Source organism: Aegilops tauschii, chromosome 1 (genome assembly GCF_002575655.3).
Source record: "Aegilops tauschii subsp. strangulata cultivar AL8/78 chromosome 1, Aet v6.0, whole genome shotgun sequence".
Lineage (NCBI taxonomy): Eukaryota > Viridiplantae > Streptophyta > Magnoliopsida > Poales > Poaceae > Aegilops > Aegilops tauschii.
The window spans coordinates 137,995,420-138,067,508 of NC_053035.3; the positions used below are offsets into that span (position 1 = coordinate 137,995,420).

The 72,089-nt window shown below is 44.2% G+C and overlaps 2 protein-coding genes across 2 annotated transcripts; both read left to right on the top strand.

Moving 5' to 3' along the window:
* The first annotated feature begins 37,124 nt into the window (after window positions 1-37,124).
* Window positions 37,125-37,682, top strand: LOC141027839 (uncharacterized). Its single transcript, XM_073505362.1, has one exon. It carries the CDS (start codon window positions 37,125-37,127, stop codon window positions 37,680-37,682), a length of 558 nt encoding a protein of 185 aa, XP_073361463.1.
* Window positions 37,683-38,098: 416 nt separating this feature from the next.
* LOC109752786 (uncharacterized) lies at window positions 38,099-39,599 on the top strand. Its single transcript, XM_020311688.4, has 3 exons — window positions 38,099-38,236; window positions 38,347-39,178; window positions 39,312-39,599. The coding sequence occupies exons 2-3, from the start codon at window positions 38,451-38,453 to the stop codon at window positions 39,445-39,447; spliced, it is 864 nt and encodes a 287-aa protein (XP_020167277.1). The 5' UTR covers window positions 38,099-38,236; window positions 38,347-38,450; the 3' UTR covers window positions 39,448-39,599.
* Window positions 39,600-72,089: the final 32,490 nt, after the last annotated feature.

The following is a 72,089-nucleotide window of genomic DNA, read 5'->3' on the forward strand; positions in this document are numbered from 1 at the left end:
AATCCTTTGTCTTCAGCATTTTGAAGGGGTTCCACATCCTCTAGTCCATGCCACTCCATTGTTGAACTTATCTGAAACATACTAGGTAGAAACATTAGTCCAACAAGAGATATGTCGACATTAATTACCAAAATCAACCAGGGAGCACTTGTGCTTTCAATCTCCCCCTTTTTGGTAATTGATGACAACATACATCAAAGCTTTAGATAAAGATATAGAGAACAACAAGTAAAGCTTTGGAAAGACATGTAACATGCATAGGCTCCCCCTACATGTATGCAATCATATAAATATGGAACATTGAGCATGTGAATGCATAAGCATGACAGAGTAATCCATGTGTTACATGTATCTTGGCTATATGCATCAGAGCAAATGATGTGAATATAGGAAATGTACCTTCATGCTCATGAGTCCTTCTTGCAAACAGTATGTACAACAGCAATAGATCCTCATACACATGACTGTGATGCATATACTTACCTTGTGGTCTTGAGTTGGCTTAGAAGGGAATGAACCTGAGTAAACAAGGTTAGATAACACAGATACATCTACTAGCCAGAGCAAACAAAAGAACCACAAAAGTACCAAGACTGGGATGACATGTAGAGAGTGAGTACTGAGTACTCTATTGGATATAGACATGTCCCCAAAGGTAAAGATGTGCAAATAATTCAAGGATTTCCTTCCCTTAGATGTCTTGCTCCCCCTGAATCTAACATGGGATATTGGGAGAAGATAGGGAACAGAAAATCAGAGCAAAAGAAAAGACAACAGAGCTAATGCAAGCAATCAAATATGACCAGATATGAACATGTCTTTCCCCTCTTAAAGACATGTAACTTCTCTCCTCTTGAACACCAAGCATCTGGGGTTTCTTACACACTCCCACCGAGTATCCTCTCCCCTATAGAAATGATTAAGCATAGAGCTTTGATGTGATCCCTCTCTCCCCCTTTGACATCAATTTCCAAGAAGGGCTCTTCTGGATTTCTATTACAAAAGGGTTTGGTCCTTGAGTCACCAAGCAAGTCGAATGTGATGCTGGTAGAGGACAAGAGTCATTGAGTGGAGCTGGAGCAAAAAGACTGCAGGAATAAGTGGCAAGTTGTCTTTCCTGTAGTGAAATCGGTAGCACTGAGTTGTGTGCTTCAGTGGCACCGAGAGAATTCGGTTGGACCGAAATAAACAAACCGGTGTGACCGAGTCCATCACAGAGAAAACACTTGTCACCTCAGCTCACTAGGCACTTAAGATCTTACAAGGATTTGCAAGGAATTTGCTGAAAGATTTGCAAAGAATTGGATGCAGAGAATGCAGAACAGGAAGAAATAAAAAGATCTAGATGAAGTTTTTTTGAAAGGGGAAACACATATGCATGAGACAAATGCAAGAGGAAACACAAGAGAACTTCATCTAGAATTGGGCGGTGACAAAGTCACCTATGTTAGAGTATATTGACTTAGGAGTCAAGTGAGGTCACTTGATCTTTGGTCATACTCATCGTTTAAGCTCAAAATGGGGTTACCATTTTTCGTTTAAGCATCTTGATGTATTCACATCTTGTTGAGTTGCTTTGACCCATGACTTGGAGTAAAGCTTCTCTAAGATGGAATAACATACCTTGGGTGGTGGTGTTGATCTTGATCATGTAGTTGAACTTGTGTGGGTTTCTCAAGGTTGTTGTAGCTCATCAAGAGTTTGGAGCACCACTTGGAATTTGAGTTCATCTACCTACATGGGTTAGTTTTGCAAGGAAGAGCACTTGTGTATCCAAAATGACAATCATAAATCTTAATGTAGAATTTGTCAAAGGATATGTTTGAAGAGTTTTGTGCTTCCTTGTCTTCAACCACCATTGTGTAGAGACTTGGTGATGTAGAAATTGCTCAAGATATGAGTGAGTTGCAATTTCGTGGATTTTGATTCATCCAAGTACCTACAAGGGTTAGATAGCATGCCAGGGTGCAAAAATATCCAAGATATATAGATAGCATCATGAAAGAGATGTCAAGGATTAGTCAAAGGCTCATGCCTTGCATGTATCCAAATGGAGTTCCTACTCCAAGTTTGAAGCATCAATGATGTTCAATTCACCTCTCAAACGGCAAAAGACTTTCTCATCAAGTGGTTTGGTAAATATATCCGCTAATTGCTTATCGGTGCGAACATGCTTAAGATCAATGTCCCCTTTGGCAACATGATCTCGAATGAAATGATGACGAACTTCAATATGCTTAGTTCGAGAATGTTGCACGGGATTGTGAGCAATCTTAATAGCACTTTCATTGTCACAAAGCAATGGAACATGTTTCACATATATCTCATAATCTTTAAGAGTTTGGGTCATCCAAAGTAATTGAGCACAACATGATCCAGCAGCAATGTATTCCGCTTCGGCGGTGGATAAGGATATCGAGTTTTGTTTCTTGGAGGACCAAGACACAAGAGATCTACCAAGAAATTGACAAGTACCCGAAGTGGACTTTCTATCAACCTTGTCTCCGGCATAGTCCGAATTGGAGTAACCAACAAGATCGAAAGAAGACCTCTTAGGATACCAAATGCCAAAATTTGGTGTGTGTATTAAGTATCTCACTATCCTTTTCACAGCCTTAAGATGACACTCTTTAGGGGCCGCTTGATATCGCGCACACATGCACACACTTAGCATAATGTCAGGACGGGAGGCACATAGATATAACAATGAACCAATCATAGAGCGGTACACTTTTTGATCAACCGGTTCACCGTCCTTAGTCAAATCAAGATGTCCACTAGTAGGCATGGGTGTAGACATACCTTTGCATTCTTGCATATTAAACTTCTTGAATAAGTCCTTGGTGTACTTTGTTTGAGAAACAAAGGTACCTTCCTTAGTTTGCTTGATTTGCAAACCAAGAAAGAATTTGAGTTCACTCATCATAGACATCTCAAACTTCTCCGACATTAGCTTTCCAAACTTCTCACTTCGACTTGAGTGTAGCCTTGGGCGACTAAGCGTGCTTTGTTGCAGACGACTTGACCATCTTCATCTTGCTTGTTGCGAAACACCCATTTGGTACCAATGATGTTGTGATTGTTGTCGGGCTTCTCGACCAATGTCCACGCTTGATTTCTCTCAAAGTTGTGTAGCTCTTCATGCATAGCGTTTATCCAATCCGGATCTTCCAATGCTTCTTCAACCTTCATAGGTTCAATGCTAGAAATGAATGAGTAATTTTCACAAAAGTTAGCCAAACGAGTTTTAGAGCGAGTGATTCTCCCGGTTTGGATATCATTGTAGATTTGCTCGACGGGATGGTCTTTGGCAATTCTTGCTCGAACTCGTGGGAGCTTTGGCTTGGCTCGGGGTGGAACATCCTCTTCATCTTGTTCTTCTTCTTGGTCTTCTTCATTGTTGACGTTGTCATTCTCTTGTTGTGGTGGAGAAGGAGGTTGTTGATGTTCATCTTGGTGTACTTCCTCGTTTTCTTCGTCTTGGTGTGTCCCACTTGTGGATGCTTCCGTATCAATTCTTGGTTCACCTTGTCGTGAGGTAGAAGCTTCCACTTGGACGGACGAGGTACTCTCCTTCACCACCGTTGGACGAATCTTGCCAATAGACAAGTCTTGGATAGCTTCCGAAGGGTCTTTGTATCCTACATCAATTGGCAATTGCTCTACTTGAGAGCCGTTAGATTCATCAAACTTCACATCTACCGTCTCTTCAACCTTTCGGGTGAAATTGTTGTAGACATGGTAAGTGTGAGAGTTTGAGCCATAACCAAGTAGGAAACCTTCATGAGATTTAGGAGCAAATTTAGAACGACGATGCTTATCAAGAATGTAGCACTTTGAGCCAAATACTCGAAAGTATCCAACTTGGGGTTTGTTACCGGTGAGGAGCTCGTATGCCGTCTTGCCGAGTAGCTTGTGAAGATACAAGCGATTTGTTGCATGACAAGCTGTCTCAACCGCTTCCGCCCAAAAGTGTTTTGGAGTCTTGTACTCATCAAGCATCGTTCTTGCCATCTCAATAAGAATCCGGTTCTTTCTCTCAACAACTCCATTTTGTTGAGGTGTGTACGTAGCTGAGAACTCGTGTGAAATCCCCTCTTCGCCAAGAAAGGTATCCACATTTGCGTTCTTGAACTCCGTTCCGTTGTCGCTCCGAACCTTTTTGATCTTCATGTCAAATTGATTTTGGGCCTTCCTAGCGAAGTTTTTGAAGATCTTTTGGACCTGCGATTTGTCATCAAGAAAGAACACCCACGTAAATCTTGAAAAATCATCAACTATGACTAGACCAAATGAGTTACCACCGAGACTCTTGTAGGCATTTGGACCAAAGAGATCCATGTGAAGTAGCTCGAGTGGTCTTCTCGTGGTCATGATGTTCTTCGCGCAATGACTTCCTCCAACCTGTTTTCCTGCCTGACAAGCACTACAAAGTCTATCCTTGTCAAATATGACATCTTTTATTCCAAGGATATGATCACCTTTAATAAGCTTATCAAGATTTCGCATGCCCACATGACCTAGCCTTCTATGCCACAACCAGCCTTTAGAAGACTTAGCAATTAAGCAAGTTCTAGGTTGAGCCTTTTTAGTGAAATCAACAATGTAAAGATCACCTCTACATATACCGGTAAAGACCATTTTACGATTGTCTCTACGAAACACTTGGCAATCTACCTCAGTAAATAGGACATTGAAACCGAAATCAGCAAGTCTAGATACTGAAAGTAAATTGTACCCAAGAGATTCAACGAGCATGACATTTTGTATGGAGCTATCATGTGAGATGGCCACCTTACCTAGGCCAACCACCTTACCCTTTGAGTTATCACCAAAAGTGACATACTTTCGAGGGCTGTCGTTTTCAGCAAGCTCACGGAACATATCTTTATCTCCGGTCATATGATCAGTACATCCACTATCAAGGACCCATTCCTTTCCTCCAGCCATGAACTCCTTGCTCTTGTGCTTCAAATGATAGTCTCCCCAACACTCAACTCTCTCTCATAGGATTGGATTTGGTAGAAACAAGATTTGAGTGGAAAGCAACTTGGGGAAGGCTAGAGATCAAGATTTATGTGGTTGGAATGGGATATCTTGACCTCAACACAGGTGTAGGTGGTTCTCTCTCAGAAAATATGTGTTGGAAGTGTAGGCATGTTCTGATGGCTCTCTCCACGAATGAAGAGTGGGTGGAGGGGTATATATAGCCTCCACACAAAATCTAACCGTTACACACAAATCACCAAACTCGGTGGGACCGATTCAGAGAACTCGGTCAGACCGATTTGGTTCATAATGTGACGGTTAGGCATTTTGGTGGGACCGACATGTCAACTTGGTGGGACCGATTTCATTAGTGTTAGGGCATAACGTAATCTCGGTGAGACCGATTACACAAACTCGGTGAGACCGATTTTGGTAACAGTCAAACAGAGAGTTGGTCAGGCAAACTCGGTGGGACCGATTCGCTCATCTCGGTTGGACCGAAACGTTACGAAAAGGAAACAGAGTGTTTGCATTGCAATCTCGGTGGGACCGATCGCTCATCTCGGTTTGACCGAAACGTTACGAAGGGAAGCAGAGAGATTACAATCCCATCTCGGTGAGACCGAGATCCCTATCGGTGAGACCGAAAATACTAGGGTTTCTGGCAGTGGCTATGTCAAGTGAACTCGGTGGCGCCGGATAGAAAGATTCGGTGGGTCCGAGTTTGACTTTTGGTTTGGGACATATGTGGATGTGAGAAAGTGGTTGAGGGCTTTGGAGCATATCACTAAGCACTTTGAGCAAGCAAGCCATTAAGCAACACCTCATCCCCTCTTAATAGTATTGGCTTTCCTATGGACTCAATGTGATCTTGGATCACTAAAATAGAAAATGTAGAGTCTTGTGCTTTGAGCTTGATCCAATCCTTTGTATTCAGCATTTTGAAGGGGTTCCACATCCTCTAGTCCATGTCACTCCATTGTTGAACTTATCTGAAACATACTAGGTAGAAACATTAGTCCAACAAGAGATATGTTGACATTCATTACCAAAATCACCCAGGGAGCACTTGTGCTTTCAAGAACCAAACTTGGACCTTAAGCATTAGTCTTGGACTTACTTACGGAATCTTCATAACAATTCTGCACGGGCTTGGATGATCATAGGTGATTTCAATGAAATCTTGTTGCAAGTGAGAAGGAAGGATGTAACGTGAGGCCACCATAGTATATGCAAAATTTCAAAGATTGTCTAGAAGAATGTGGCCTACAAGAAATAATGTAGTGGGAGATCCCTTCACCTCGAGTCGAGGTATGATCAAAGAACGGTTGGACCAGGGCAGTATGCAACGAAGCATGATCAGATAAATTCCCATTTGTGTCGATAGTACATGAACATCACATTCACTCAGATCACAAGCCCCCTTTGCTAGATAAAAATTATTTTGAACTAGCCATGACACAACAGCCAAAGGGGGACGCCAATTCGAAGCACACTGGCTGAACGTTGATACAATGGATGAAATCGTCAAGACTGTGTGGCGGCGGTCGCAACTAGCTAATGTCGGATCGTCACGGGAAACTCTTACAAAAGCTGTAAAAGATGATCTTTTTCAGTGGGATAGGGATGTTCTCACGGGCCCCAAGAGAAGGATCATAATCTTAGGAAAAAGGTGGATAAACTGCGAAGAGGACATATGATAGTGGAAAACCGATAGAAAATATAAGAGTTGCAAATTCTGATTGAAAATCTACTTAACCAGGAGGAATTATTTTGGTTGCAATGAGCAAGGGCGAATTGGTTACTTCATGGGGACAAAAACACATCAATTTTTCACATACCGTTGTCAGCACGTAAAAAGAGAAATTGCATCAAACGCCTATTAGATGCTACAGGGGGGTGGAAAGATGATATAAATGATCTGAACTCCATCATCATGGGATACTTTTCTGAATTATTTACGTCGTAGGTGTGCGCGCTGTTGGGGAACGCAGTATTTCAAAAAAAATCCTACGATCACGCAAGATCTATATATGAGATGCATAACAATGAGACAGGAGAGTGTGTCCACGTACCCTCGTAGACCAAAAGCGGAAGCGTTTAGTAACGCGGTTGATGTAGTCGAACGTCTTCGAGATCCAACCGATCCAAGTACCGAACGTACGGCACCTCCGCGATCCGCACACATTCAGCTCGATGACGTTCCTCGAGCTCTTGATTTAGTTGAGGACGAGGGAGAGTTCTGTCGGCACGACGACGTGGCGACGGTGATGATGAAGTTACCGGCACAGGGCTTCTCCTAAGCACTACGACGATATGACCGAGGTGTTGAACTGTGGAGGGGGGCACCGCACACGGCTAAGAGATTGTCTGTTGTGCCTTTGGGGTGCCCCCTGCCCCCGTATATAAAGGAGGGGAGGAGGAGGCCGGCCAACAAGGGGCGCGCCAGGGAGAGGGGAGTCCTACTAGGACTCCAGTCCTAGTAGGATTCGGCCCCACTCTTTTTTCCTCCTATCGGAGGGGGGAAAGGGGAAGGAGAGGGAGTAGGAGAAGGAAAGGGGGTGGCGCCCCCTTCGCAAGTCCAATTCGGCCTCCTCCCTTGTGGGGGGCACACCAGCCCCTTGTGGGCTGGTTAGCCTCCCTCCTATGGCCCATAAGGCCCATATCTTTCCTCGGGGGGTTCCGATAACCCCTCCGGTACTCCGGTATGTACCCGATACACTCTAGAAACCTTCCGGTGTCCGAATACTACCTTCCAATATATCAATATTTACCTCTCGACCATTTTGAGACTCCTCGTCATGTCCGTGATCTCATCCGGGACTCCAAACAAACTTCGGTTATTAAATCACATAACTCATAATACAAATCGTCATTGAACGTTAAGCGTGCGGACCCTACGGGTTCGGGAACTATGTAGACATGACTGAGACACATCTCCGGTCAATAACCAATAGCGGAACCTGGATGCTCATATTGGTTCCTACATATTCTACGAAGATCTTTATCGGTCAAACCGCATAACAACATACGTTATTCCCTTTGTCATCGATATGTTACTTGCCTGAGATTCGATCATCGGTATCCTTATACCTAGTTCAATCTCGTTACCGGCAAGTCTCTTTACTCATTCCGTAATGCATCATCCGCAACTAACAAATTAGTCCCATTGCTTGCAAGCCTTATAGTGATGTGCACTACCGAGAGGGCCCAGAGATACCTCTCCGATACACGGAGTGACAAATCCTAATCTCGATCTATGCCAACTCAAAAAACACCATCGGAGACACCTGTAGAGCATCTTTATAATCACCCAGTTATGTTGTGACGTTTGATAGCACACAAGGTGTTCCTACGGTATTTGGGAGTTGCATAATCTCATAGTCAGAGGAACATGTATAAGTCATGAAGAAAGCAATAGCAATAAAACTGAACGATCAACATGCTAAGCTAACGGATGGGTCTTGTCCATCACATCATTCTCCCAATGATGTGATCTCGTTCATCAAATGACAACACATGTCTATGGTTAGGAAGCTTAACCATCTTTGATTAATGAGCTAGTCAAGTAGAGGCATACTAGGGACATTCAGTTTTGTCTATGTATTCACACATGTACTAAGTTTCCGGTTAATACAATTCTAGCATGAATAATAAACATTTATCATGATATAAGGAAATATAAATAACAACTTTATTATTGCCTCTAGGGCATATTTCCTTCAGTCTCCCACTTGCACTAGAGTCAATAATCTAGTTCACATCGTCATGTGAATCACCAATAGTTCACATCTTTATGTGATTAGTTCGCATCTCCATGTGACTAATACCCAAAGGGTTTACTAGAGTCAATAATCTAGTTCACATCGCTATGTGATTAACACCCAAAGAGTACTAAGGTGTGATCATGTTTTGCTTGTGAGAGAAGCTTAGTCAATGGGTCTGTCACATTCAGAGCCGTATGTATTTTGAAACAATTTATATGTCTACAATGCTCTGCATGGAGCTACTCTAGCTAATTGCTCCCACTTTCAATATGTATCCTCTAGGGCATTGAGGAACGTAGTATTTCAAAAAAAATCCTACGATCACGCAAGATCTATCTTGGAGAAGCATAGCAACGAGCGGGGAGAGTGTGTCCACGTACCCTCGTAGACCGAAAGCGGAAGCGTTAAGTAACGCGGTTGATGTAGTCGAACATCTTCGCGATCCAACCGATCAAGTACCGAACGCACGGCACCTCCGCGATCTGCACACGTTCAGCTCGGTGACGTCCCTCGAACTCTAGATCCAGCTGAGGCCGAGGGAGAGTTTCGCCAGCACGACAGCGTGGTGACGGTGATGATGAAGTTACTGACGCAGGGCTTCGCCTAAGCACTACGACAATATGACCGAGGTGGAAATCTGTGGAGGGGGGCACCGCACACTGCTAAGAAATCAACTTGTGTGTTTATGGGGTGCCCCCTCCCCCGATATAAAGGAGTGGAGGAGGGGGGCGGCCGGCCTCATGGGGTCCCCCCTTCCCTAGTCCAACTATGAGGGCAAGGAAAGGGAAGAGGAAGAGAAGGAAAGGGGGGGTCGGCCCCCCTCCCAATTCGGATTGGGCTTGGGGGGCGCGCCCCTCCACTTGGCCGCCTCCTCCTCTCTTCCACTAAAGCCTATGAAGGCCCATTAACCCCCGGGGGGTTCCGGTAACCCCCCGGTACTCCGGTAAATACTCGATACACCTCGGAACCATTCCTGTGTCTGAATATTGTCATCCAATATATCAATCTTTATGTCTAGACCATTTCGAGACTCCTCGTCATGTCCGTGATCTCATCCGGGACTCTGAACTACCTTCGGTACATCAAAACGCATAAACTCATAATACTGATCGTCATCGAACGTTAAGCGTGCGGACCCTACGGGTTCGAGAACTATGTAGACATGACCGAGACACATCTCCGGTCAATAACCAATAGCGGAACATGGATGCTCATATTGGCTCCTACATATTCTATGAAGATCTTTATCGGTCAAACCGCATAACGACATACCTTGTTCCCTTTGTCATCGGTATGTTACTTGCCCGAGATTCGATTGTCGGTATCATCATACCTAGTTCAATATCGTTACGATCAAGTCTCTTTACTCATTCTGTAATGCATCATCCCGTGACTAACTCATTAGTCACATTGCTTGCAAGGCTTATAGTGATGTGCATTACCGAGAGGGCCCAGAGATACCTCTCCGATACACAGAGTGACAAATCATAATCTCGATCTATGCCAACCCAACAAACACCTTCGGAGACATCTGTAGAGCATCTTTATAATCACCCAGTTACGTTGTGACGTTTGATAGCACACAAGGTGTTCCTCCGGTATTCTGGAGTTGCATAATCTCATAGTCAGAGGAACATGTATAAGTCATGAAGAAAGCAATAGCAATAAGACTTAACGATCATAATGCTAAGCTAACGGATGGGTATTGTCCATCACATCATTCTCTAATGATGTGATCCCGTTCATCAAATGACAACACATGTCAATGGCTAGGAAACATAACCATCTTTGATAAACAAGCTAGTCAAGTAGAGGCATACTAGGGACACTCTGTATTGTCTATGTATTCACACATGTACTAAGTTTACGATTAATACAATTCTAGCATGAATAATAAATATTTATCATGATATAAGGAAATATAAATAACAACTTTATTATTGCCTCTATGGCATATTTCCTTCAGTCTCCCACTTGCACTAGAGTCAATAACCTAGTTCACATCGCCATGTGATTTAACACACATCTTTATGTGATTAACACCCATAGTTCACATCGACATGTGACCAACACTCAAAGAGTTTACTAGAGTCAATAATATAGGTCACATCGCTATGTGATTAACACCCAAAGAGTACTTAGGTGTGATCATGTTTTGTTTGTGAGAGAAGCTTAGTCAATGTGTCTGTCACATTCAGAGCCATATGTATTTTGCAAATTTTCTATGTCTACAATGCTGTGCATGGAGCTACTCTAGCTAATTGTTCCCACTTTCAATATGTATCCAGATTGAGACTCAGAGTCATCCGGATCGGTGTAAAAGCTTGCATCGGCGTAACTCTTTACGACAAACTCTTTATCACCTCCATAACCGAGAAATATCTCCTTAGTCTTCTAAGGATAATTTTGACCGCTGTTAAGTGATCCACTCCTGGATCATATATTACCCCCTTGCCAAACTCATGGCAAGGTACACAATAGGTTTGGTACACAGCATAACATACTTTATAGAACCTATGGCTGAGGCACAGGGAATGACTTTCATTCTCTTTCTATTTTCTGCCGTGGTCGTGTTTTGAGTCTTACTCATCTTTACACCTTGCAATACAGGCAAGAACTCCTTCTTTGACTGTTCCATTTTGAACTACTTCAAAAATCTTGTCAAGGTATGTAATCATTGAAAAAATTTATCAAGCGTCTTGGTCTATCTCTATAAATCTTGATGCCCAATATGTAAGCAGCTTCACCGAGGTCTTTCTTTGAAAAACTCCTTTCAAACACTCCTTTATGCTTTCCAGAAAATTCTACATCATTTCCGATCAACAATATGTCATTCACATATACTTATCAGAAAGGCTGTAGTGCTCTCACTCACTTTCTTGTAAATACAGGCTTCACCGCAAGTCTGTATAAAACTATATGCTTTGATCAACTTATCAAAGAGTATATACCAACTCCGAGATGCTTGCACCAGTCCATAGATGGATCGCTGGAGCTTGCACATTTTGTTAGCACCTTTAGGATTGACAAAACCTTCTGGTTGCATCATATACAACTCTTCTTTAATAAATCCATTAAGGAATGTAGTTTTGATATCCATTTCCCAGATTTCATAAAATGCGACAATTGCTAACATGATTCGGACAGACTTAAGCATTGATACGAGTGAGAAAATCTCATCGTAGTCAACACCTTGAACTTGTCGAAAACCTTTTTGCGACAATTCGAGCTTTGTAGATAGTAACACTACTATCAGCGTCCGTCTTCCTCTTGAAGATCCATTTATTTTCTATGGTTTGCCGATCATCGGGAAAATCCATCAAAGTCCACACTTTGTTTTCATACATGGATCCCATCTCAGATTTCGTGGCCTCAAGCCATTTTGCGGAATCTGGGCTCATCATCGCTTCCTCATAGTTCGTAAGTTCATCATGGTCTAGTAACATGACTTCCAGAACAGGATTACCGTACCACTCTGTTGCGGATCGTGCTCTGGTTGACCTACGAAGTTCCGTAGTAACTTGATCCAAAGTTTCATGATCATCATCATTAACTTCCTCACTAATTGGTGTAGGAATCACTGGAACTGATTTCTGTGATGACCTACTTTCCAATTCAGGAGAAGGTACAATTACCTCATCAAGTTCTACTTTTCCTCCCACTCACTTCTTTCGAGAGAAACTCCTTCTCTAGAAAGGATCCATTCTTAGCAACAAAGATCTTGCCTTCGGATCTGTGATAGAAGGTGTACCCAACAGTTTCTTTTGGGTATCCTATGAAGACACACTTCTCCGATTTGGGTTCGAGCTTATCAGGCTGAAGTTTTTTCACATAAGCATCACAACCCCAAACTTTAAGAAACGACAACTTAGGTTTCATGCCAAACCACAGTTCATACGGTGTCTTCTCAACGGATTTAGATGGTGCCCTATTTAATGTGAATGCAGTTGTCTCTAATGCATAACCCCAAAACAATAGTGGTAAATCGGTAAGAGACATCATAGATCGTACCATATCTAATAAAGTACGGTTATGGCGTTAGGACACACCATTACACTGTGGTGTTCCAGGTGGCGTGAGTTGCGAAACTATTTCACATTGTTTCAAATGAAGACCAAACTCGTAACTCAAATATTCGCCTCCACGATCAGATCGTAGAAACTTTATTTTCTTGTTACGATGATTTTCCACTTCACTCTTAAATTCTTCGAACTTTTCAAATGTTCCAGACTTTATGTTTCATTAAGTAGATATACCCATATCTGCTCAAATCATCTATGAAGGTTAGAAAATAACGATGCCCGCCGCGAGCCTCAACACTCATCGGACCGCATACATCAGTATGTATTATTTCCAACAAGTCTGTTGCTCGCTCCATTGTTCCGGAGAATGGAGTCTTAGTCATCTTGCCCATGAGGCATGGTTCGCAAGCATCAAGTGATTCATAATCAAGTGATTCCAAAAGCCCGTCAGCATGGAGTTTCTTCATGCACTTTACACCAATATGACCTAAACGGCAGTGCCACAAATATTCGGCACTATCATTATCAACTTTGCATCTTTTGGCATCAATATTATGAATATGTGTATCATTACGATCGAGATTCAATAAACCATTAAGTGTATGACCATAGAAGGTTTATTCATGTAAACAGAACAACAGTTATTCTTTGACTTAAATGAATAACCGTACTGCAATAAACATGATCCAATCATATTCATGCTTAACACAAACACCAAATAACATTTATTTTAGGTTCAACACTAATCCCGAAGGTAAAGGGAGTGTGCGATGGTGATCTTACCAACCTTGGAATCACTTCCAACACACATCATCACCTCGCCCTTAACTAGTCTCTGTTTATTTTGCAACTCCCGTTTCGAGTTACTACTCTTAGCAACTAAACCAGTATCAAATACTGAGGAGTTGCTATAAACATTAGTAGAGTACATGTCAATAACATGTATATCAAATATACTTTTGTTCACTTTGCCATCCTTCTTATCCGCCAAGTATCTAGGGCAGTTCCACTTCCAGTGACCATTTCCTTTGCAGTAGAAGCACTCAGTTCCAGGCTTGGGTCTAACTTTGGGCTTCTTCATGGGAGCAGCAACTTGCTTGTTATTCTTCTTTGAAGTTCCTATTTCTTTCCCTTTGCCCTTTTTTTGAAACTAGAGGTCTTGTTAACCATCAACACTTGATGCTATTTCTTGATTTTTACCTTCGCCGATTTCAGCATCGCGAAGAGCTTGGGAATTACTTTCGTCATCCCTTGCATATTATAGTTCATCACTAAGTTCTAGTAACTTGGTGATAGTGACTAGAGAACTTTGTCAATTACTATCTTATCTGGAAGATTAACTCCCACTTGATTCAAGCAATTGTAGTACCCAGACAATCTGAGCACATGCTCACTGGTTGAGCTATTCTCCTCCATCTTGTAGGCAAAGTACTTTCAGAGGTCTCATACCTCTCGACACGAGCATGAGTATGAAATACCAATTTCAACTCTTAGAACATCTTATATGCTTCGTGGTGTTCAAAACGTTTTTGAAGTCCCGGTTCTAAGCCGTAAAGCATGGTGCACTAAACTATTAAGTAGTCATCATATCGAGCTTTGTCAAACATTCATAACGTGTGCATCTGCTCCTGCAATAGGTCTGTCACCTAGCGGTGCATCAAGGACATAATTCTTCTGTGCAGCAATGAGGATAATCCTCAGATCACGGACCAAGTCCGCATCATTGCTACTATCATCTTTCAACTTCTTTTTCTCTAGGAACATATCAAAAATAAACGGGAAGCTGCATCGCAAGCTATTGATCTACAACATAGATATGCAAATAGTATCAGGACTAAGTTCATGATAAATTAAAGTTCAATTAATCATATTACTTAAGAACTCCCACTTAGATAGACATCCCTCTAATCATCTAAGTGATCACGTGATCCATATCAACTAAACCATGTCCGATCATCATGTGAGATGGAGTAGTTTTCAATGGTGAACATCACTATGTTGATCATATCTACTATATGGTTCACGCTCGACCTTTCGGTCTCAGTGTTCCGAGGCCATATCTACATATGCTAGGCTCGTCAAGTTTAACCTGAGTATTCTGCGTGTGCAAAACTGGCTTGCACCCGTTGTATGTGAACATAGAGCTTATCACACCCGACCATCACGTGGTGTCTCGGCACGACGAACTGTAGCAACGGTGCATACTCAGGGAGAACATTTATACCTTGAAATTTAGTGAGAGATCATTTATAATGCTACCGCCGTACTAAGCAAAATAAGATGCATAAAGGATAAACATCACATGCAATCAATATAAGTGATATGATATGGCCATCATCATCTTGTGCCTTTGATCTCCATCTCCAAAGCACCGTCATGATCACCATCGTCATCGGCTTGACACCTTGATCTCCATCGAAGCATCGTTGTCATCTCGTCAACTATTACTACTACAACTATCACTACCGCTTAGTGATAAAGTAACGCAATTACTTGGCGATTGCATTTCATACAATAAAGCGACAACCATATGGCTCCTGCCAGTTGCCGATAGCTGTTGCAAAACATGATCATCTTATACAACAATTTATATATCATCACGTCTTGACCATATCACATCACAGCAAGCCCTGCAAAAACAAGTTAGACGTCCTCTACTTTGTTGTTGTAAATTTTACGTGGCTGCTATGGGCTTTAGCAAGAACCGTTCTTACCTACGCATCAAAACCACAACGATTTTTTGTCAAGTTTGCTGTTTTAACCTTCAACAAGGATCGGGCGTAGTCACACTCGATTCAACTAAAGTTGGAGAAACAGACACCCACTAGCCACATGTGTGCAAAGCATGGCGGTAGAACCAGTCTCATGAAAGCGGTCATGTAATGTCGGTCTGGGCCGCTTCATCCAACAATACCGCCGAATCAAAGTATGACATGCTGGTAAGCAGTATGACTATTATTGCCCACAACTCTTTGTGTTCTACTCGTGCATATAACATCTACGCATAGACCTGGCTCAGATGCCACTATTGGGGAACGTAGTATTTAAAAAAAAATCCTACAATCATGCAAGATATATCTAGGAGAAGCATAGAAATGAGCGGGGAGAGTGTGTCCACGTACCCTCGTAGACCGAAAGTGGAAGCGTTAAGTAACGCGGTTGATGTAGTCGAACGTCTTCGCTATCCAATCGATCAAGTACCAAACACACGGCACCTCCGCGATCTGCACACGTTCAGATCGATGACGTCCCGCGAACTCTAGATCCAGCTGAGGCTGAGGGAGAGTTTCGTCAGCACGACAACGTGGTGACGGTGATGATGAAGTTACCGACGCAGGGCTTCGCTTAAGCACTACGACAATATGACCGAGGTGGAAATATGTGGAGGGGGGCACCGCACAGGGCTAAGAAATCAACTTGTGTGTTTATGGGGTGCCCCCTGTATATAAAGGAGTGGAGGAGGGGCCAGCCGGCCTCATGGGGTGCGCCCCAAGGGGGGAATCCTACTCCTACTAGGAGTAGGTTCCCCCCTTTCCTAGTCCAAATAGGAGGGGAAGGAAAGGGAAGAGGGAGAGAAGGAAGGGGGGGGGGCGGCCCCCCTCCCAATTCGGATTGGGCTTGGGGGGCCTCCACTTGGCCGCCCCTCCTCTCTTACACTAAAGCCCATGAAGGCCGATTAACCCCCGGGGGGTTCCAGTAACCCCCCGGTACTCCGGTAAAGACTCGATACATCTCGGAACCATTCCAATGTCCGAATATAGTCATCAAATATATCAATCTTTATGTCTCGACCATTTCGAGAATCCTCGTCATGTCCGTGATCTTATCCAAGACTCCGAACAACCTTCGGTACATCAAAACACATAAACTCATAATACCGATCGTCATCGGACGTTAAGCGTGCGGACCCTACGGGTTCGAGAACTATGTAGACATGACCGAGACACATCTCTGGTCAATAACCAATAGCGGAACCTGGATGCTTATATTGGCTCCTACATATTCTACGAAGATCTTTATCGATCAAACCGCATAACAACATACGTTGTTCCCTTTGTCATCGGTATGTTACTTCCCCGAGATTCGATCGTCGATATCATCATACCTAGTTCAATCTCGTTACTGGCTAGTCTCTTTACTCGTTCCGTAATGCATCATCCCGTGACTAACTCATCAGTCACATTGCTTGCAAGGCTTATAGTGATGTGCATTACCGAGAGGGCCCAAAGATACCTCTTCGATACACGGAGTGACAAATCCTAATCTCGATCTATGCCAACCCAACAAACACCTTCGGAGACATCTGTAGAGCATCTTTATAATCGCCCAGTTATGTTGTGATGTTTGATAGCACACAAGGTGTTCCTCCGGTATTCGGGAGTTGCATAATCTCATAGTCAGAGGAACATGTATAAGTCATGAAGAAAGCAATAGCAATAAAACTTAACGATCATAATGCTAAGCTAACGGATGGGTCCTGTACATCACATCATTCTCTAATGATGTGATCCCGTTCATCAAATGACAACACATGTCAATGGCTAGGAAACGTAACCATCTTTGATAAACAAGCTAGTCAAGTATAGGCATACTAGGGACACTCTATTTTTTCTATGTATTCACACATGTAATAAGTTTCCGATTAATACAATTCTAGCATGAATAATAAATATTTATCATGATATAAGGAAATATAAATAACAACTTTATTATTGCCTCTAGGGCATATTTCCTTCATTCGGATCGGTGTAAAAGCTTGCATCGGCGTAACTCTTTATGACGAACTCTTTATCACCTCCATAACCGAGAAATATCTCTTTAGTCTTCTAAGGATAATTTTGACTGCTGTAAAGTGATCCACTCCTGGATCAATATCGTACCCCCTTGCCAAACTCATGGCAAGGTACACAATAGGTTTGGTACACATCATAGCATACTTTATAGAACCTATGGCTGAGGCATAGGGAATGACTTTCATTCTCTTTCTATTTTCTGCCATGGTCGTGTTTTGAGTCTTACTCAACTTTACACCTTGCAATACAGGCAAGAACTCCTTTGACTGTTCCATTTTGAACTAATTCAAAAATCTTGTCAAGGTATGTACTCATTGAAAAATCCTATCAAGCGTCTTGATCTATCTCCATAGATTTTGATGCCCAATATTGTAAGCAGCTTCACCGAGGTCTTTCTTTGAAAAACTCCTTTCAAACACTCCTTTATGCTTTCCAGAAAATTCTACATCATTTCCAATCAACAATATGTCATTCACATATACTTATCAGAAAGCTGTAGTGCTCCCATTCACTTTCTTGTAAATACAGGCTTCATCGCAAGTCTGTTTGAAAGTATATGCTTTGATCAACTTATCAAAGCGTATATTCCAACTCTGAGATGCTTGCACCAGTCCATAGATGGATCGCTGGAGCTTGCACATTTTGTTACCATTTTTAGGATTGACAAAACCTTCTGGTTGTATCATATACAACTCTTCTTTAATAAATCCATTGAGGAATGCAGTTTTGATATCCATTCGTGAGATTTCACAAAATGTGGCAATTGCTAACATGATTCGGACAGACTTTAAGCATCGATACGAGTGAGAAAATCTTAGTGTAGTCAACATCTTGAAGTTGTCAAAAACCCTTTTCGACAAGTCGAGCTTTGTAGATAGTAACACTACTATCAGCGTCCGTCTTCCTCTTGAAGATCCATTTATTCTCAATGGCTTGCCGATCATCGGGCAAGTCCACCAAAGTCCGCACTTTGTTCTCATACATGGATTCTATCTCAGATTTCATGGCCTCAAGCCATCTGTCGAAATCTGGGCTCGTCATCACTTCCTCATAGTTCATAGGTTCATCATGGTCTAGCAACGTGACTTCCAGAAGAGGATTACCATACCATTCTGGTGCGGATCATACTCTGGTTAACCTACGAGGTTCAGTAGTAACTTGATCTGAAGTTTCATGGTCATCATCATTAACTTCCTCACTAATTGGTGTAGGCATCACTGGAACTGATTTCAGAGATGAGCTACTTTCCAATTTGAGAGAAGGTACAATTACCTCATCAAGTTCTACTTTCCTCCCACTCACTTCTTCCTAGATAAACTCCTTGCCTAGAAAGGATCCAGTCTTAGCAACAAAGATCTTGCCTTCGGATCTGTGATAGCAGGTGTACCCAACAGTTTCTTTTGGGTATCCTATGAAAATGCAGTTCTCCGATTTGGGTTTGAGCTTATCAGGCTGAAACTTTTTCACATAAGCATCGCAACCCCAAACTTTAAGAAACGATAGTTTAGGTTTCTTGCTAAACCACAGTTCATACAGTCTCGTCTCAACGGATTTTTAGACGGTGCCCTATTTAACGTGAATGGAGCTGTCTCTAATGCATAACCCCAAAACGATAGTGGTAAATCGGTAAGAGACATCATAGATCGCACCATATCTGATAAAGTACGGTTACGACATTCGAACACACCATTACGCTGTGGTGTTCTAGGTGGCGTGAGTTGCGAAACTATTCCACATTGTTTCAAATGAAGGCCAAACTCGTAAGTCAAATATTCGCCTCCACGATCAGATCGTAGAAACACTATTTTCTTGTTACGGTGATTCTCAACTTCACTCTGAAATTCTTTAAGCTTTTCAAATGTTTCAGACTTGTGTTTCATTAAGTAGATATACCCATATCTTCTCAAATCATCTGTGAAGGTCAGAAAATAATGATACCCGCCGCGAGCCTCGTCACTCATCAGACCGCATACATCGGTATGTATTATTTCCAATATAAGTCAGTGGCTCGCTCCATTGTTCCGGAGAACGGAGTCTTAGTCATGTTGCCCATGAGGCATGGTTCACAGCATCAAGTGATTCCAAAAGCCCACCAGCATGGAGTTTCTTCATGCGCTTTACACCAATATGACCTAAACGGCAGTGCCACAAATAAGTTGCACTATCATTATCAACCTTGAATCTTTTGGCTTCAATATTATGAATATGTTTATCACTACAATCGAGATTCAATAAACCATTCACCTTGGGTGTATGACCAACAGAATAACAATTATTCTTTGACTTAAATGAATAACCATATTGCAATAAACATGATCCAATCATATTATGCTCAACGCAAACACCAAATAACATTTATTTTAGGTTCAACACTAATCCCGAAGGTAAAGGGAGTGTGCGATGGTGATCTTATCAACCTTGGAATCACTTCCAACACACATCGTTGCTACCTCTTGACCATGCATTGGTTTTCCCTTGAAGAGGAAAGTGTGATGCAGCAAAGTAGCGTAAGTATTTCCCTCAGTTTTTGAGAACCAAGGTATCAATCCAATAGGAGACAACACGCAAGTCACCTAGTACCTGCACAAACAATCAAGAACCTTGCAACCAACGCGATAAAGGGGTTGTCAATCCCTTCACGGCCACTCGCAAATGTGAGATAATAAGATAAATATTTTTGGTATTTTTGTTGTATAGACAGTAAAGATTGCAAAATAGTAAACGAGATGCAATGTAAATAAAAGAGATGCAATATAATAAGAAAGAGACCCGGGGGCCATAGGTTTCACTAGTGGCTTCTCTCAAGATAGCATGTATTACGGTGGGTGAACAAATTACTACCGAGCAATTGATAGAAAAGCGCATAGTTATGAAGATATCTAAGGCAATGATCATGAATATAGGCATCACGTCCGTGTCAAGTAGACCGAAACGATTCTGCATCTACTACTATTACTCCACACATCGACCGCTATCCAGCATGCATCTAGAGTATTAAGTTCATAAGAACGGAGTAACGCATTAAGCAAGAAGACATGATGTAGAGGGATAAAGTCAAGCAATATGATATAAACCCCATCTTTTTATCCTCGATGGCAACAATACAATACGTGCCTTGCTGCCCCTGCTGTCAGTGGGAAAGGACACTGCAAGATTGAACCCAAAGCTAAGCACTTCTCCCATTGCAAGAAAGATCAATCTAGTAGGCCAAACTAAACCGATAATTCGAAGAGACTTGCAAAGATATCAAATCATGCATATAAGAATTCAGAGAAGAACCAAATAATATTAATAGATAATCAAGTTCATAAATCCATAATAAATCGGATCTCGGCGAACACACCGCAAAAGAGTATTACATCGAATAGATCTCCAAGAACATCGAGGAGAACTTTGTATTGAGAACCAATGAGAGAGAAGAAGCCATCTAGCTAATAACTATGGACCCGAAGGTCTGTGGTAAACTACTCACGCTTCATCGGAGAGGCTATGGTGTTGATGTAGAATCCCTCCGTGATCGATTCCCCCTCCGTCAGATCACCGGAAAAGGCCCCAAGATGGGATCTCATGGGTACAGAAGGTTGCGGCGGTGGAAAAGTGGTTTCGTGGCTCTACCCTATGGTTTTAGGGTATAAGAGTATATATAGGCGAAAGAAATAGGTCGGTGGAGCTCCGTGGGGCCCACAAGGGTGGGGGGCGCGCCTACCCCCTGGGCGCGCCCTCCTGCCTCCTGGCTGCCTCACGGAGTTCAAAACTTCAACTCCAAGTCTTCTGGATTGCGTTTGTTCCAAGAAAGATCCTCGCGAAGGTTTCATTCCATTTGGTATTCATTTTCTGCAAAACACTGAAATAGGCAAAAAAAATAGAAACTGGCACTGGGCCTTCGGTTAATAGGTTAGCCCCAAAAATAATATAAAAGAGCATATTAAAGCCCATTAAACATCCAAAACGGATAATATAATAGCATGGAACAATAAAAAATTATAGATACGTTGGAGACGTATCAATCGTTACCTTGCTCTCAACTAGTCTCTGTTCATTTAATAACTCCTGTTTCAAGTTACTAATCATAGCAACTGAACCAGTATCAAATACCCAGGGGCTACTATGAATACTAGTAAAGTACACATCAATAACATGTATATCATATATACTTTTGTTCACTTTGCCATCCTTCTTATCCGCCAAGTATTTGGGGCAGTTCCGCTTCCAGTGACCATTTCCTTTGCAGTAGAAGCACTCAGTTTCAGGCTTGGGTCTAGCTTTGGGCTTCTTCATGGGAGTGGCAACTTGCTTGCCATTCTTCTTGAAGTTTCCTTTCTTTCCCTTGCCCTTTTACTTGAAACTAGTGGTCTTGTCAACCATCAACACTTGATGCTTTTCTTGATTTCTACCTTCGCCGATTTCAGCATCGCGAAGAGCTCGGGGAATCGTTTTCGTCATCCCTTGCATATTATAGTTCATCACGAAGTTCCAGTAACTTGGTGATAGTGACTATAGAACTCTGTCAATCACTATTTTATCTCAAGGATTAACTCCCACTTGATTCAAGCGATTGTAGTACTCAGACATTCTTGACACATGCTCACTGGTTGAGCTATTCTCCTCCATCTTGTAGGCATAAAATACTTGTCAGAGGTCTCATACCTCTCGACTCGGGCATGACTCTGAAATACCAATTTCAACTCTTGGAACATATCATATGCTCCATGGTGTTTCAAAACATTTCTGAAGTCCCGGTTCTAAGCCGTAAAGCAAAGCGTTGTGCACTAAACTATCAAGTAGTCATCATACCGAGCTTGTCAAATGTTCATAACGTCTGCATTTGCTCCTGCAATAGTTCTGTCACCTAGTGGCGCATCAAGGACATAATTCTTCTGTGCAGCAATGAGGATAATCCTCAGATCACGGACCTAGTCCGCATCATTGCTACTATCAACTTTCAACTTAGTTTTCTCTAGGAACATATCATAAATAAAACGGGGAGGCTATACGCGAGCAATTGATCTACAACATAGATATGCAAATACTATCAGGACTAAGTTCATGATAAATTTAACTTCAATTAATCATATTACTTAAGAACTCCCACTTAGATAGACATCCCTCTAGTCATCTAAATGATCACGTGATCCATATCAACTAAACCATGTCTGATCATCACGTGAGATGGAGTAGCTTTCAATGGTGAACATCACTATGTTGATCATATCTACTATATGATTCACGTTCGACCTTTCGGTCTCAGTGTTCCGAGGCCATATCTACATATGCTAGGCTCATCAAGTTTAACCCGAGTATTCTGCATGTGCAAAACTGGCTTGCACCCGTTGTATGTGAACGTAGAGCTTATCACACCCGATCATGACGTGGTGTCTCAGCACGAAGAACTGTCGCAACGGTGCATACTCAAGGAGAACACTTATACCTTGAAATTTTAGTAAGGGATCATCTCATAATGCTACCGTCGTACTAAGCAAAATAAGATGCATAAAAGATAAACATCACATGCAATCAAAATATGTGACATGATATGGCCATCATCATCTTGTGCCTTTGATCTCCATCTCCAAAGTACCGTCATGATCTCCATCGTCACCGGCATGACACCATGATCTCCATCATCTTGATCTTTATCAACGTGTCGTCACATTGTTGTCTCGCCAACTATTGGTTTTGCAACTATTGCTATCGCATAGCGATAAAGTAAAGCAATTATATGGCACTTGCATCTTATGCAATAAAGAGACAACCATAAGGCTCCTCCCAGTTGCAGATAACTTTAACAAAACATGATCATCTCATACAACAATTTATATCTCATCATGTCTTGACCATATCACATCACAACATGCCCTGCAAAAACAAGTTAGACATCCTCTACTTTGTTGTTGCAAGTTTTACGTGGCTGCTACGGCTTCTAGCAAGAACCATTCTTACCTACGCATCAAAACCACAATGTTTTTTGTTAAGTGTGTCGTTTTAACCTTCAACAAGGACCGGGCATAGTCAATCTCGATTCAACTAAAGTTGGAGAAACAGACACCCGCCAGCCACCTGTGTGCAAAGCACGTCGGTAGAATGAGTCTCATGAACGTGGTCATGTAATGTCGGTCCGGGACGCTTCATCCAACAATACCGCCGAATCAAAGTAAGACGTTGCTGGTAAGCAGTATGACTATTATCGCCCACAACTCTTTGTGTTCTACTCGTGCATATAACATCTACGCATAGACCTGGCTCTGATACCACTGTTGGGGAATGCAGTATCTCAAAAAAATTCCTACGATCACGAAAGATCTATCTAGGAGATGCATAGCAACGAGACGGGAGAGTGTGTCCGCGTACCCTCGTAGATCGAAAGCGGAAGCGTTTAGTAACGCGGTTGATGTAGTCGAACGTCTTCGCGATCCAACCAATCCAAGTACCGAACATACGGCACCTCCGCGATCTGCACCTGTTCAGCTCGATGACGTCCCTTGAGCTCTTGATCCAGTTGAGGACGAGGGAGAGTTCCGTCAGCACGACGGCGTGGCGACGGTGATGATGAAGTTACCGGTGCAGGGCTTCTCCTAAGCATACGACGATATGACCGAGGTGTTGAACTGTGGAGGGGGGCACCGCACACGGCTAAGAGATTGTCTGTCGTGCTTTGGGGTGCCCCCTACCCCCGTATATAAAGGAGGGGAGGAGGAGGCCGGCCAACAAGGGGCGCGCCAGGGAGAGGGGAGTCCTACTAGGACTCCAGTCCTAGTAGGATTCGGCCCCACCCTTTTTTCCTTCTACGGGAGAGGGAAAAGGGGAAGGAGAGGGAGTAGGAGAAGGAAAGGGGGTGGCGCCCCCTTCCAAAGTCCAATTCTGCCTCCTCCCTTGTGGGGGGCGCACTAGCCCCTTGTGGGCTGGTTAGCGTCCCTCCTATGGCCCATAAGGCCCATATCTTTCCCCGGGGGGTTCCGGTAACGCCTCCGGTACTCCGGTATTTACCCGATACACTCCAAACCCTTCCGGTGTCCGAATATTACCTTCCAATATATCAATCTTACCTCTCGACCATTTCGAGACTCCTCGTCATGTCCGCGATCTCATCCGGGACTCCGAACAAACTTCGGTCATCAAATCACATAACTCATAATACAAATTGTCATAGAACGTTAGGCGTGCGGACCCTACGGGTTCGAGAACTATGTAGACATGACCGAGACACATCTCCGGTCAATAACCAATAGCGAAATCTGGATGCTCATATTGGTTCCTACATATTCTACGAAGATCTTTATCGGTCAAACCGCATAACAACATACGTTATTCCCTTTGTCATCGGTATGTTACTTGCCCGAGATTCGATCATCGGTATCACCATACCTAGTTCAATCTTGTTACCGGCAAGTCTCTTTAGTCGTTCTGTAATGCATCATCCCGCAACTAACTCATTAGTCACATTGCTCGCAAGGCTTATAGTGATGTGCATTACCGAGAGGGCCCAGAGATACCTCTCCGATACACAGAGTGACAAATCCTAATCTCGATCCATGCCAACTCAACAAACACCATCAGAGACACCTGTAGAGCATCTTTATAATCACCCAGTTACGTTGTGACGTTTGATAGCACACAAGGTGTTCCTCCAATATTCGGGAGTTGCATAATCTCATAGTCAGAGGAACATGTATGAGTCATGAAGAAAGCAATAGCAATAAAACTGAATGATCAACATGCTAAGCTAACGGATGGGTCTTATCCATCACATCATTCTCCCAATGATGTGATCCCGTTCATCAATGACAACACATGTCTATGGTTAGGAAACTTAACCATCTTTGATTAACGAGCTAGTCAAGTAGAGGCATACTAGGGACATTCTGTTTTGCCTATGTATTCACACATGTACTAAGTTTCTGGTTAATACAATTCTAGCATGAATAATAAACATTTATCATGATATAAGGAAATATAAATAACAACTTTATTATGGCCTCTAGGGCATATTTCCTTCACGCGCTGGATATGAATGTATTGAGCCAGGTGAATAGTAGAGTTACCGAGGAGTGAACGAAATCCAGATGGCCCCTATACGGCTAAGGAAGTGAGAAAGGCACTATTCTTCATTGGGGACTTCAAGGCACCTGGTCCAGATGGCCTTCATGCCACTTTTTACAAGAGGTTCTGGCCGATGCTCGGTGATGACTTGGTTTTGGAGGTCTTGCAGCCGGTGAATAGTCGAGTAATGCCACAAGGGTGGAATAGTACCACAATTGCCATGATCCCTAAAGTACAAACTCCAAAAAGGGTAACACAATCTAGACCCTCCAGCTTGTATAATATGGTGTACACGGCGACATCTAAAATGATAGCGGCTAGGATTAAAATCCTTCTCCCAAATACAATTAGTCCTACCCGGAGAGTTTTTGTTCTAGGAAGACTTATTACAGATAACATCCTAATTCGTATGAAAGTTTACACACCATTAAGAAAAAGCAGGCGGGGAAGGAAGGATGGTGTGCGATGAAGCTGCTTATGCATAAGGTGTTGGGGAACGTAGTATTTCAAAAAAATTCCTAGGATCACGCAAGATCTATCTAGGAGAAGCATAGCAACGAGCGGGGAGAGTGTGTCCACGTACCCTCGTAGACCGAAAGCGGAAGCGTTTATCAATGCGGTTGATGTAGTCGTACGTCTTCACGATCCGACCGATCCTAGCACCGAACGTACGATACCTCCGTGTTCAGCACACGTTCAGCTCGATGACGTCCCTCGTACTCTTGATCCAGTTGAGGCCGAGGAAGATTTTCGTCAGCATGATGGCATGGTGACGATGATGATGAAGTTCACCGGCGCAGGGCTTCGCCTAAGCACTACGACTATATGATAGACATGTTGAACTATGGAGGGGGCACCGCACACGGCTAAGAGATTGTCTGTTGTGCCTTTGGGGTGCCCCCTTGCCCCCGTATATAAAGGAGGGGAGGAGGAGGCCAGCCAACAAGGGGCATGCCAGGGAGAGGGGAGTCCTACTAGGACTCCAGTCCTAGTAGGATTCGGCCCCACCCTTTTTTCCTTCTAGTAGAGGGGGAAAAGGGGAAGGAGAGGGAGTAGGAGAAGGAAAGGGGGGTGGCGCCCCCTTCCCAAGTCCAATTCCCTTGTGGGGGGCGCACCAGCCCCTTGTGGGCTCATTAGCCTCCCTCGTATGGCCCATAAGGTCCATATCTTTCCCCGGGGGGTTCCGGTAACCCCTCTGGTACTCCGGTATGTATCCGATACACTCTAGAACCCTTCCGGTGTCCGAATACTACCTTTCAATATATCAATCTTTACCTCTCAACCATTTCGAGAATCCTCGTCATGTCTGTGGTCTCATCCGGTACTCTGAACAAACTTCGGTCATCAAATCACATAACTCATAATACAAATCGTCATCGAACATTAAGCGTGCGGACCCTACGGGTTCGAGAACTATGTAGACATGACCGAGACACGTCTCTGGTCAATAACCAATAGCGAAACCTGGATGCTCATACTGGCTCCTACATATTCTACGAAGATTGATACGTCTCCAGCGTATCTATAATTTTTGATTGTTCCATGCTATATTATATTCTGTTTTGGACGTTAATGGACTTTATTATACACTTTTATATTATTTTTGGGACTAACCTATTAACCAAAGGCCCAGCCCAGAATTGCTGGTTTTTTTGCCTATTTCAGAGTTTTGCAGAAAAAGAATATCAACCGGAGTCCAAACGGAATGAAACCTTCGGGAACGTGGTTTTCGGAATGAACGTGATCCAGAGGACTTGGACCCTACGTCAAGAAATCAACCAGGAGGGCACGAGGTAGGGGGCGCGCCTACCCCCTGGGTGCGCCCTCCACCCTCGTGGGCCCCACGTTGCTCCACCGACGTACTTCTTCCTCCTATATATACCTACGTACCCCCAAACTACCAGATACGGAGCCAAAAACCTAATTCCACCGCCGCAACCTTCTGTACCTGTGAGATCCCATCTTGGGGCCTTTTCCGGAGCTCCGCCGGAGGGGGCATCAATCATGGAGGGCTTCTACATCAACACCATAGCCTCTCCAATGACGTGTGAGTAGTTTACCTCAGACCTTCGGGTCCATAGTTATTAGCTAGATGGCTTCTTCTCTCTTTTTGGATCTCAATACAATGTTCTCCCCCTCTCTTGTGGAGATCTATTCAATGTAATCTTCTTTTGCGGTGTGTTTGTTGAGACCGATGAATTGTGGGTTTATGATCAAGTTTATCTATGAACAATATTTGAATCTTCTCTGAATTCTTTTATGTATGATTGGTTATCTTTGCAAGTCTCTTCGAATTATTAGTTTGGTTTGGCCTACTAGATTGATCTTTCTTGCAATGGGAGAAGTGCTTAGCTTTGGGTTCAATCTTGCGGTGTCCTTTCCCAGTGACAGTAGGGGCAGCAAGGCACGTATTGTATTGTTGCCATCGAGGATAACAAGATGGGGTTTATATCATATTGCATGAGTTTATCCCTCTACATCATGTCATCTTACTTAAAGCGTTACTCTGTTCTTATGAACTTAATACTCTAGATGCATGCTGGAGAGCGGTCGATGTGTGGAGTAATAGTAGTAGATGCAGGCAGGAGTCGGTCTACTTGTCTCAGACGTGACGCCTATATACATGATCATACCTAGATATTCTCATAACTATGCTCAATTCTGTCAATTGCTCAACAGTAATTTGTTCACCCACCGTAATACTTATGCTCTCGAGAGAAGCCACTAGTGAAACCTATGGCCCCCGGGTCTATCTTCCATCATATTAATCTTCCAACACTTAGCTATTTTTATTGCCTTTTATTTTACTTTTCATCTTTATCATAAAAATACCAAAAATATTATCTTATCATATCTATCAGATCTCACTCTCGTAAGTGACCGTGAAGGGATTGACAATCCCTTTATTGCGTTGGTTGCGAGGATTTATTTGTTTGTGTAGGTGCGAGGGACTCGTGCGTGGCCTCTTACTGGATTGATACCTTGGTTCTCAAAAACTGAGGGAAATACTTACGCTACTTTGCTGCATCACCCTTTCCTCTTCAAGGGAAAACCAACGTAGTGCTCAAGAGGTAGCAAGAAGGATTTCTGGCGCCGTTGCCGGGGAGTCTACGCAAAAGTCAACATACCAAGTACCCATCACAAACCCTTATCTTCCGCATTACATTATTTGCCATTTGCCTCCCGTTTTCCTCTCCCCCACTTCACCTTTGCCTTTTCTCCGCCCTTCTTCCGTTCGTCCTTTTGTTTGCTTGTGTTACCATGTACCTTCTTTTTGCTTGCATCTTCGCTTGCTAAAAGTTTATGGATCCTCATCCACTTGCTAATCTCTTTAAGAGATCCAATTATGATGAACCTATTGCTAGTGAGTTGAGTGCACTAGATTATCTTTATGAGGTTTTGCTTGAAATTCATGAATTTGAAAATTGTGATAAAGTACTTTATGAAGCGATTCACGATAGATCTTTGAATAAAAAGCATGATTGCAATGATTCTACTATAAATTCTATTGATGTCAATTGTGCTAATAATATGCAAAAACCCTAAGCTTGGGGATGCTAGTTTTGCTATGACTACTATTTGTTGCAATGATCATGATTGGGGTGATTCTTCTTTTGATCTTGAAAATTTATTTAAGCCCCATGATGAATATGAGATTGATAATAGTGTTTGCAATATTATTGAAAGTGGGTTTGGAAGAGTGTCAACTTCGCATGCATGTGGATCGTGTTGAGAATATATTATGTGATAGCTATATTGTTGAATTTTCTTATGATCCTACATGCAATTATTATGAGAGAGGAAAATATGGTTGTAGAAATTTTCATGTTACTAAATTACCTCTCTTCATGTTGAGATCGTTATCGTCTCTTTCTTCTTCCTTGCATATGCTAGTTTTTGCTTGCCTTGATAATTTGTTTCTCTATAAGATGCCTATGCATAGGAAGTATGTTAGACTTAGATGTGTTTGTCACATGTTTTATGATGCTCTCTTTGTGTTTCAATTATTATCATCCTTATGAGCATCAATAAAAATTATGCCTAGCTAGGGGCGTTAAACGATAGCGCTTGTTGGGAGGCAACCCAATTTTATTTTTAGTTTTTTGCTTTTTGCTTCTGTTTAGGAATAAATATTTGATCTAGCCTCTGGTTAGATTTGTTTTTATGTTTTAATTAGTGTTTGTGCCAAGTTTAACCTATAGGATCTTTTTGGATGATAGTTATTTGATCTTGCTGAAAATTGCAGAAACTTTCTGTTCACGAAAATAATTGTTAAAAATCACCAGAACGTGATAAAATATTTATTCCAATTGCTTCTGATCAATAAACAAATTGTATAGGTCGTCCTATTTTGGCTGAATTTTTGGAGTTCCAGAGTTTGCGTTAGTTACATATTACTACAGACTGTTCTGTTTTTGACAGATTCTGTTTTTCGTGTGTTGTTTGCTTATTTTGATGAATCTATGGCTAGTAAAATAGCTTATAAACCATAGATAAGTTGGAATATAGTAGGTTTAACACCAATATAAATAATTAATGAGTTCATTACAGTACCTTGAAGTGGTGTTTTGTTTTCTTTCGCTAACGGAGCTCACGAGATTTTCTGTTAAGTTTTGTGTTGTGAAGTTTTCAAGTTTTGGGTAAAAGATTTGATGGATTATGGAACAATGAGTGGCAAGAGCCTAATCTTGGGGATTCCCATGTCACCCCAAGATAATCTAAGGACACCAAAAAGCCAAAGCTTGGGGATGCCCCGGAAGGCATCCCCTCTTTCGTCTACTTCCATCGGTAACTTTACTTGGAGCTATATTTTTATTCACCACATGATATGTGTTTTGCTTGGAGCGTCTGGTATGATTTGAGTCTTTGTTTGTTAGTTTGCCACAATCATCCTTGCTGTACACACCTTTTGAGAGAGACACACATGATTCGGAATTTATTAGAATACTCTATGTGCTTCACTTATATCTTTTGAGTTATATAGTTTTTGCTCTAGTGCTTCACTTATATCTTTTAGAGCACGGTGGTGGTTTTGTTTTATAGAAACTATTGTTCTCTCATGCTTAACTTAGATTATTTTGAGAGTCCTACAAAACAGCATGGTAATTTGCTTTAATTATGATAGGCATTCAAGATTAGTATTTTTTTTCTTATGAGTGTGTTGAATACTATGAAAAGTTAGATGCTTGATAATTGTTTTGAGATATGGAGATGGTGATATTAGAGTCATGCTAGTTGAGTAGTTGTGAATTTGAGAAATACTTGTGTTAAAGTTTGTGATTCCCGTAGCATGCACGTATGGTGAACCGTTATGTGATGAAGTCGGAGCATGATTTATTTATTGATTGTCTTCCTTATGAGTGGCGGTCGGGGACGAGCGATGGTCTTTTCCTACCAATCTATCCCCCTAGGAGCATGCGCGTAATACTTTGCTTTGATAACTTGTAGATTTTTGCAATAAGTATATGAGTTCTTTATGACTAATGTTGAGTCCATGGATTATACGCAATTTTCTTCCTTCCTTCCACCATTGCTAGCCTCTCTAATACCGCGCACTTTCTGCCGGTATCATGCACCCACCATATACCTTCCTCAAAACAGCCACCATACCTACCTACCATGGTATTTCCATAGCCATTCCGAGATATATTGCCATGCAACTTTCCACGGTTCCGTTTACTATGACACGCTCCATCATTGTCATATTGCTTCGCATGATCATGTAGTTGACATCGTATTTGTGGCAAAGCCACCGTTCATAATTCTTTCATACATGTCACAATTGATTCATTGCATATCCCGGTACACCGCCGGAGGCATTCACATGGAGTCATATTTTGTTCTAAGTATTGAGTTGTAATTGTTGAGTTGTAAGTAAATAAAAGTGTGATGATCATCATTTTTTAGAGCATTGTCCCAAGTGAGGAAAGGATGATGGAGACTATGATTCCCCCACAAGTCGGGATGAGAGTCCGGACTAAATAAAAAAAGAGGCCATAAAAAAAGAGAAAAGGCCCCCCAAAAAAAGAGAGAAAAAAATGATGAGAGAAAAAGAGAGAAGGGACAATGTTACTATCATTTTACCACACTTGTGCTTCAAAGTAGCACCATGATCTTCATGATAGAGAGTCTCCTATGATATCACTTTCATATACTAGTGGGAAATTTTCATTATAGAACTTGGCTTGTATATCCCAATGACGGGCTTCCTCAAGGTCTTCGTGAGCAAGCGAGTTGGATGCACACCCACTTAGTACCTTTTGTTGAGCTTTCATATACTTATAGCTCTAGTGCATCCGTTGCATGGCAATCCCTACTCACTCACATTGATATCTATTAATGGGCATCTCCACAGCCCGTTGATACGCCTAGTTGATGTGAGACTATCTTCTCCTTTTTTGTCTTCTCCACAACCACCATTCTATTCCACATATAGTGCTATGTCCATGGCTCACGCTCATGTATTGCGTGAAGATTGAAAAAGGTTGAGAACATCAAAAGTATGAAACAATTGCTTGGCTTGTCATCGGGGTTGTGCATGATTTAAATACTTTGTGTGGTGAAGATAGACTATATGATTTTATAGGGATAACTTTCTTTGGCCATATTATTTTGAGAAGACATAATTGCTTAGTTAGTGTGCTTGAAGTATTATTATTTTTATGTCAATATTAAACTTTTGTCTTGAATCTTTCGGATCTGAATATTCATACCACAATTAAGAGAATTACATTGAAATTATGCCAAGTAGCATTCCACATCAAAAATTCCGTTTTTATCATTTACCTACTCGAGGACGAGCAGGAATTAAGCTTGGGGATGCTTGATACGTCTCCAACGTATCTATAATTTTTTATTGTTCCATGCTATATTATATTCTGTTTTGGACATTAATGGGCTTTATTATACACTTTTATATTATTTTTGGGACTAACCTATTAACCGGAGGCCCAACCCAGAATTGCTGTTTTTTTTTGCCTATTTCAGAGTTTCGTAGAAAAAGAATATCAAACGGAGTCCAAATGGAATGAAACCTTCGGGACCGTGATTTTCGGAATGAACGTGATCTAGAGGACTTGGACCCTACGTCAAGACATCAACCAAGAGGGCACGAGGTAGGGGGCGCGCCTATCCCCCTGGGCGCGCCCTCCACCCTCGTGGGCCCCACGTTGCTCCACAGACGTACTTCTTCCTCCTATATATACCTACGTACCCCCAAACTACCAGATACGGAGCCAAAAACCTAATTCCACCGCCGCAACCTTCTGTACCCGTGAGATCCCATCTTGGGGCCTTTTCCGGAGCTCCGCTGGATGGGGCATCGATCACGGAGGGCTTCTACATCAACACCATAGCCTCTCCGATGATGTGTGAGTAGTTACCTCAGACCTTCGGGTCCATAGTTATTAGCTAGATGGCTTCTTCTCTCTTTTTGGATCTCAATACAATATTCTCCCCCTCTCTTGTGGAGATCTATTCGATGTAATCTTCTTTTGCGGTGTATTTGTTGAGACCGATGAATTATGGGTTTATGATCAAGTTTATCTATGAACAATATTCGAATCTCCTCTGAATTCTTTTATGTATGATTGGTTATCTTTGCAAGTCTCTTCGAATTATCAGTTTGGTTTGGCCTACTAGATTGATCTTTCTTGCAATGGGAGAAGTGCTTAGCTTTGGGTTCAAGCTTGCGGTGTCCTTTCCCAGTGACAGTAGGGGCAGCAAGGCACGTATTGTATTGTTGCCATCGAGGATAACAAGATGGGGTTTATATCATATTGCATGAGTTTATCCCTCTACATCATGCCATCTTACTTAAAGCGTTACTCTGTTCTTATGAACTTAATACTCTAGATGCATGCTGGAGAGCGGTCGATGTGTGGAGTAATAGTAGTAGATGCAGGCAGGAGTCGGTCTACTTGTCTCGGACGTGATGCCTATATACATGATCATACCAAGATATTCTCATAACTATGCTCAATTTTGTCAATTGCTCAACCGTAATTTGTTCACCCACCGTAATACTTATGCTCTCGAGAGAAGCCACTAGTGAAACCTATGGCCCCCGGGTCTGTCTTCCATCATATTAATCTTCCAACACTTAGCTATTTTTATTGCCTTTTATTTTACTTTGCATCTTTATCATAAAAATACCAAAAATATTATCTTATCATATCTATCAGATCTCACTCTCGTAAGTGACCGTGAAGGGATTGACAACCCCTTTATTGCGTTGGTTGCGAGGATTTATTTGTTTGTGTAGGTGCGAGGGACTCGTGCGTGGCCTCCTACTGGATTGATACCTTGGTTCTCAAAAACTGAGGGAAATACTTACGCTACTTTGCTGCATCACCCTTTCCTCTTCAAGGGAAAACCAACGCAGTGCTCAAGAGGTAGCAAAGATCTTTATCGGTCAAACCGCACAACAACATACGTTGTTCCCTTTGTCATCGGTATGTTACTTGCCCGAGATTCGATCGTCGGTATCACCATACCTAGTTCAATCTCGTTACCGGCAAGTCTCTTTACTCGTTCTGTAATGCATCATCCCGCAACTAACTCATTAGTCACATTACTTGCAAGGCTTATAATGATGTGCATTACCGAGAGGGCCCAGAGATACCTCTCCGACAATTGGAGTGACAAATCCTAATCTCGATCTATGCCAACTCAACAAACACCTTCGGAGACACCTGTAGAGCATCTTTATAATCACCCAGTTACGTTGTGACGTTTGATAGCACACTAAGTGTTCCTCCAGTATTCGGGAGTTGCATAATCTCATAGTCGTAGGAACATGTATAAGTCATGAAGAAAGCAATAGCAATAAAACTAAACGATCATTATGCTAAGCTAACGGATGGGTCTTGTCCATCACATCATTCTCTAATGATGTGATCCCGTTCATCAAATGACAACACATGTCTATGGTCAGGAAACATAACCATCTTTGATCAACGAGCTAATTAAGTAGAGGCATACTAGGGACACTCTGTTTTGTCTATGTATTCACACATGTACTAAGTTTTTGGTTAATACAATTCTAGCATGAATAAGAAACATTTATCATGATATAAGGAAATATAAATAACAACTTTATTATTGCCTCTCGGGCATATTTCCTTCATAAGGCCTATGACAGAGTTGAGTGGGTGTTTCTGGAAGCTGGGTTTTCACGCCTATTGGGTTCATCTGGTTATGACTTGTGTGTCCTCGGTGGAATACAAGGTGAAATTTAATTCATTTGTAACAGAAACCATCATGCCTTCCAGAGGGCTTTGATAGGGTGACCCTTTATTACCGTATATGTTCCTGCTGTGTATGGAAGTTCTTACGACCCTACTATCAAATGATGAACAAAATGGAGAACTGGAGGGAGTAAAAGTTTGTTGTGACGCACCTGCAATTATGAATCTTTTGTTTGTAGACGAAACTCTAATTTTAATGAAGGCAAATGAGAGGAATGTTGCTTGCTTGAAATATATACTTGATAGATATTGTTCAGTGTCAGGACAACTTGTCAATGGATAAATCAAGTATTTTTTCAGCCCTAGAACCAAAGTGAATATGAAGGCAGCGATGTGTACTACACTTAATATAATGATGAAGCATTAAATGATAAATACTTGGGGTTATTAGCAACCCCAGGCCTTGATAAAAGCGACAATTTTCAGTATCTGATTGACCCCCTAATTCAGAGACTGATGGGCTATAAGGAGAAGTGTTTATCTTGAGGAGGTAAGGAGATCTTGTTAAAATCTGTTGCTCAAGCTATACCAACTTACGCGATGTCGGTCTTCAAAATTCCAAAAGAAAATGGAAAGGAATCACATATGTGATATCAAGTTTTTGGTGGGGTGATGATGCAACACAGAAAAAGATGCACTGATTCGCGTGGTGGAAGATGTGTATACCAAAAAAGCAAGGAGCCATGGGATTTAGGGATATCCACTGTGTCAATCTTGCACTGCTAGCTAAACAGGCTTGGCGGCTGATTGACAACCCGGAATCTTTATGTGCAGTAATTCTCATGGCAAAGTATTTCCTAGAGGGAGACCTGATGAATGCTACTTCGGACAGAAAAGGATCATACACATGGCAGAGTATTATGGTAGGAGTGGACACATTGAGGAGGGGCTATATCTGGAGGATTTGGGGACGGTCAGAGCATTGACACTTGGAGTGATTCGTGGATACCTCAGTCATCCTCCAAAAAGGATCTAACTGTCGTGGGAATAATCTTCTTTCATGTGTCTCTAATCTCATAGATCCGGGTTCAGGAGACTCGGATGACCAGTTGGCGAGGCAAACATTTTGGTTGGTAGACGCTCATAGAATCTCGGCTAACTAAACCAAAGATTCGAAGAAGAAATACGAGGCTATAAGCAATCATGCATATAAGAGAACAAAGAAACTCAAATAACTTTCATGGATAAAAGATAGATCTGATCATAAACTCAAAGTTCATCGGATCCCAACAAACACACTACAAAAAGAGTTACATCAAATAGATCTCCAAGAGGCCATTGTATTGAGAATCAAAAGAGAGAGAGGAAGCCATCTAGCTACTAAGCAAGGACCCGTAGGTCTACAATGAACTACTCACGCATCATCGGAGAGGCACCAATGAGGATGATGAACCCCTCTGTGATGGTGTCTAGATTGGATCCGTGGTTTCTGGAACTTGCGGCGGCTGGAATTGTGTTTCGTCGACTCCCCTAGGGTTTTTGGAATACTGGGGTATTTATAGAGCAAAGAGGCGGTGCGGGAGGCGGCCGAGGTGGGCACAACCCACCAGGGCGCGCTTGGAGGCCCAGGCGCGCCCAGGGGGGTTGTGCTCCCCTCGAAGTCCACCTCTGTTACTTCCTTGGCCCAACTTGTGTCTTCTGGTCCAGAAAAAATGTCCAAAAAGTTTCGTTGCGTTTGGACTCCGTTTGGTATTGATTTTCTGCGAAGTAAAAAAAAGAAGAAAAAAAGGAACTGACACTGGGCACTATGTCAATAGGTTAGTCCCAAAAAAGATATAAAGTTGCTATAAAATGTTTGTAAAACATCTAAGAATGATAATATAACAGCATGGAACAAGCAAAAATTATAGATACGTTGGAGACGTATCAGATGCCCTTGGCAAGCTTGGCTTCTCTTCTTATCAGAAATGCACTGCGGCTATTCGCATGCTTGCATATGGAATTTCCGGTGATCTTGTGGATGAGTATGTGCGTATGAGTGAGTCCACATGTCTCCTCTCAATGTATAGTTTCTGCAAGGCCGTGGTGGCAGTGTTCGGTCCTGAATACCTGACAGAACCAAATGTCGCTGATACATAGAGGTTGTTGACGATTAATGCCGAGAGGGGCTTTCCGGGCATGCTCGGTAGCATCGATTGTATGCACTGAAAGTGAAAGAACCGTCCATTTGATTGGCAGGGGCAGTACAAGGGACATGTGAAAGGTGCCACCGTCATACTTGAAGCGGTGGCTTCACAAGATCTGTGGATATGGCATTCTTTCTTCGACATGGCTGGTTCTCATAATGATATCAACGTTCTTCAGCATTCTTCAGTGTTTGCAAGGCTTGCAGAAGACCACTGCCCGGAGGTCAACTTTGAGATCAATGGCCACCATTACAATAAGGGATATTACCTAGTTGATGGCATCTATCCCCAGTGGTCCACTCTTGTGAAAGACCATCCCAATCTGCAAGGAGAGAAGAGACAGAGGTTTGCCCAAATGCAGGAGAGTATTAGGAAAGATGTGGAGCGTGCATTTGGTGTGCTTCAGTCTCGATGGGGTATTGTTCGACACCCTGCATTGACACAGAGCACTCAGAAGCTTTGGGAGGTGATGACTGCTTGTGTGATCATGCGCAACATGATTGTTGAGTATGAGCGTAATGGCAGCATCTACGACCAAGGGTTTGATTTCCAGGGTGAGAATGTTGAGCCCGAGCACCCACCTCCTGCAACCTTTGAACAGTTTGTCCAATTTCATCGTGAGATGCATGATCGGAACACTCATACGCAGCTGCAAGATGACTTGGTTGAGCACATGTGGAATCACATTGGCAATCAGTAGATCTATCGGTTTAATCTCTTTTCATGTGCACAAACTTTGAATAGTTTTGTAAGACTATTTGATACTTTTAAAATTTTAATTAGATTGTAATAAAAGACTCTTTTGAACATGTTTTTGTGTTTGATCTAAACTATTTTATTGTGCTTAATTTTATTGTACTTGATCTTGGGGCGGATAAGATGGAACATAAGTCCGGGCGGATACGGTTTTATTATCGCTTCAAAACGGACAAAATCCGGATAAAACGGGCATCCGTTTGGGATCGTTCGTTGGTGTTGGGCTTATTCCGGAATATGTGGATCGCAAGTTTTGTTACGTCGCTTTTTCCTGGCCAAAAGTAGGTTGGGCTACCAGCAAACGGCAGCGCCTAAATTTCCCTGGAATAAACGGTCTGTCCTCTTCCCCGTTCATCGATCCCAACTCCCAAGCATATAAAAGCGAGGCCGGCTATTGTTGTCTCTTGTCGGAGCTCCATTTCTTGGATTTTCCTTGCCGGCCTCTCGCCGCCGAGTTCCGACCAATCCCATATGTGCCCATTTAGCTCTTCACAGCAGGTAGGATGGGAGTATCATGTTTGGAGATTTGTTCTCTCAATTTCGATTTCATTTCTTCTGTTCTCGCTTCCAAATGACAAGATTTGATTTGTTTTCTCTTGTACGTGTAGATCTGCGGCGTCGTGACGCCGCCTTCTCCATCGTTGATCCAGAACGGACTCGACGAACCGATTAATCATCCCGAGTCACGATCACGACCTCGCGTGACGCAGCCATGGCGGTCATGGACCACGACAACGGTTCTGCGCGCGCACCGGCACCGGCGCCGAGGAGTCAGCCCTCGTACTCCTGCAGCGGCGGCAGCGTCGAGACCACTCACGACCACAAGCTTTCCCACTCCGACTCCTTCTGGACGCCGGCCGAATCGCTGCGGTCGTCGTCCGCTTCGTCGTCGTCCTCACCTCTATCCAGCAGCTCGTCGTGCGAGAGCATTCCCGCACTCGACCTTGACCGGCACTCGTCCTTGTCCTCCACATCCTCCTACGAGAGCTTGCACCACGTCGAGGCGGCGGCGGACCACGACTATTCTTCCTCTCCCGACGAGTTCATGCCGGCAACGCTGCCGCCGGCAGTCCAGACGATGATGGCGCAGGGGCAGCCCGCTGGGTACGACCCGAAGAGGCTCCCTTCATCGATGTTCCGCACGCAATCCACGTGCCCCGCCCAATGGAGCGCCACCTCGAACGACCAGCTGTTCAGCATCCAGCTGGAAAACTCCGGCGGGGACGGCCCGCTTTACCTTGTCGGCGACCTCTACTACGACGACGCTGGGGTGTTCCACCGCGTCTCAACCGTCGCGAGGGTGCCGGCCGTCCCAGAGATGTCGACAGGAAACTCCAGCCGGAGTTTGTGCGTGAGGGATGACTGCGCGGGGTGCAGAACAAGCATGAACAAGAAGTCCGTCAGGTTCGCCACCGCCGATGGCGTCGCCGGCCCGCGCAGGTACACGGTCGTCTTCCCGACGCTCAGTATCTCGCATGGTTTGCACTGCGTGCGCGGTTTCTCTGTATCCAATGAATACCTGCTAATTGTGTCCCTCGTCGTCCTGACCTGCGAATGTTGGCTTCAATTGCAGTCTTCCGGCCGCGTTGGAGGAGACGGACGCATCGGCGGCGGAAACTGGCGCGGCGGCGGAGGCTTGTTGGTGCTGTTGGCCGTCGATGTGGTGGCCAAGCTGCGCGTGCCGCGGATGCGACTGCCGATGGTCCTGAATTTGGAATGGGTAGGGAAGTTTGGACATGTCGAATCCATTGAACTCCATGTTGTCGATCGGCTGTGGAAGGGTGCACATAGATTGCTAGGCGTCTTGGCGTGTTCTTACGTTCTAATAAAAGAATTTGCGAGTTGCGGCAAGGAAACAAAACACAAATGCTGCTGGCTAAAAGCAAATGGGTGAGGCTACACGTCAGTTGACTGACTTTTTTAAATCAGGTCAGTCGATTTTTCAAACGCACGATCGAAATCCAACGGCGCCCGACCTTTCTTCTACCTCCATCTCTTCTTCTTCTCCAGCCGCCGGCCGAACCGCCTGCGACCATCACCCGCGGCCGGCAGCGCTCCCGCCCTCCCCGAAACCGCCCCCACCGCCGGTCTAGCCGCTGCCCCCGGCCATCCCTCTAGGCCCGCCCTCGTTTAAGTTTTTTCTCCGGCGAAGTGCACCACCGGCCCCCACCACCGCCGTCCACCACCGCCCCCCACCGACGGTTTAGCCGCTGCCCCGACCATCTCTCTAGGCCCGCCCTCGTTTAAGTTTTTTCTCCGACGAAGTGCACCACCGCCCCACCACCACCGCCCCCACCTTGAACCCTAAGTTAGATACTGGGGTAGTCCTCCCGCGAGCCCCTTCCTTCTCCTTCCTTACCTCCGGCTCACTCCGGCCATCTCTTGAAAACCGACTGACCCTATTTCAAAATCAGTCGATTGACATTTAGCTAAACTGAAAGCAAATACATAAGAACGTGTTTGGTTCTCGTAGCATTTTTTGCCATAATAGCCTACACTTCCAAATCCGGCCTCGCCGACGGAAAACAGGCAAAAAAAAACATCTGCATCTAGTTTGATTGACCGCATACCTTCTAGCCTACAACGGGCGTAACGAAAGGTGGCTTGTTTGGTTGGCCGCTTGTTTAAGTGAAAACACAAAGCATGGTGTTTGGTTTCATGCAATGTCTATTGTCTGGTAACCTTTTCGGCGAGGTGGTGAGGTTACCAGCACATATGGGCGTGTAGAACAGCCCAAAGACACACAAAAGATAGCAAGGAGTAAGCAATTTAACATACTACCACACTTCCAACATAATTCTAAACCATAGCAAGCAGTTCTAAACATAGTATGACACTTAAACATAGTAGTTTTCAAACAAAGCAGTACAATATAGTCGATACTAAACCAGTTGGAGCAACGGAGAGCTGTCCTATACGTTCACATCGAAGGCCTCGTCGTGCCTCCCGCACTTGGTCACCACTTCAATGTCGTCGTCATTGAAGACGATGACCTTGAGCGTGTCGGGGGTCAACAACTTGAAGGTCACCATGTACCCGATCTTGATCTGATGGACGGTGGCGAAGGTGGCCCAACCCTGATCGAGGGTGGCCCTACTGTTCGTCAGCCTCACAGTGACCCTCCATGAGCAGCCGGTGTTCGTCTTGAGCTTGAACTCCGTCGGCACGGCCGGGAAGTGCTTGGTGAAGTCTAAGGGCATTGGAATGCACTCGAGATTCAGGGCAAGGATGACCTTGCAGAAGTGTGTTGGCCCACCCTCCTCATGGTAGTGCCCGTAGCTCCAGCGCTTGCCACTAGGGGGCTCTTCCGTTACTGCGTCGTTGTCCGTGCCCGGCACCTCCTCGAGCGTGGTTGGCACAAGCTCCGAGGGCGGCACCACCTCCTTGCCCTTCTCCATGGGCGGCGCACCACCTCCTTGCCCTTCTCATTGTTCTCTGTCTTGATCTGTGTTATGAACAATACAAAGTTCATGGCATTATGAAGAGCACAAAGTTCAAAGGTTCATCGGCATTAAAACCTACCGTCCAAAGCCCCTATATTTACTCACCCCAAAGATCACTACTTAACCATAACCGCACTAAGTTAACCCTCCCTCTTCTCTGTCTATCACTCTTCCTCCTATCCGTCACCATGAACTCCAACTCCAACCCCAACCCCTTCCCTTGGGGCATTGGATGGAGGGATTTCTTCCTCATGTGCTCGCTCGGTGACCGCATCAAGTTCAAGAACACCATGGAAGTGTGCTCGAACTTCAGCAGCATCGAAGACATGCACAAGAAGGCAGACACTGTGGTGAAGAAGGCGACAATGGAGGAGTTGAATGATTCTTGACCCATCGAAGGGCGCTATGTCAGTCGACATCCTTCCTTGGGCCATGAATCAGGCTGACTCCGCTGATGCTAGACAGAGGGCAAGGTGGGCCAAGTACAGTGAGTACAGGGCTCCTCAGGACCAGCGTGCCGCAACGTATCTGAATAGGACTTTGGTGGCACCGGAGATCATCAGTTTAGAGAAAGAGGAGGAAGAAGAAGCGGTGGAGATGGTTGTCAGGGCGTCGGAGCCAGGCCACAGTACGTTGCTAATCGATCTAGATTCCAGCGAGGACAACAAGATCGTGGTCCAGCCCGAGGACAAGAACAAGGCCAAGGCCACCTGCCCCTCCAACTGCCTCAAGGGTCGCCAGGGCTAAGATTAGAAACTACTGTGTAAGATATACCCCAAATCCCCATTCCCCTTGTACTCAATCCGGATCGGAACCCTAAAATCCATCGCTAGTAGGAACTCATGATGATGTTATGGTTAGTACTATGGCTATTTACCCCTATTCCCCGTCCCCTATAACGTAGATTGAATGCGAAATATCAAGTGAGGATGGTAAAAAAAGTGCTTACCGCCATTGCCGAAGTGTTGCGGGTGATGTTGCGGATCGAATGCCGGTGATGGAGGCCGGTGGTCTCCTTGTCGTTGTCCGATCCGCTGCTGCCGCCACCGGTGAGAGTGGGAGAGTGGGGAGAGGGGAGAGAGAGCGGTGAGGGAAAGTGAGGGTAATTATTGTTAAGGCTTCGAGAAGCAACACAACTTCTCAAGCAAGGCTCCTCGCATGCAGCCGCGGCCGCCCATGTGCATCAAGCGGGCCTGGCTCATTGGAAACTACCGATTTGAGCGTGGTCAATAACCTCTCAGAGTTGGTTTAGCGATTGTTAAGGCGCGACGTGCTCGCACGCTCGTAGTTGGATCCAGAGTCTACTCCACCAAAAACGATAGCCACCATCTCATCGAAAGACGGGACACCTATGCCTCTATCAAGTGGTATCAGATTTCCAGGTTGCTTGGTGAGATTTTACAGTTTTTCGTAGTTTAGATCGGTCTGTTCTTCATACCCACAGTCCACGAAAAAGCCAAAAAATACAAAAAATTAGGGTTAGTTCATCATATCCGAACCAATCTAAGCCTTTGCATAATCTTTTTAGGGTTTCTTGAATTTGCGGTTGCATTGTCGTGTCTAGTTGCTGGTCTTAGTGTCTAGCCATTTAGAGTTTCGAGTTCTATCATAGTTTGTCACCCGCCGCCGCACCATCTTGATCGCTACTGCCATATACCGCCACCGCTGCCATATCCTACCACCGCTGTCATATACCACCACCGTTGCCATATCCTACCACCATATATCCACCACCAATCCGAGTTCTTTTCATATTAGGTTAGTTTTCGAGATCCATCTATTTTTTGATTCGTGTTTCCTTGCCTGAGTAGGTTTTGAAAAAAAAGAGTCCGGAGACCCCCGGGCTGTTTTTAGGCCAAAATTTCAGCGATCAAAAATATTTTTTCTTATCCTGTTTTTAGGTCCCAGGGAGCGTTTTGAGACACTCGCCATCATAGTGATTTTTTGTGGCACTTTTTCGTCGTCGCTGCCCTGATTTCCGAAAAAATAGTCAATTTTTTTTGTGCCTATCCTGTTATTTTGACTTGGGAAGAGTTTTGAGACCCTCGCCATTATAGTGATTTTCGGCAAAAAAAAGAGCGCAAAAAAATTCCAGAGTGTGCTTCTACCTTGTTTACGTGTTGTGCTGTGATTTTGTAGTGTTATAGGCTCGCGTCTCTAGTACGGTCTAGCCTAGGACTAGCACAGTATCGTCGTTGAGCGTTTATTCAACTTTGCATCTCTGAATTGATTATTGCTGATCTTTTTGCTACCATATTATAAGCCATCCCAGCTCCACATATATCTACGTCGCGCGTTTGACTCTCCCTGGTAATCGCTGTTGGAAATATGCCCTAGAGGCAATAATAAATTGGTTATTATTATATTTCCTTGTTCATGATAATCGTTTATTATCCATGCTAGAATTGTATTGATAGGAAACTCAGATACATGTGTGGATACATAGACAACACCATGTCCCTAGTAAGCCTCTAGTTGAGTAGCTCGTTGATCAATGGATGGTTACGGTTTCCTGACCATGGACATTGGATGTCGTTGATAACGGGATCACATCATTAGGAGAATGATGTGATGGACAAGACCCAATCCTAAGCCTAGCACAAGATCGTGTAGTTCGTTTGCTCAGAGCTTTTCTAATGTCAAGTATCAGTTCCTTAGACCATGAGATTGTGCAACTCCCGGATACCGTAGGAATGCTTTGGGTGTACCAAACGTCACAACGTAACTGGGTGGCTATAAAGGTGCACTACAGGTATCTCCGAAAGTGTCTGTTGGGTTGGCACGAATCGAGACTGGGATTTGTCACTCCGTGTAAACGGAGAGGTATCTCTGGGCCCACTCGGTAGGACATCATCATAATGTGCACAATGTGATCAAGGAGTTGATCACGGGATGATGTGAGTTACGGAACGAGTAAAGAGACTTGCCGGTAACGAGATTGAACAAGGTATCGGGATACCGACGATCGAATCTCGGGCAAGTAACATACCGATAGACAAAGGGAATTGAATACGGGATTGATTGAATCCCCGACATCGTGGTTCATCCGATGAGATCATCGTGGAACATGTGGGAGCCAACATGGGTATCCAGATCCCGCTGTTGGTTATTGGCCGGAGAACGTCTCGGTCATGTCTGCATGGTTCCCGAACCCGTAGGGTCTACACACTTAAGGTTCGATGATGCTAGGGTTATAGGGAAAGTATGTACGTGGTTACCGAATGTTGTTCGGAGTCCCGGATGAGATCCCGGACACCACGAGGAGTTCCGGAATGGTCCGGAGGTAAAGATTTATATATGGGAAGTCCTGTTTTGGTCACCGGAAAAGTTTTGGGTGTTATCGGTAATGTACCGGGACCACCGGGAGGGTCCCGGGGGTCCACCAAGTGGGGCCACCAGCCCCAGAAGGCTGCGTGGGCCAAGTGTGGGAGGGGACCAGTCCCAGGTGGGCTGGTGCGCCCGCCCACCAAGGCCCAAGGCGCATGGGAGAGTGGGAGGGGGCAAACCCTAGGTCCAGATGGGCCTTAAGGCCCACCCTAGTGGCGCCCCCCTCTCCTCCCCTTGGCCGCACCCTAGATGGGTTTGGGGGCTGCCGCCACCCCTGGGGAGGGAACTCTAGATGGGGGCACATCCCCTCCCCTTCCCCTATATATACTGGAGGTATTTGGGGCTGCCAGACACGTGAGAACACCTCTCTCTTGTCGCAGCCCTTCCCCTCTCCCTTCTCCTCTCCTACGGTGCTTGGCGAAGCCCTGCAGGATTGCCACGTTTCTCCACCACCATCACGCCGTCGTGCTGCTACTGGACGGAGTCTTCCCCAACCTCTCCCTCTCTCCTTGCTGGATCAAGGCGTGGGAGACGTCACCGGGCTGCATGTGTGTTGAACGCGGAGGCACCGTTCTTCGGTGCTTAGATCGGAATCAACCGCGATCTGAATCGCTACGAGTATGACTCCTTCATCCGCGTTCTTGCAACGCTTCCGCATCGCGATCTACAATGGTATGTAGATGCACTCCCCTTCCCCTCATTGCTAGATTACTGATGCGTAGAAAATTTTGAATTTCTGCTACGTTCCCCAACAGTGGTATCAGAGCTAGGTCTATGCGTAGTTTCTATGCACGAATAGAACACAAAGCAGTTGTGGGCGTAGATGTTACCAATTCTTCTTGCCGCTACTAGTCTTATCTTGTTTCGGCGGCATTGTGGGATGAAGCGGCCCGGACCGACCTTACACGTACGCTTACGTGAGACAGGTTCCACCGACTGACATGCACTAGTTGCATAAGGTGGCTAGCGGGTGTCTGTCTCTCCCACTTTAGTCGAAACGGATTCGATGAAAAGGGTCCTTATGAAGGGTAAATAGAAATTGGCATATCACGTTGTGGTTTTACGTAGGTAAGAAACGTTCTTGCTAGAAACCTATACAAGCCACGTAAAAACTTGCAACAACAATTAGAGGACGTCTAACTTGTTTTTGCAGCATGTGCTATGTGATGTGATATGGCCAGAAGATGTGATGAATGATATATGTGATGTATGAGATTGATCATATTCTTGTAATAGGAATCACGACTTGCATGTCGATGAGTATGACAACCGGCAGGAGCCATAGGAGTTGTCTTTATTTTTTGTATGACCTGCGTGTCATTGAACAACGCCATGTAAATTACTTTACTTTATTGCTAAGCGCGTTAGCCATAGAAGTAGAAGTAATCGTTGGCGTGACAACTTCATGAAGACACAATGATGGAGATCATGATGATGGAGATCATGGTGTCATGCCGGTGACAAAGATGATCATGGTGCCCCGAAGATGGAGATCAAAGGAGCAAAATGATGTTGGCCATATCATGTCACTATTTGATTGCATGTGATGTTTATCATGTTATGCATCTTATTTGCTTAGAACGACGGTAGTAAGTAATATGATCCCTTATAAAAATTTCAAGAGACGTGTTCCCCCTAACTGTGCACCGTTGCGAAGGTTCGTTGTTTCGAAGCACCACGTGATGATCGGGTGTGATAGATTCTAACTTTCGAATACAACGGGTGTTGACGAGCCTAGCATGTACAGACATGGCCTCGGAACACATGCGAAACACTTAGGTTAACTTGACGAGCCTAACATGTACAGACATGGCCTCGGAACACAAGAGACCGAAAGGTCGAACATGAGTCGTATAGTAGATACGATCAACATGGAGATGTTCACCGATGATGACTAGTCCGTCTCACGTGGTGATCGGACACAACCTAGTTTGACTCGGATCATGTATCACTTAGATGACTAGAGGGATGTCTATCTGAGTGGGAGTTCATTAATCAGATGAACTTAATTATCATGAACATAGTCAAAAGGTCTTTGCAAATTATGTCATATGCTTTAGTTCTACTGTTTAAGATATGTTCCTAGAGAAAATTTAGTTGAAATTTGGTAGTAGCAATTATGCGGACTGGGTCCGTAAACTGAGGATTGTCCTCATTGCTGCACAGAGGGCTTATGTCCTTAATGCACCGCTCGGTGTGCTGAACCTCAGCGTCGTCTGTAGATGTTGCGAAACATCTGACATACACGTTTTGATGACTACGTGATAGTTCAGTGAGTAATGCTAACGGTTTAGAATTGTGGCACCAAAGACGGTTTTTTGAAACGTTGCAGAACATATGAGATGTTCCGAAGACTGAAATTGGGATTTCGGACTAGTGCCCACGTCAAGAGGTATGAGACCTCTGACAAGTTTCTTAAGCCTGCAAACTAAGGGAGAAAAGCTCAATCGTTGAGCATGTGCTCATATTGTCTGAGTACTACAATCACTTGAATTGAGTGGGAGTTAATCTTCCAGATGAGATAGTGATGGTTCTCCTTAGTCACTGCCACCAAGCTATTAGAGCTTCGTGATGAACTATAACATATCAGGGATAGACATGATGATCCTTGAGCAACTCGCGATGTTTGACACCACGAAAGTAGAAATCAAGAAGGAGCATCAATTGTTGATGGTTAGTAAAACCACTAGTTTCTAGAAGGGCAAGGGCAAAAGGGATACTTCATGAAACAGCAAATCATTTGCTGCTCTAGTGAAGAATCCCAAGGTTGAACCCAAACCCGAGACTAAGTGCTTCTGTAATGAGGGGAATGGTCACTGAAGCAGTACTACCCTAGATACTTGGTAGATGAGAAGGCAAGCAAGGTCGACAGAAGTATATTGGATATACGTTATATGAATGTATACTTTACTAGTACTCCTAGCAGCACTAGGGTATTAGATACCGGTTCGGTTGCTAAGTGTTAGTAACTCGAAATAAAAGCTGCGGAATAAACGGAAACTAGCTAAAGGTGAGATGACGATATGTGTTGGAAGTGTTTCCAAGGTTGATGTGATCAAGCATCGCATGCTCCCTCTACCATCGAGATTTGGTGTTTGCGTTGAGCATGATTGGATTATGTTTATCGCAATACGGTTATTCATTTAAGGAGAATAATGGTTACTCTGTTTATTTGAATAATACCTTCAATGGTCTTGCACCTAAAATGAATCTCGATCGTAGTGACACACATGTTCATGCCAAAAGATATAAGATAGTAATGATAGTACCACATACTTGTGGCACTGCCACTTAAGTCCTATTGGTATAGAACGCATGAAGAAGCTCCATGTAGATGGATCTTTGGACTCAGTCGTTTTTGAAAAGATTGAGACATGCGAACCATGTCTATTGGTATATATGCATGAAGAAACTCCATGCAGATGGATCGTTTGGACTCACTTGATTTTGAATCACTTGAGACATGCAAATCATACCACATGGGCAAGATGACTGAAAGGCCTCGTTTTCAGTAAGATGGAACAAGAGAGCAACTTATTGGAAGTAATACATTTTGATGTATGCAGTCCAATGAGTGCTGAGGCATGTAGTGGATATCATTATGTTCTTACTTCACAGATGATTTGAGTAGATGCTGAGTGTATTTACTTGATGAAACACAAGTCTGAATTATTGAAAGGTTCAAGTAATTTCAGAGTGAAGTTGAAGATCGTCGCGACAAGAGGATAAAATGTAGTGATATGATCATAGAGATGTGTATCTGAGTTATGAGTTTGGCACACAATTAAGACATTGTGGAAAGTGATTCACAATTAATACCGTCTGGAACACCATAGTGTGATGGTGTGTTCGAACATCATAACTGCACCCTATTGGATATGGTGCATACCATGATGTCTCTTATTGAATTACCACTATCGTTTATGGGTTAGGCATTAGAGACAACCGCATTCACTTTAAAGGGCACCACGCAATTCCGTTGAGACGACACCATTTAGAGAAACCTAAGTTGTCGTTTCTTAAAAGTTTGGGGCTGCGATGCTTATGTGAAAAAGTTTCAGGCTGATAAGCTCGAACCCAAAGCGGATAAATGCGTCTTCATAGAATACCCGAAAACAGTTGGGTACACCTCCTATTTCAGATCTGGAAGCAAAAGTAATTGCTTCTAGAAACGGGTCCTTTCTCGGGGAAATGTTTCTCTCGAAAGAATTGAGTGGGAGGATGGTGGAGACTTGATAAGGTCATTGAACCGTCACTTCAACTAGTGTGTAGCAGGGCACAGGAAGTTGTTCCTGTGGCACCTACACCAATTGAAGTGGAAGCTTATGATAGTGATCATGAAACTTCGGATCAAGTCACTTCCAAACCTCGTAGGACGACGAGGATGCGTGCTACTTCAGAGTGGTACGTGATCATGTCTGAGATATCATGTTGTTGGACAATACTGAACCTACGAGCTATGGAGAAGCGATGGTGGGCCCATATTCCGACAAATGGTTAGAAGCCATGAAATCCGAGATAAATGGATCTTTGAGAAGAAGACGGACGTGGACGGTAATGTTACCGTCTATGAAGCTCGACTTGTGGCAAAGAGTATTTTCACAAGTTCAAGGAGTTGACTACGATGAGATTTTCTCATCCGTAGCGATGCTTAAGTCCGTTGGAATCATGTTAGCATTAGCTGCATTTATGAAATCTGGCAGATGGATGTCAAAAACAAGTTTCCTTACCAGTTTTCGTAAGGAAAGGTTGTATGTGATACAATCAGAAAGGTTTTGTCGATCCTAAGGATGCTAAAAGGTATGCTAGCTCCAGCGATCCTTCCATGGACTAGAGCAAGTATCTCGGAGTCAGAATATACGCTTTGATGGAGTGATCAAAGTTTTTGGGTTTATACAAAGTTTGTTAGAAGCTTGTATTTACAATAAAGTGAGTGGGAGCGCTACAACATTTCTGATAAGTATATGTGAATGACATATTGTTGATCCGAAATGATGTAAAATTTCTGGAAAGCATAAAGGGTTGTTTGAAAGGAGTTTTTCAAAGGAAGACCTGGATAAAGCTGCTTACATATTGGACATCAAGATCTATAGAGATAGATCAAGATGCCTGATGATACTTTCAAAGAACGCACACCTTGACATGATTTTGAAAGAGTTCAAAATAGATCAGCAAAGAAGGAGTTCTTGGCTGTGTTACAAGGTGTGAGTATTGAGTAAGACTCAAGACCTGACCACAGCAGAAGAGAGAGAAAGGACGAAGGTCGTCCCCTATGCTTTAGACGTAGGCTCTATAGTATGCTATGCTGTGTACCGCACATGTAGTGTGCCTTGCCATGAGTTGGTCAAGGGGTACAATAGTGATCTGGGAATGGATCACATGACAGCGGTCGAACTTATCCTTAGTATCTAGTGGACTAAGGAATTTTCTCGATTATGGAGGTGAAAAGGAGTTCGTCGTAAAGGGTTACGTCGATGCGAACTTTGACACTAATCCGGATGACTCTGAGTAGTAAACCGGATTCGTATAGTAGAGCAGTTATTTGAAATGGCTCCAAGTAGCGCGTGGTAGCATCCACAAGATGACATAGATATTCGTAAAGCACACACGGATCTGAAAGGTTCAGACCCGTTGACTAATAACCTCTCTCACAAGCATAACATGATCAAACCAGAACTCATTGAGTGTTAATCACATAGTGATGTGAACTAGATTGTTGACTCTAGTAAACTCTTTAGATGTTGGTCACATGGTGATGTGACCTGTCAGTGTTAATCACATGGTGATGTGAACTAGATTATTGACTCTAGTGCAAGTGGGAGACTGTTGGAGATATGCCCTAGAGGCAATAATAAATTGGTTATTATTATATTTCCTTGTTCATGATAATCATTTATTATCCATGCTAGAATTGTATTGATAGGAAACTCAGATACATGTGTGGATACATAGACAACACCATGTCCCTAGTAAGCCTCTAGTTGAGTAGCTCGTTGATCAATGGATGGTTACGGTTTCCTGACCATGGACATTGGATGTCGTTGATAACGGGATCACATCATTAGGAGAATGATGTGATGGACAAGACCCAATCCTAAGCCTAGCATAAGATCGTGTAGTTCGTTTGCTCAGAGCTTTTCTAATGTCAAGTATCAGTTCCTTAGACCATGATATTGTGCAACTCCCAGATACCGTAGGAATGCTTTGGGTGTACCAAACGTCACAACGTAACTGGGTGGCTATAAAGGTGCACTACAGGTATCTCCGAAAGTGTCTGTTGGGTTGGCACGAATCGAGACTGGGATTTGTCACTCCGTGTAAACGGAGAGGTATCTCTGGGCCCACTCGGTAGGACATCATCATAATGTGCACAATGTGATCAAGGAGTTGATCACGGGATGATGTGAGTTACGGAACGAGTAAAGAGACTTGCCGGTAACGAGATTGAACAAGGTATCGGGATACCGACGATCGAATCTCGGGCAAGTAACATACCGATAGACAAAGGGAATTGAATACGGGATTGATTGAATCCCCGACATCGTGGTTCATCCGATGAGATCATCATGGAACATGTGGGAGCCAACATGGGTATCCAGATCCCGCTGTTGGTTATTGGCCGGAGAACGTCTCGGTCATGTCTGCATGGTTCCCGAACCCGTAGGGTCTACACACTTAAGGTTTGATGATGCTAGGGTTATAGGGGAAGTATGTACGTGGTTACCGAATGTTGTTCGGAGTCCTAGATGAGATCCCGGACGTCACGAGGAGTTCCGGAATGGTCCGGAGGTAAAGATTTATATATGGGAAGTCCTGTTTTGGTCACCGGAAAAGTTTCGGGTGTTATCGGTAATGTACCGAGACCACCGGGAGGGTCCCGGGGGTCCACCAAGTGGGGCCACCAGCCCTAGAAGGATCCGTGGGCCAAGTGTGGGAGGGGACCAGCCCCAGGTGGGCTGGTGCGCCCCCCACCAAGGCCCAAGGCGCATGGGAGAGTGGGAGGGGGCAAACCCTAGGTCCAGATGGGCCTTAAGGCCCACCCTAGTGGCGCCCCCCTCTCCTCCCCTTGGCCGCACCCTAGATGGGTTTGGGGGCTGCCGCCACCCCTGGGGAGGGAACCCTAGATGGGGGTGCAGCCCCTCCCCTTCCCCTATATATACTGGAGGTATTTGGGGCTGCCAGACACGTGAGAACACCTCTCTCTTGGCGCAGCCCTTCCCCTCTCCCTTCTCCTCTCCTACGGTGCTTGGCGAAGCCCTGCAGGATTTCCACGCTTCTCCACCACCATCACGCCGTCGTGCTGCTGCTAGACGGAGTCTTCCCCAACCTCTCCCTCTCTCCTTGCTGGATCAAGGCGTGGGAGACGTCACCGGGCTGCACGTGTGTTGAACGCGGAGGCACCGTTTTTCGGTGCTTAGATCGGAATCAACAGTGATCTGAATCGCTACGAGTACGACTCCTTCATCCGCGTTCTTGCAACGCTTCCGCATCGCGATCTACAATGGTATGTAGATGCACTCCCCTTCCCCTCGTTGCTAGATTACTCCATAGATTGATCTTGGTGATGCATAGAAAATTTTGAATTTCTGCTACGTTCCCCAACAATCGCTCTATCCAAGCTTTGAGAGTTTTGACTACAACGGTTGTCGATCACTGCCTGCTACTTGGTAAGAACTGGTAAGACTTTGAGATTCGCTTGACGGATTTGTGACACCCCACCACTTTCTAGTAGTCTGTAGGATCATATTCTTGTGTGTTTCTATTGCGTCTAACCATGGCAGGATCACAAGCCGACGAGATTGATTGGCAGAACATGACGAAGAAGGAACTTCATGATAAATTTCAGCAAATGTTGAGTTAACAGGTGGAAGATGTGATGGCCAGCTTTGAAAAGGCACTGGAGAGGAATGATGACGTTGGGAAGACAATTGACACCAAGTTGGACGCCAAGTTCGATTAAGTAATCGCGCGTCTTCCACAACCACCACCTGCATACAACAACAACAACAACAACAACAACAAGCAGGACGTGTTCCTCTTGAGCCAGGACAAACTTCTGGTGCTGCTGCTACTGCTGTTGATGCTTCTGTAGCTCCTCCTGCTACTGTAGAGGTGGATGACCATTACGAGGATGAGGTTGATCAAAATCAGAACTACATGCAACCACTAGCACCACCACCACCAGGACGTCCTCATACATATCATCGCAACGGTAGGGCTGCACCACCACCTGAGGCACGAGATCATGAGCATCTTCCTAAACTAAAATTGAATATCCCACCATTTAAGGGTAGATATGTTCCTGATATATATCTTAATTGGGAGTTAGAAACTGAACAACATTTTACATGTTTACAATATCCCGAGGAGAGACGTGTTCCTGCTGATGTTTGTGCTTTCATTAGTTTTGCATGCGTTTGGTGGTCTGGACATTGTAGATTATATCCTATTCTAGCTACTTGTGCTGCTTTGAAAATTGCTATGCGTACTTGTTGGGTTCCACCATATTATCAACGTGAATTACTTCAAAAATTGCAGCGTTTAAGACAAGGAATTTTTTTGTAGAAGAATATTATCAGGAATTACAAGCTGGCATGATTAGATGTGGTATTGTTGAGGATAATGAAGTTATGCTTGCACGTTTTATGGGTGGATTAAATAAAGAGATTTAGACCATCCTAGAGTATAAGGAGTATAATAATATCACTCGTTTATTCCATCTTGTTTGCAAAGCTGAACGTGAAATGCAGGATCGACATGCATTGGCGTGAACTAATTTTTCCGCAGGTCGATCTTCATCATGGACACCAGGTACATCCTCTACTCCCACACATCCTACTGCAGCACCACTGATTTTCCAGGCGCCAATTCCAACCAAGATACAAGAAAACAGGCACCACCACCACCATCAGCAAGGAGTACACCTTCTGAGCCTGCCCAGAGCTCTTCTTCATCCATGGCATCAACAAGGAACACACATGAAATTATTTGTCGTAGTTGTAAGGAAAGAGGTCATTATGCAAGAGAATGCCAATCTCCGCGTGTTATGATTGCTACTGAGGATGGTGGGTATGAGTCCGCTAGTGACTATCACATGGTGGAGATGATTCTGATCATGTGACGCAATACATGGCTGCTGAAGATGCTGACATGTATGAAAGTTTAGTTGCTCAACGTGTTTGGGGCATGAATATAACATTGAATTAAGCCTCCCCCAATGGTTCTGATCATGATTGGGGCATGAATATAATATTTACTTAAGCCTCCCCTAAGCTAGAGTGATACTTTCTCCTTCACGAGGCCAAAAGTTATATAATTCCGATCACGATGACTGGATGCATAGGATAATTTTTTTGGTGAAATTCCAATTTCAATCGATTCCAATTCCAAGACCCAATATCATCGCATAGCCTATACCATGCCAATGCTTTTCCCTTCAAAGATAAAGGGAAGACCTTCTTCTTAGCTTCATCTCCGGGTAAACCTGCAAGCTTAAATAATCCACAAATTTCATCTACATATATCAAGTGCATATCAGGATGTTCGGTTCCATCTCCTGCATAAGAATTAGCTAGCAGTTGTTCTATCATACCCGAAGGAATTTCATAACCAATATTTTCAGTAGGTGCAGTATATTGAGGGGTAACTAATTGTCGTTCCGGTCGAGGTGAAGATACCCCAAACAAACCCATCAAAGGATTGTTCTCCATAGTAACAAGTGACAATAAATTTCAGCACGTAGTAATAATTTTTCCTTACCAATTTCCACTTACCAAGAGCGCTTCACTCCCCAGCAATGGCGCCAGAAAAGAGTCTTGATGACCCACAAGTATAGGGGATCAATCATAGTCCTTTCGATAAGTAAGAGTGTCGAACCCAACGAGGAGCAGAAGGAAATGACAAGTGGTTCTCAGCAAGGTAATTCTCCGCAAGCACTGAAATTGTTGGTATTAGATAGTTTAATAGCAAGATAATTTGTAACGAGCAACTAACGGTAACGGTAAATATGCAGCAAGGTAGCCCAATCCTTTTGTGGCAAAGGACAGGCCAAAACGGTCTCTTATAATAAGCAAAGCGTTCTTGAGGGTACACGGGAATTTCATCTAGTCACTTTCATCATGTTGGTTCGATTTGTGTTCGCTACTTTGATAATTTGATATGTGGGTGGACCGGTGCTTAGGTGATGTTCTTACTTGAAAAGGCCTCCTACTTATGATTAACCCCCTCGCAAGCATCCGCAACTATGAGAAAAGTATTAAGATAAAATCTAACCAAAACATTAAACTTTTGGATCCAAATCGGCCCCTTAGGGAATAACACATAAACTAGGGTTTAAGCTTCTGTCACTCTAGCAACCCATCATCTAATAACTACTCCACAATGCAATCCCTTAGGCCCGAATATGGTGAAGTATCATGTAGTCGACGTTCAGATGGCATCACTAAGGGAATCACAACATACATACCATCAAAATATCGAACACATATCAAGTTCACATGATTACTTGCAACAAGATTTCTCCCGTGACCTCAAGAACAAATGTAACTACTCACAAATGATAATCATGATCAACATCAGAGGGGTATTAAATAGCATAATGGATCTGAACATATAGTCTTCCATCAAATAAACCATATAGTAATCAACTACAAGATGTAATCAACACTACTAGTCACCCACAAGCACCAACCTAAGGTTCCGGTGCAAAGATTGAATACAAGAGATGAACTAGGGTTTGAGAGGAGGTGGTGCTATTGAAGATGCTGATGAAGATTGCCCTCCCCAAGATGGGAGATTTGTTGGCGATGATGATGACGATGATTTCCCCCTCCGGGAGGGAAGGTCCCCCAGCGGAATCGCTCCACCGAAGGGAAAAAGTGCTCTTGCCCAAGTCCCGTCTCGAGACGGCGACGCTTCGTCCTGAAAGTCCTCTCCTTATTTTTTCTAGGTCAAAATGACTTATATACCAGAAGAGGGGCACCAGAGGTGGGCCGAGGAGGGCACAAGCCACCAGGGCGCACCTGGGCTCCCTGGCACGCCCAGGTGGGTTGTGCCCACCGGTGGGCCCCCTCTGGTGGTTATTTGCTACAATATTGCTCATATAATCCAAAATAATTCTTCGTAAATTTTTAGGTCATTTGGAGATGTGCAGAATAGGTAACTCTGACGTAGCTTTTCCAGGTCCAGAATTCCAGCTGCTGGTATTCTTCCTCTTTATGTAAACCTTGCATATTATAAGGGAAAAGGCATTAGAATTACTCCAAAAGGCATCATTATGCATGAAAACATAGTAAATAACAGTATGATGCAAAATGGACGAATCAACATGCCACCGGGATTACCACCTATTCGCAGGATTGAGCATCAGATTGACTTAATTGCCGGAGCTTCACTGCCAAACTGTGCGCCATACCGTACCAATCCATAGGAGATGAAGGAGATTATGCGTCAAGTACAGGAGCTGCTCGACAAAGGTTATATACGCGAATCTCTTAGTCCTTGTGCTGTTCCTATTATACTAGTGCCAAAAAAGGATGGTATGTCGCGTATGTGTGTTGATTGTAAAGGCATTAATAATATTACTATTTGTTATCATCATCCTATTCCTAGGCTAGATGATATGCTTGATGAATTGAGTGGCTCTACAATATTCTCCAAAGTTGATTTGCGTAGTGGATACCATCATTCGTATGAAATTGGGAGATGAATGGAAAACAATATTTAAAACTAAGTTTGGTTTATATGAGTGGTTAGTCATGCCTTTTGGGTTAACTAATGCACCTAGTACTTTCATGAAATTAATGAACGAAGTTTTGCGTGCTTTCGTTGGACGATTTGTGGTAGTCTATTTTGACGATATACTGATTTATAGCAGATCTTTGGAGGAACATTTACATAATGTTTTTATTGCTCTACGTGATGCATGTTTGTTTGGTAACCTTGGGAAGTGCACCTTTCACTACAAAAAAAAGACACATCCGTGACATTTTGGGCAGAACGAATTTTTTTCCTGTCATGCTTATGACACTTCTATGACGATAATTGTGACAAAACCCGGTATCATCATAGATGTGGTGGGCTCCTACTTCTATGACAAAAAATCATGACAGAAAATGGGCTTTTCGTCCTGGGCGGGCCGGAGACGCGGCTGCATGACATTATTTGGGCCATCCATGACGGAAAAAACCCGTGGTAGAAGCCAGGGCGAGGAAAATATTGGGGAGTTCCCGGTTATGGTGGGTGGTCGGGGGCCGAGCGATGCGCATTTCTCTCATACACGTACGCGCGTGGGTGCGAGGCGTCGGGGTCTAACTGAACCCGAGCGATTGCACTGCAGGCTACGCGTTACTGAACCCGAGCGATCGATCGATCTGGCTGTTAACTGAACTCGATCGAGCGATTCCTTCGCTACTGCTGCTAACTAAAGCTGATCGAACCTGCTGCCTCCTTCCCTTGATGAACAATGAGCATTGTTGGGGGGGGGGGGTTGGATGAACAGTTCCCGGTGGGGGGTTGGATGAACAGGACCCCGTGGTGTTGCCGCTGGATGAACAGGACCCCGATCGATCGAGCCGGTTGGGCGGTGGATGAACAGGACCTCGTGGAGGGCTGGATGAACAGGACGACCCCGTGGAGGGCTGGTTGAACAGTAGCCGGTGGAGGGCTGGATGAACAGTAGCCCGTGGAGGGGTGGTTGAACAGGACCCCGTGGAGAGGGCTGGTTGAACAGTAGCCGGTGGAGGAGCGGTGGAGGCTGGATGAACAGGAGCCCGTGGATGAACAGTCGCAGGTGGATGCTGGAGAAGGTCGACGGTGGATGAATAGTAGCCCATGGAGGCTGGAGGAGGTCGACGGTGGAGATGAACAGTAGCCCGTGGAGTCCCATTTTGCGGTACGCCACACCCCTCCCGATGAACAAGACCCCCGTTTCGACCGTAGTGCTCCAACACAAGTCTGTTTCCTTCGTTTTGCGGTACGCCACACCCCTCCCGATTAACAGGACCCCGTTTCGACCGTAGGAAGTCCAAGAGAAGTCTGTTTCCTCTGTTTTGCGATACGCTAGATCCCTCCCGATGAACAGGATCCCGTTTCGACCGTGGCCGGTCGAACAGAAGGCCGTTTCCTCCGTTCTGTGGTACGTCGGGCCTCATTTCGATCGGCTATTCTGTCCAAGCCGGTTGACTCCCGATGAACACGACGCATTCCGACCCATTCGGTTGCCTCCCGGTGAACATGATGCTGTTTCTCTGTTCCGACCCAGCCGGTTCGCTGCCCGATGAACAGGCAGATGCCATCCATGTACACAAGCCTTGGCCGGCCGTATATATGCGCGAGTACGCGCTCGAGACCACACACGTATGTACGTACGTGGCCGTATTTTTTGCCCTGTCGTTGTATGCACGTGTACATGACTTAGACAGGACTGCGTGAACTGCTATGTCGGGTGCTCTACAACGACACGTGCCGCTACTTACCCGGCCACGGTTCATACTTGCAGAGAGACCGATCGACCAGTATGTACGTACGTGTTCGCAACCAGACAGACAACGCTACGTACGCTTTGACCGGGTGGGTCCCAGCGGTCAGTGAGGATAAGGACACACTTCCTTGCGTGCGAAGATATAGCTGCTCGGTCCTAGCTATCAGGGGGAGGAATCATTTTTATTTTGCGAGTAATAAGGAGGCATTTCCTTGTGTTTGAAGATGTAGCTGGTGGGTCCAGCTGTCAGCCTCACCGCCTAAAGTCCTTTTCCGATGGCTGTCCTCCGTTGACCACGCGGCATCGAGAGCACCAAGGCAGTGAATGACGGCGAGGCCTAGGAAGGGAACGATGCGGAGGCAGGGAAGACGCGGCAGTGGATGCCCACGCAGAGGGGAGTACGTGGGTTGACTGCTTCGGCTGCGGTGTGAGGCTGCCGTTGTCAGAGAATAACAGGAGGTCTGGGTGAGTATAGAGGGATGGCATGGCCAGTGGTGGTAGCACAGCCGGACATGGGAGGCAGGAGCAGGCGGCATGGCCGGCTCTGGTTTGGGTGGCTGGAGCAAGAAGAGCAGAGGTTGAAGAACCATGACGACCGTTGGATGGACATCGTACGGTCACTGCAGCTAGAATCGTTTATATTGACTAAGTTGACAAAGCCCATGGTACGCATCAACTTAGTAGGCCCACAGGCCAGCCTCCACAGGTCAGCCTCCAAAACGGTGCGCCCCAGATGTCAGGGGGGGAATCATTTTTTGGGCGGCTGAAGCAAGAATATCCGAGATTGAAGAAGAAGCACGACATCTGTTGGATGGACATCCAACGGCCACTCCTGCTAGAACCGTGTGTTTACTATAAGTTGACAAAGCTTTGCATACGCATCAACTTAGTTTTTTTAGGGGACGCGTCAACTTTGTAGGCCCACAAGTGTGTGGCAGAGAACATATAGCCCATTTGCGATTTGTAAGAATGTACACCCCATTTTTGAATTCTAATGGAATTTACTACAGCCCATTTACAGTTTGTTAAAAGTACAACCCATTTTCTAGCTAGGACAACGATTAATAATTTCAACCAACCGCTCAAAACAGAATTCAATAAAATTTCCCACATTTTGATGGGATCCAAAATATTTTTATCCCGAAATTTCTAGTCAGATTAAATATAATTTCAAAATAAATTTGTATTACTTAAAAATCCAATGAAATATTGCGCGCGCAACAATTAATAAAATTAAAATTTCCAAAATCCAAAAATAATATGTTTTTTAAACTAATTACGTGTTTGGTGCATTTTTTTATAGTTACTGCCTAGTTTTTTATAACTACATCCCATTTATTATTTATTAAAACCCATTTTCTTGTTAAGCCTAATGCATCCCTCCTAGGAAAGATTTGTAGCCCAGCGGGGCGGAGAATAATAAGTTGACCTTGCCTGGGTATTCCGCAAAAAAAAGTATAGCTGGGCTAGCCATTTTCAGCTTGAAAAAAAAATCTGGGCTGGATATCTGTCCCGGGCTAGACAGGCCACAGCCCGCCCAGTTAATACCCTGCTCTCCTCTGAACAACAACAAAAACATCGCTCAAGAAAAACTCTGCAGTGCTCACACCTCAAAAACACAAATACTGCTCGAGCTGCTTGGTCCTGGCTGTCGGCCGCTCCTTGTGCAATTCTCTCGTTTATTGACTACATAGATTGACAATGGTGTGGGACCGTGACGTCAAGAAACCAGGAGGAAGCAAAAAAATTATAGTTTTATATAATAAGGAGGCACTTGCGTGCGTGCGGCTATGGCCCTGGTGGGTCCCCACTGTCATCCTCCCCAAATAAAGTCATCTCCTCATTCCTCATGTCCGTCGACCATGTTGACAACGCGAGACGGCGGCGCCACGGCGAGCGCAGCAACTCGAAGGACGATGGAGAGGGCCTTGCGGGCCGTATGGATGGTCTGATACAGCGCCCGCTGCTCATTCAGGAAGGCAGGATCATAGGGCCGCATGTCCGCGATGGCATTGTCGTTCACTTGTTCGCCGGTGCTCGTTGAGGAGATGGAGGTTGCAACACAGGTCCTCCTGCGCTGGTAGCTCTTCTGCCATTAGGGCGTCGAAGTGCGGCCGCACCTTCTCTATGGTGAACACGGCATGAACCGGCTTGGACACTGGCACCGGCTCCTGGTCGGAAGCTACGCCCATCGTCTGATTGTCGCCGCTCAGCTCGGCGAGCTCGCTAGCGAGCCAGCTGCTGGACCGACCCCCTGCCAAGCACGAGTCTGACCGCCCTGGCCCACCCAGACCGCCTCCCTCACCCGCGCGCGTTTCCGGCCGAAATGGTCAGCGTCGCCCGCGCCGCTTCCCTGTGCAGGCGATTGCTCCGCGTTCAAATGACACAAGTGCCGTCCGTCCGTTCGTCTGCCGCCCACATTAATGATACGCGGTTGCCGAGGCAGCTACTCCGGCGCCACCCGTCCATCCCTCCTCCGCCCACCATTGCTATATAAACTGCTGCGCCGGCCATAGCCGCAGTCATCCGCCTCCGTTCCCTTTCTCCTATCCACACAACTACTACCCACCATGGCTTCCTCGCGCTCCAGCGCTCTTCGGGACAGGCGAACGACGGACCACAAGGAGATGGAAGCCATTGCTACCGACTGGCTGGCCGGCAGGCAGCCGGAGGACGATGACGTCCCAATGGAGAACATGGTAGTCGACGATCCGGCGCCAAACCCCTCCTCCGTGCCACCCTCGCCGGTGCATTGCACCATGACCATCGGCGAGGCCCATGCCCAATACATGGACATGGTGAGGTAGAAGCGTCAGGAGAAGTTCCGGGAGGCGCAGGACGATGCCGCCTACAACCACCATCTCCTCCAGGAGCACCTGTAGGCGGAGGAGCAGATCACCGCGGAGCAGGCGGAGCAGGAGGCGCTGCTCGACTCATACCGCTCCGCCCGTGAGAGCCGCCTCGCGCGCTGGCGGTATCGCATGCGGGTGGCGGAGGTTGCGACCGCCTACAAAGAGGGCGATGAAGTGGGCGAGGCACTGTTTGGCGAGACCGAGGACGAGGCGGAGGACAATGCAGCCTCCGCCGAGTCCCCGCTCCGCTGGCGCCGACGAGGCCCTGCTCCGGCGAGGCCCCGCCACGCCAACAACGAGGCAGAGGACACCGCCGGCTCCGTCGATGCCCCGCCCCGCTGGCATCAAAGCAGAGGACTTCGCCGTTTGGCGAGGCCCTGCTCCGCCGAGGCCCCGCCGCGCCAACAACGAGGCAGAGGACATCACCGGCTCCGCCCCGCCGGCTTCAGCGAGGCCCTGCTCCGCCGAGGCCCCGCCCCGGCAACGATGAGGCCGAGGACATCGCCGAGGCCCTGCCCTGCCGGCAAATTGGGGGAGGATCCCCCCGCTCCGTCGAGGCGCCGCCCTGCCGGCAACGAGATAGAGGACATCGCGGGCTCTGTCGAGGCCCCGCCCCGCTGCCAACGAGGCCACGCCACACCGAAAACAAGGATAGTAGAATACGGTAGGTCACCGACGCTCGGGTTCAAGTAAGGCCACCGCTGCTACCCTCAGGTTGAAGCCAAGCTTGGCGGGTTGACCATTGACGGCCGATTAGCTTCTTGGCGGCGACGTGGAGTCGGAGAGCTGTGCTGGAGAAGGACGCTGCTTCAATGACTTAACTGCAGTGCAGTTGGGTCACTGACATGTGGGCCCAACAGGTATCTGGCCCACATGTCAGTGAACCAACTGCAACTGCAGTTAAGTCACTGAAGATTCCGCCAGACATGGGTGGGTAGCTTCGGTTAATATATACCTCCAGCGCACCACTTTTGAGTTGAAGAATGTATGAAATGTAATGAAATCCGGCATGTTTATATGAAATCCGGCCGTGTATGAATGAATTTACTTTGATTAGTTTGAATTCTTGTATAACTGGCATTGGATGAACATGCAAAACAATACTCCGTACTAGCATCATTCCCAGGGTGATCACATCGTTTGCAGCAGTTTCACACGTACTCCCTCCGATCCTTTTTAGTCTGCATATAAGTTTTGTCTGAAGTCAAAGTATCTCTACTTTGAACAATCTTATAGAAAAAAGTATCAACATTCACAATGTAAAATCAACCGACTTGAAAGAAATCTAATATGCGAAGTAAAAAGGAACAGAGGGAGTACAAAAAGTTTGAGCAGCTTTTTAGCGTTCCTGTACATTGCAATCAAACACACAGGCCTGGCAATTCATAGAGAACATTCAACACAATCGATGATTATGCATCTCAGCGATTCACATGTCAGAGCCAATGTTTACTTCACAACTAAAGAATAAAGAAGAATCGATCGATGCTGCTGACCGCAAAGGGCGTCCCATTCAAAAATATCGAATGCATGTCTTCTTGCTAACATCAATGAGCAGAATTTGACAAGGTTGTCCCATTCCAAAATGTCAAATGCGTGTTGTTTTGCGTACATCAATGAGCAAACTTTGACAAGGTTTTCCCATTCCAAAATATCAAATGCATACGATTGTGGAATGGGCAGGGTTTGCCATCAGTTCGGACATTGACATGGCACCTGGTGCTAAATAAACCAACTGTCCTTTTTGTGCAGTTCCACCAAAATCAAACAAATTCGCGCGTAGCTTGTATTATTTCGCCTTTTATATGTTGCAACGCTTTGAACATATCGGCACCTCCTTTCTTGTGGTGGAAATGAATGATTCCCATTGAAATAAAGCTGAGCACCCTTGTTTGCATAAATACAAAAAAATGATTAGTAAAGCAAACTATATTATGAATTTACGGTTTAAATAGGCACCTACATGGTCCATGTAGAGTACACTTTAAAAAATGGAACTCACCAGAAAGAATCCTAGAACAACATTGTACTTGCGCATCACAGCAAAAATGATGGAAATCTATGAGTCCTTCTGAGATGAAGTTAGTATGGTCTTGCGGGGAGTAATGTAACCATCCTTCAACTGCTCCTTATGATGAGAAGATAGACTGGGCTTCTTCATCCTAGCATAATCGGAACTGGTCACTTCACGTACTCCATATTCTTCTTCAGAGGAGGATGATCCTGTTGTGCAAAGACAAGAGAACAACTGAATGCTAGCATCTATTTGCTCGAAAAAAGGGAAAGGAAATACTTAAAACAGCCATTACATTAACAAAGGGAGTAACTGGTGAAATGTATAGTCACAAAGAGATGCATCTTCTCATTATCCTCATAGGAAATGATATGACACCAAACACAGCAACTCAACTTGAACCGTATTGTTACTTAATTTTATCAGTGGCTATAACGGTGGCAAACCGGTGGATCAATTTATTAGCAGCCTTAGATTAACATGCAAAACAATCCCACTTTCTGATGAGAGTAGCTAAATAGTAGCACAACACCAATAGAGATGACAAAGCTCAATCGTATGGATGAAATCCATGGGCTGGTACCAACCTTTGTCAGGAGGCTTATTGTGTAGAGCTAGCAGATAAACTGATGAAGCACTTCTTGGGAACCATCCATTATTATCTACTGTGGTTGCCAAGCTTACTATAAACTCCTCGATTAGTTTAATGTTTCCAACATCTTCTTCTACAGTTGCACTAAAATATATGTCATCTTCAAACAAGATCCATGTTTGCACAAATAGAGATAATTACATACTACATTAGGAGTGGCATCAAATCACAGTGGCAAAACAATTGCTCGTTCCAGACATACCAATAAATTAAGATGCAAAACTATATCATTAATTGTGTCATCATAGTTCCAGTGCTTCATTACAGCACCGGGAGTAGATTTTGTTCTTCTTCCGCTTGTTCTGCCCCTTCATCACTTGGTTCAATAACAGACAAGCTTCGCCTTCAATATAAGATTTGGCATGTCAATTAGGGAGAACAAGTATAGCACTAAACAACGCCATTAATTTTATGATGACAGTAGCAAAATACAGGCCAACAGTTGTGAAATATCATTATCTTACCTCAATGGGGTATTACAGTGCACATACAGATTGGAAGTCTTGTCTCCATTTGTGCAGTTCACTAAAATCAAGCAACATTACCATATAAGTAGCACAACATATGAAAGCACACTGCACAGTCATGTGAAAGAAGGCTAGTACTGACCTCTCATGACGCGGAATTCAAACAACTCACAGGAATAAGATCTGAAACAAATTTGCCAACATGGATAGGAAGTCAGACCTCCTCTTGTGCAGTTCCACTAAGATCAAGCAATCAAGCAACGTTGTCGGTGTGACATTTTGGTTGAACTGCACAAAACACTCTTAATACAAAAGTGTTCTGTGCAGTGCAACAAAAGGTCGCAATAGCAACGAGGTGAAGTAGATAACCCTGTTTACACAGAGGTGCAAGGGAAACAACTATAGGCCAATAATGGTGGATGACACAGAAGCCCACAAAAAGAAGCATCTAACTTATCTAAATGGGAAAGAAAGCAAGACAGTAGCATTTCTCAAATGGTGGCATTGATTCATATTAACAAAGATATTATATTAACAATAAAATTTGTCAAACATGTAATTTTCTTTTAACTGTGGCATTGCTTCAATTTTCCAACGACATTATTAGAGGGTGTTTGTTTACAGGGACTTTTTGGTCCCATCTAAACCAAACAGAAGGGACTTTTAGGGACTAAAAGTGGGCATTTGGGACTAAAGAAAGAAGACCCTGAGGGAGAGTCTTTTTGGGACTTTTTCCAATAGTTGCCCCTGCCCTGCATCGCACCTTATCTCTATTAGTTCATTACTAGGGGTAACATGGTCTTTTAGCATGTCATTTAATAACCTCTACTCCATGTTTAGTCCCTCGAACCAAGCAGGTAGGGACTAGAGACTTTTTAGTTGGGACTAAAAAAAGTCCTAGGACTTTTTAACCAAACAGGGCCTTATATTAACAACAGATAAAGAGTTGCACGGGACAGTGGATGCACCAGCACCATGTGCATCTACCGATGTATAAAGGGGTGATGCATAGTCTATTGCAACGAAGAACAAACAACCAATGAGCATATTTGCGTTGGCCCAGTTTTGTTATCGTTAGAAACCTTTCCCTATGTGAGGCCAGCAAATCTAGTCCTGCTCAAACTCTACAGCCTTCTCCCCCAAAAAAAAGATCAGTTCGTTACAGATGTGCGTACTGCGTTTGTCATTGTTTTCCCTTTTCGTCCAACGTAGGTGCTGGACAGCCAGTCTGTACTACTTTCCCCCTTCCTTTCCTCTTTGAACCACGTCCTAGATTCATGCTATACAACTTTCCCCACAACTTTCCCCCTTCCTTTCCTCTTTGAACCACGTCCTAGATTCATGCTATACAACTTTCCCCACTACTTTCCTGTGTGATCCAACACCTAGATTCGAGTGCAGAAGCGGAAAAAGCTCACATGCAGCTAGAGCAATGCATGTGGAATAAGTAAATTATACCTTAAGGTTCTCGGGGTGTGGCTCAGTGGGTGGCCGAAGGCCAATCTTCTCACACTATGTACGACAGCAAGGAAGAAGGGGCCAAAGGCCCTCCCGCACCGCCGCTGGGTGAAAGAGAACAGCTGCGCCGGTAGTGGATTCCCTCCTTCGCCGACGGCGACAGCGTTAAGCCTCCTTCCCTTCCCGGAGGATGGATCCTGCCGGCTCTTTGACCAACAGTGAGGGAGAGAGAGAGAGAGAGAGGCCAACAAAGTCTTGTTTAGATCTGGAGAGGGTGAGAGTGTGTGAAGAGAGAAACTACAAGCGCTGAGGCTCCAGTGTGTATATTGTTGGGGAACGTAGTAATTCAAAAAAATTCCTATGATCACACACGATCTATCTAGGAGAAGCATAGCAACGAGACGGGAGAGTGTGTCCACGTACCCTCGTAGACCGAAAGCGGAAGCATTTAGTAACGCGGTTGATGTAGTCGAATGTCTTCACGATCCAACCGATCCAAGTACCGAAGGTATGGCACCTCCGTGTTCAGCACACGTTCAACATGATGAAGTCCCTCGAGCTCTTGATCCAGTAGAGGGTCGAGGGAGAGTTCCATCAGCATGATGTCGTGGCGACGGTGTTGGTGATGTGATCCGCGCAGGGCTTCGCCTAAGCACGGCGACAATATGACCGAGGTGGTAAACTGCGGAGGGGGGCACCGCACACGGCTAGGAAAACAACTGTTGTGCCTTTGGGGTGCCCCCTGCCCACGTATATAAAGGAGGGGGGAGGAGGAGGCCGGCCCAAGGGGGGCGCGCCATGGGGGGGAGTCCTACTAGGACTCCGTTCCTAGTAGGATTCGGCCCCCCTTTCTTCCAATGGAGAGGGGGAAAGGGGAAGGGAGAGAGAGGGAGAAGGAAAGAGGGGGGGCCACGCCCCCTCCCCTTGTCCAATTCGGATTGGGGCAAGGGGGGCGCGCGCCTCCTCCCGTGGCCTGCCTCCTCTCCTCCACTAAGGCCCAATAGGCCCATTAACTTTCCCGGGGGGTTCCGATAGCCTCCCGGTACTCCGATAAATCCCCGAACCTTATCGGAACCATTCCGATGTCCGTATATAATCTTCCAATATATCAATATTTACTTATCGACCATTTCGAGACTCCTCTTCATGTCCATGATCTCATCCGGGACTCCGAACAACCTTCGGTCACCAAAACACATAACTCATAATACAAATCGTCATCGAACGTTTAGCGTGTGGAACCTTAGTCTTCGAGAACTATGTAGACATGACCGAGACACATCTCCGGTCAATAACCAATAGCGGAACCTGGATGCTCATATTGGATCCTACATATTCTACGAAGATCTTTATTGGTCAAACCGCATAACAACATACGTTATTCCCTTTGTCATCGATATGTTACTTGCCCGAGATTCAATCGTCGATATCATCATACCTAGTTCAATCTCGTTACCGACAAGTCTCTTTAGTCGTTCCGTAATGCATCATCCCGTAACTAACTCATTAGTCACATTGCTTGCAAGGCTTATAGTGATGTGCATTACCGAGAGGGCCCAGAGATACCTCTCCTATACACGGAGTGACAAATCCTAATCTTGATCTATGCCAACTCAACAAACACTTTCGGAGACACCTGTAGAGCATCTTTATAATCACCCAGTTACGTTGTGACATTTGATAGCACACAAAGTGTTCCTCCGATATTCGGGAGTTGCATAATCTCATAGTCAGAGGAATATGTATAAGTCATGAAGAAAGCAATAGCAATAAAACTAAACAATCATAATGCTAAGCTAACGGATGGGTCTTGTCCATCACATCATTCTCTAATGATGTGATCCCGTTCATCAAATGACGACACATGTCCATGGCTAGGAAACTTAACCATCTTTGATTAACGAGCTAGTCAAGTAGAGGCATACTAGGGACACTCTATTTGTCTATGTATTCACACATGTACTAAGTTTCCGGTTAATACAATTCTTGGATGAATAATAAACATTTATCATGATATAAGGAAATATAAATAACAACTTTATTATTGCCTCTAGGGCATATTTCCTTCATATATATATATAGTGGAGAGAGAGTGTGAAGAGTGCAAACCCTAGAAAACAAGCGTCGAGGCTACAACGTATATAGATGGAGTGGTTTTATTTTTCTCTCCATCAGAATCGTTTTAAATTGTGCACGAAACGGAACTCTTTATTTAACGTACTGAAGAAAAATACTAGGGGCAATGCTAATACATGAAGAAAATTTAACACTCTAAGGAGTCAACTCGCAATTAACGTTGCACGCCTCCCGATCATGCTTACTAGCGTTCACGTGTGGTACATGACCCTCTGAAGTGAACAACAACTAAACCACACACGGTCAAAATATAGGGAAGGTGGGCTGCACCATCCTCCAATTTTAAATATTTTGGGCACTTGTATCCGGCCTAAGTCAGTGTGCCAACGTGGCCCTGATTTCTGTCTCTAAATGCAACAATTAATCACAACAACTAAGAGATGCCATTTTAGCTACCATTCAAGGCCACGTATTAACTCACATGCAAGTCGACTTTGATTTCTTGACTGATCAACGCGTAGTTGCGCTCCATGCATTGGGTTTCCGGGGGAGACAACAAGGCAGAGTAAGTAAAAATGCTCTCTAGCAACGAGGCTAGGAGAGGATTGAGATGCGAAGTTAATGGACGACGCCTAAACATTTTGGGAATATCTGATTTTCGTAAGATGACTTAACACCTAGACGGAGGGAGTACTGATACGTCTCCAACGTATCTATAATTTATGAAGTATTCATGCTGTTATTTTATCATTCTTAGATGTTTACAATCATTCACCGCGAAACTTTTTGTGGATTTTTTATGGGCGAGAAGACTCCTGATGGGCCAGAGCAACACCTGGTGGTGCCCCGAGGGGGGCACAACCCACCAGGGCGCGCCAGGCCCCCCTGGCATGCCCAGCAGGGTTGTACCCACCTCGGTGGCCTCCCACACCCCCTCTTTGCACTATAAATTCCAAATATTCTGAAACCCTTTGGGGTTAACCTATATCAGAAGTTCCGCTGCCGCATGCCTCTATAGCCACCGAAAACCAATCTAGACCCACTTCGGCACCCTGCCGGAGGGGGGAATCATCTCCGGTGGCCATCTTCATCATCCCGACGGCCACCACGATGAGGAGGGAGTAGTCCACCCTCAGGGCTGAGGGTTTTTACCAGTAGCTATGTGTTTAATCTCTCTCTCTCTCTCGTGATCTATATCATGGGCTTTGTTAATATAGTCGGATCATATGATGTTTCTACCCTCTATACTCTTATTATGATGAATTGAATCTTTACCCTTTAAAGTTTTGTCTTGTCGGATTGAATATTCAGAGATGAGAACACATGATATATGTCTTGCAATATGAATACTTGAGGTGACAATTGGGGTATCTTATTGATTCACTTGATATATGTTATGGCATTCAACTCACGAATTCCCGCGGTGATATTGGGGTAATCTATGCATAGGGGTTGATGCACGTTTTTCTCCGACGAAAACTTCGGGGTCTCTTTATAGTTCTTTGTGTGGATTGAGTATTATGAATATGAATATGCTTTGGTGTTACTCTAGTATGAACTCTAGGATAGATTGAATGGAAACAATAGCTTTGTGTTATTTTAGTACGAACTCTTGAATAGATCGATCGAAAAGAATAGCTTTGAGGTGGCTTTGCACCCTACAAAAAATTCCTACCTTTTGTTCTCCGCTAATAGGAACTCGGGAGTGATTCTTTGCTGTAGTTTGAGGGATAATCATATGATCCAACTATGTTAGCACTCTTGAGAGATTGCACTAGCGAAAATACGGACCCTAGTCCTCCTTTTTAAGCATTGCAACACCGTTTTTGTGCCCGTTTACTACTTGCTACCTTGCTGTTTTTATTTATTTAGACTATAAAAATATATTTCTACCATCAATATTACACTTTTATCACCATCTCTTTGCCGAACTAGTGCACCTATACAATTTGCCATTGTATTGGGTGTGTTGGGGACACAAGAGATTTCTTGTATTTGGTTGCAGGGTCGTTTGAGAGAGACCATCTTCATCCTACACCTCTCATGGGTTGATAAACCTTAGGTCATCCACTTGAGGGAAAATTGCTACTGTCCTACAAAACTCTGCGCTTGGAGGCCCAACACGTGTCTGCAAGAATAAAGTTGCGTAGTAGACATCAAGCTCTTTTCTAGCGCCGTTGCCGGGTAGGTGAGTGCTTGAAGGTATATCTTTAGATCTTGCAATTGAACATTTTAGTTTCTTGTTTTATCACTAGTTTGGTGTATAAAAAGAAAACTACAAAAAATGGAATTGAGGTTGCATCCTATTATTGATCATCTTTATAATATCTTTCTTGAAAATGATGGTTCGGAAAATTGTGCTCAATTGTTAGAAGAAGAAGTCAATAAAATGCTTGGCACAAAATATTTGAATGATGAGCATGATTGCAATGTTGTTAGTATGAACTCCTTGAATATCCAAAATGCTAATGATGACTTCACAAGTCATGACAAAAATGTTTCTTATAAGCATGTCACTTTTTGGGGAGTGATTGGGAGTGCCTTTGCACACCAAAAAGGGAAGATAGATTTTGTAAGAAGCATAAATATTTAGAAACAAAAAGGTTGCAAGAGAGGCTAGATGATTGTGCTGAAAGATGTAATTTTTTTGGCCATCCTTGTGAAGTTTGCAATGAACGTGGTCATTTAAATCTCCAATGCAAATTATTTCATGATCAAATCATGTCCAAAAATTGTGTTAACTTGATTACCCTTGAGCATCATAAAGAGCTTAGTCTTATTTTGGGGAATGAAGAAATGAAACGTATAACTAAGGGTATTCCAAAATTTAATCTTGAGAGAATTCTTGATTTTGATCTAGAAGAAATCTACATGTTTTGTGCGGTAAATTGCATTGAGAATCCTTATATTGCTAACTACTTAAAGATAAGAAAACAAATGGATTATGAAGAGAGTACTAATGAAAGGGAAAATGTTTCCCAATACCCTCCTAGTGTTTATTATGATGAATCAGGTAACGAGGAGGAGCTTCCTATCCAATCAATCTCTTCAACAAGAAGCTTGAAAAAATTAATTAAACCCACACATGGTGTGGTGAAGAAGAAGAAAAGAAGAAAGAATAGAGGTAAAAAGGTGTCTCTCCCAAATAATGTTGCTCCCATCACCATCGTGCCTCATGAAAGTGAATCAAATATGTTGATGGAGGATGATGATATTGATGATGATTTTGTTATGCCTATTGCTTGTTGTGATGATTATGCTTGGGAAGACAACGATATCCCTTATGATCTTGAAAATCTTTTTAGCACTTGCTTGGAAGAATATGATAATAATGTTTGCTATACTATTGGTGCCATTCATGCTATTGATAAGAATGATTGAGATGATATGCAAAACCACAAGCTTGGGATGCTATGTTTAATGAGTATGATATGTTTGAAGATTTATTTGCTGGAAATAATGCTTGTCCTAAGCTTGGGTATGCTTTGCTTAATGAATATGATCCTTTGATTCCTTCTACTTTCGATAAGAAAATTTATTAAGATGATAGCATGCCTCCTATTTATGTTGATTACATTGATGAAAGTGGGTTTGGAAGAGTGTCAACTTTAGGTAGTAGTGATCCCACTATTTTGGAGGGTGTTGAATCTTATTACAATATTGATGAAAGTGGATTTGGAGAGGTCATGACTTTATTTAGTGATACATCCACTATTTTGGAAGAGGTTACAATTGACTATGACAATGAAGTTGCTATCTATGATGATTATTATGATGACATGTATGTCATAAAGAGTAATAAATCTTCTATGCTTGTGCATCATGAAAAGAGTGCTGTATGTGATAGTTATATTGTTGAATCCATTCATGATGCCTCTGAAAATTATTATGAGAAAGGAACTTATGCCCTTACATATCTCAATAATATCAAGTTTCTTCTCTATGTGTTGATTGTTTTGAAGTTACACTTGTTTTGCCTTCCTATGCTAGTTGATTCTTATTCCCATAAGTTGTTTGATCACAAAATCCCTATGCATAGGAAGTGGGTTAGACCTAAATGTGCTAGTCATATGCTTCATGATGCTCTCTTTATGTTTCAATTCTTATCTTTTATGCGAGCATCATTGAAATCATCATGCCTAGCTTAAAAGGCATTAAAGAAAAGCGCTTGTTGGGAGACAACCCAACACTTTTACCTACTTTTTTTGTGTGTTCACATGATTATGGTACTGTAGTAATCATGTTTTATAGCTTTTGTTTCAATAAAGTGCCAAGTAAAGCCTTTGGGATCATGTTGGGTGATAGTTGATTTGATCTTGCTGAAAAACAGAAACTTTTGCGCTCACAAAAATAATTCTTATTTTTAACGAAAGAGTGCTTTTGAGTTGATTATTTTTGCATAAGGTTATCATACAAATTTCTCACGTGGTCCTAAATTTTCAGAATTTTTGGAGTAGCAGAAGTATGGTAGTTATCCAGATCATTACACACTGTTCTGTTTTTGACAGATTCTGTTTTCAATGCATAGTTTGCTTGTTTTCTAGTTTCTATGGCTTATATTACTCAATATAAATTGTGGAAA

Coding starts and splice junctions, on each gene's coding strand:
- LOC109752786 (XM_020311688.4), top strand. CDS start 38,451: ATGGCGGTCATGGACCACGACAACGGTTCTGCGCGCGCACCGGCACCG. Junction 39,179..39,311: donor GGCGTCGCCGGCCCGCGCAG/GTACACGGTCGT, acceptor CTTCAATTGCAG/TCTTCCGGCCGCGTTGGAGG.
- LOC141027839 (XM_073505362.1), top strand. CDS start 37,125: ATGGCTGGTTCTCATAATGATATCAACGTTCTTCAGCATTCTTCAGTG.